This window comes from Pituophis catenifer, unplaced genomic scaffold (assembly GCF_029215685.1).
Source record: "Pituophis catenifer annectens isolate HBS135680 unplaced genomic scaffold, rPitCat1.0.hap2 SCAF_1, whole genome shotgun sequence".
NCBI classification, from domain to species: domain Eukaryota; kingdom Metazoa; phylum Chordata; class Lepidosauria; order Squamata; family Colubridae; genus Pituophis; species Pituophis catenifer.
Genome location: NW_027256881.1, coordinates 350,930,247 through 351,002,335, shown reverse-complemented (window position 1 = coordinate 351,002,335; position 72,089 = coordinate 350,930,247). Strand labels below are relative to the sequence as shown.

Below are 72,089 nucleotides of genomic sequence, written 5' to 3'. Positions count from 1 at the left end.
CATGGCCTGATGGCTTTGAGGTTGTTTTATTCTGCCTCTGTCTGCAGGGAGGCCACATCTATTTGACCAGTCCACTCTTAGTGACTAATGGGGTGCCAAAGGGAATTGAGGATTAAACCCCAGGCTCTGCTCCATGGTCCTTCTGAGGCCTTGGCCACTACCTGGAATAGGAAAGCTACTGAGGCCTTGGAAAGGATCAATCACATGCAACCTCTCTTTGTCCATTGTTCCCAACATGCCCCATCATTCAATTGAGAGAGCTGAAAAGGATCAAGAGACATCCAGAGCTCTGCTGAAGGAACGTGAGGGATGAAACTGACTGAACATGAGCTAGATCAGGGGTGTCAAACTCCATTTCATTGAGGGTCAGATCAGGATTGGTTTTTTTTTTTATTGAAAAGTTTTACAAAAAGTTTACATATTTCCCCCCCCCCCTTCCTTACCTCAACCTCCCCCCTCTCCCCTCCTCTTCCCAGAACAAATTACAGGGTATAAACTTCAACAATCATAATCAATCCTAGTCTAAACAATTATAACATTCCACTTCTCTTGTTCCTTCAATTCCCTAATTACCCACCTAGCTTTATTACTTAAAGACACACCAAATATCTATATAATCATTCATAACCTATCTGCAATTTCTTATTCCGATATTTATTTTGAATATAATCTATCCATCTTCTCCAGTCTCTTAAATATCTTACATTTGAATAATCCTTCAAGTACGCTGAGATTTTTGCCATTTCCGCTAGATTTGTAACTTTCATTGTCCACTCTTGGATTGTAGGTAAGTCTTGCTTCTTCCAATATTGTGCCACCAACAGTCTTGCTGCAGTTATTAAATTCAAAATCAATTTAGTCTCTATGACTGTACAATCCGTAACTATACCCAGCAGAAACAGCTGTGGTGTAAATTTCAACCTCTTTTTAAAAATATTTTGTAAAATCCACCAAATTTTTATCCAAAACGCTTTAACCTTTTTACATGTCCACCAGATCAGGATTGGGGGTCAGATCAGGATTGTTGTTGCCCTTGGGAGGCCAGGGTGGTGATGACTGGGTGGTTTCAGCTGCCTGGGTGGGCATGTCCAGTGTGGGTGTGGCCGGTTCAATGTCCCTTGTGTTGGGGGTGGGACCAGGGTGGGCGCCATGCCCTGATCCACTGGAGGACTCTCACCAACCCTCTTAGGTCACATGGGCAGGCCCTGGAGGGCAGCATGGGCTACCTGAGGCCCTGGGCAGCAGGTACCCAACACTTGAGTTCTCAGGGCACCGGGACTCTACTGCCCAGCCCCACTTCCCTGAGGGGATGCCCGGGCCTGCTTGCCTCCTGATCCTGGCTGCTGCTGGTGGTGGTGCCACTGCTGCAAGGCAAGGCAGGAAGGAAACCGGGGTGGCCTGGCTGTGGGACCCCAAGATACAAGCAGTGTGTGTGGGTCAGCTCTGGAGCTTTGCTCGTGTGCGGATGAGTGGGGAGGAGAGTCCCAGCTGCTTCTTGGGGATGGGGCCTTCCTGCCCTCCTGGACTCACAACTCTTTCTAGTTGCATAACTTCTTACAGTGTGCCAGTTGGACCTTTTCCTGGATCGTGATTCCCTGGGCTCAGTCACTCATGCCCTGGTCCTCTTGCATTGGAATTCACACAATGGGCTCTACATAGGGCTACCTTTGAAGAGCATTTGGAAGCTAGAATGGCTCATGTCATAGCCCTGTTTTACAAGCTGCATTGGTTTCTGCTTTGCATCCATGTCCAAATCAAGGTTATCACATTGAAAGTCCTCCATGGCATCCTCTTTGAAACAATAAACATATCTTTTTTCAGTTTAACGTTTTTTATTAGGTTATTAGATAAAATACAAAATACAAAAGTAAATAGGAAGACACACTGTGTGTGAGGGGGAAACAGGGAGAGAAAAACGAGGAATAGAATAGAATAACAGAGTTGGAAGGGACCTTGGAGGTCTTCTAGTCTAACCCCCTGCCCATGCAAGAAACCCTACACCAGGAGAAATTGGGGAAAAGAAAAGAAGAAACATTGACTTCTAACTCTCTAAAAGCATTAACTTCAAACCACAACTTTTTGTTTTTCCATAGTAATATAAACCATCAATTTCTATAAAAACGTATCAATCTAATCGGTAAAACCCAAAATCAAAGTTTCATTTTTTTCCACCTCAAGCACAAAGTTCAGAAACAGTTTCCATGTGGAAATAAAGGTACTTATATTCTTTCCTTTAACCAAAATGATCAATTTTGCCACTTCTTCCAACTCCATCAGCTTCTGTAGCCATTCATCCATAGTGGGAATCTAAATGTCATTCCATTTTTGTGCATATAATAGTCCTGCTGCTGTCAATATCTATAAGATCAAAAATTTTCTCCAAGTCTTTTTCCATTAAACCGAAAGGAAAAGTTTCTGGTTCCATTTTTACTTTCATTTGAAGAATATTTTGTATTATAATATGAACCTTACTCCAAAATTTCTTTGCTTTATCACATGTCCACCATAAATGAAAAAACTTCCTTTTTTCTTTTACACTTCCAACATTCATTTGAAATACAGTTATACATTCTGGATAACTTATCTGGAGTTAAATGCCAGTGATACATTATCTTGTAAAAATTTTCTTTTAAATTATAGTTTAGTGTAAATTTTAAACCTTTCATTCACATATTTTCTAATAGTTCAAGCATCACATTATATCTAAAATTCTTTAACCAGTGAATCATACAGTGCTTTACATGTTCACTTTCGAAATTCAATTTCAATAACATTTTATAAATCTTAGCAATAATATGTTCATCACTACCACACAGTAATATTTCCAATTCATTCTTTAGCAAAATCAAACCCACAACTCTTTTTATTTGATTTAAGCCATTCTTTCAGTTCTTGATATGTAAACCAATGGCAAACATACCCTTCTAATTGAAATTCTTCCCTCAACTTTAAGGTAGGTTCACCAGAGTTGAAAAATAATATTTTACCATATGTCCAGCAGTCTGGCTTCGCCACCATTTATTTTCTTAAAAAAGCTTCTTGAGGGGACACCCAAAGAGGCAACTTCGTATAGAACCTTGTTTTATATTTATTCCAAACTTTAAGTATGGCACATCTAGCAAAGTAATTATTAAAATCAAAATTAACTTTAACTTTATCATACCATAAATAACCAAACCTTAATTCCTGGCCCCCTAATCCAAGTAGCCTCTTATTCTGGAGGTTCACCCACTCTTTTAACCAGGCCAGACAACATGCCTCAAAATACAATTTCAAGTCTGGAAAACCCAACCCCCCTTTTTCCTGAGCATCTTGCAGTAGTTTGTCTCAGATTCTTGGTTTTTTCCTTTGCCATATAAACTTAGAAATATCCAAAATGATAAACACATCTTTAACAAGAAATTTTCTTTCCATACAGGGCACTGGACCTCACTAAGGACACTTTGAAAACATGAAAAACAAAAGACTGACCAGAGGAATATTGTAAGCAAGGATAAGGAATTCTTTTCTGGATAAATTCCTCCTTCATGTCATCATTTATTAGAAATCTTATCACATTCTAAACATGCCAGAAAGACAAATATAAATGAGGCAACTCCTTGCCTTGGTTAGATATTCTTGTTTCTTACTATATTTTCCCTACAATTGAGATCGGGCCTCAGCAGAATAATGTAGCATTTGGGGAAAAAGATACAAGCCAAGAGACCAGCCCCAGAGGCCAAAATGGAGAAGATCTCCACAGCCACCATGGACTTCCCTTGGTGCTCAGGTAGGTGGGGAGGAAGGTGATCCAAACACTGCAAAAGACCAGCATGCTAAAAGTAATGAACTTGGCTTCATTAAAACTATCAGGCAATTTCCTAGCTAGAAAGGCCACAGTGAAACTGATGAGGGCCAAAAAAAGCTAGATAGATGAGGACAATGTAAAACATGAAAGCTGAACCTTCCTTACATTCCAAGATGATCTCTCCAAACAAGGAGTGGAAATCCAAGTTAGGAAATGGGGGAGAAGTTGTCAGCCAGGTGGCACAAAGTACTGCTTGGACCAGAGGACAGGCTAAGACAATGGAGTTGGTCAGTGGTTTTCCTAAGAGTTTCCTTGACCTGTTTCCAGGCTTGGTGGCCATGAAGGCCAGAACCACCATGACAGTTTTTGCCAACACAGAGGAAACTGCCAGGGAAAAGAGGATGGCAAAGGCAGATTGTTGGAAGAGACAGGTGAGCTTCCCTGGTTGACCAATGAAGAGGAAGGAGCAGAGGAAGCAGAGCAGGAGGGAGATGAGGAGGATGTAGGTGAGTTCTCTGTTGTTGGCTTTAACAATTGGTGTGTCATGATATTTATAGAAAATCACCAGGACTGCAGATGTGCTCACAGAGAGAAAAAGAGCGAGAGAAGCTAAAGTGTATCCCAGGGTGTCTTGATAGGCAAGGAAGTGGATCTTCTTGGCAATGCATTGGTCCTTGTCCTTGTTGGGATATTGGTCTTCTGGGCAGAGTTCACAGTGAGCAGCATCTGAAATCAAGAATCTTTGTTTAAGAATTCATTCATTCAAGGAAATCATGCTGCACTTATAATGATTCTAGGATAGATTAGCCAGTGACAAGGATTAGTTCAATTCCAGCTATTCATTCACTATGTAATTCCATGAATAATGTGGGTTTCAGTTTGAGATTGCTGCCTGTTTTCTTCCCTACTTTATAATGAAACACACAGAAGATCGATAGACCTGTTATCCAGGAATGTTGCTATTTGTTTATCTGTACATGATCCCTGCCTTAACCTCTCTGCTTTGTGCTTCAAATCTGTTCATTCAGACTTATTTGATCACTCCTACTCTATCAAAGAGGCACAGATAGATGAATCTCCTCTTTCTCTGGCAGGTCTATTTCCTCGGAGGTTGATATTCTAGATGGATGAAGCATGCCCTAAGTAATAAGAATTAAAGCTTGGACTGAAAACCCCACTTCCTCAGGAAAAGATTAGAATTTGGGTTTCACAATCAGATATTACAGGAGGAATTGAAATGCAAGTTGGAGATTCATAAATTCTGCCCTAAAACTATCCTGCATGGAACTGCTGAGAATTTGGAAAGGTGACTTCTGTGGCCAGGGCAATTTAGATCCATCAACTGAAAAGTTATGCTGAAAACAGAATTCAATCTTATCAAAAATGATCACAATAGGTCGCCGTCGGACGGTCCTTTGAGACCGCCAGCCCCGTCGCCCGTAAAGAGCTGCCTTTACATCTGAAAGGCGGCTCGAAAAACTCCATTTCCTTAAGGAAATGCGAGATAGAGCAGGCGAGGGCAGGTAGAGCCCTCTGCGAAGTCCCCAGAGTTTTCTTTTTACTCTTGGGGACAAAGCAGGATGAGGCTCCCTATTTTCCTCGCCACTGCTCCGGGCTTCGGGAGAACTCTGCTCTTTGCAGAGCTAGGCAACGGGACCAAGCCATTTACTGAAAACTAACAGATTGTTTAAACAAAGAGAATGAGATCTGGACTTTGGACCCTAAATCGCAAGCATTTCTAACAATTTTATAAGCAATTTTAAAAGCAAAGGAAAAAAAGTTTAAAATGGCGACTGACTGAGGCTTGAGAAGAAAAAAGCTGAAAGTTCTTCCGCCTGAATAGTTTAACAAGTTACAAAGTAGCAAAAATAAGAGCGCTGGCTAGAATTGAAAAGAAAAATTTCTACTTTATGTTTCTTCCTTCTTGGAGACTTGATATTGATACTGTTTGGAGAGAAGTCTTTTTTTTAAAAAAAGAGCTTGTCTGTGTGTGGCAGGATGGTGTTAAAAATGACAAAGCCAGACAAACAAGCAGTGGGGGGGGGCCTCCCCCATTTACAAACCATATGAACAAGTTTTGAACTTGCAGAATCAGAAGAATGGTTTTAAAGAATTTGTTTTGGAGAAGATGGCAAGACATGATGATATTGTGAACCAGAATCTTGAAAAATTTAGGCAGGAAATTAAAGAGTTGGTACAACAAAAATATGCCAATTTGAAACAACAGTTTGTAACAGCTTTGAAAACTTTTTCAGAAATAGTTAAAAAGATGGACAAAGATATTAATTTAGAATTAGAGTCTAAAATGAAGGAAGCTGATCATAAGATTTATAATTTGGACAATAAAATACAAAGAATTGAAAATGATTTGATAAATATTCAAGACATGAGCTCAGAAGTAAAGTCTAAAAAGGAAGCTAACCACGAGACTTATAATGCAGATAATATAAAACAAAGGATTGAAAAAGAAATTACAATGATGCAATACAGGTCCATGGAATTTGCGGTCAGAATTAGGGGATTACAGGAAGATAAAAGAGAAAATTTGAGAAAGATGTCTGCTGAAGTTCTGGCTTTGATTTTAAAGATTAGTTCTGAAGAGGTATCCTGTAAGATTGATAAGGCCTATAGAGTAAATTCTTGGGTGGCAAAGCAAAGGCAGTTGCCTAGAGATGTGGTGATTTACTTTACTGATAAAGGAATAAGAAATGATATTGTGCAAAAGTCTTTTAACTCCACTCTTGAAATGCATGGAAGGAAGATTTGGATATATAAAGAGCTGCCGTCTAAGGTGTTAAGAGATAGAAAGGAATTTGGATTTTTGGTGACTGAGCTAAAGAAACAAAACATCCCATTTAGGTGGGATGCTCCAGCTGGTATAATATTGAGATACCAAGGAGAAAGATATCAATTAAATACTGTTGGAAAAGCGGAAGAATTTTACTACAAGGTTCTTAAAAAGGATTCAACATCTCCATGTATGTCATCAGTGTTAGGACAGGAGGGGAATAAAGAAATGCAAAATGAACAAGAGATTGAAACCCAGGATAAGCAGATGGAGATGAAGGTAATGGAAAAACAACAAGTTACAGAGGCCCTTTCGGATGAGCCGCTTTTGGATTCTCCTTCAGAGGTTATAACTGGATTACCTATAAATATAAGAGAGACAGCTTTGGATTTTAATGTGATGTGTTATCAAGTTACAGACCAGCATAGAAATCAACCAGCTGATATACAAGTCCTAGAAAGGCAACCAGGATGGAGATCTAAACCACAAAAAGTTAAGAAAAGAAGAAGCAGGTTCTACAAAGCTAAAAAATTTTAGACGAAACAACAGTCTATTGCCAGTTACTTAAGAGACGATTAATATGAAAATATAGCTGTGGCAAATTATTGACTAATACTATTTTGAGAAGAGATCTCTGCAGTGCTGTGTTTTTGGGATGTGGAAGATGGCCTCTAACTGAGTGGATTGGAACTTTCTATTTTGGACTCTTTGACAAATGGATTACATTTATGCTGAGCGATAAGGCACGAGAACTATGGGATTGGGGCATGCAGAAGATCTGGTTGTTACCCTAACACGGTGGTTGGAATGAATAATCTAGATGAAAGACACTTCAAAAAGACACTATATGGAATATAAATATAAAGTCACTCAGGTGGTTTTTTGATATATGAAAACATTTATTATTGATGGGGGCAGATGGTAATTGAAGATACCGAACATACTGTTGGAATTAGAATTTGATGTTACCCTTACATGGGTGATGGAATTAACAATCTAGTTGAAAGACATCACAGAAGATATCATATGGATTATAAATTTAAAGTCATTTGAGGATTTTGTCTATATATGGAAATATCTTTTAGTGGTGTGGGCAGAAGAACAAAGATATTAAAATATTGTGAAGGGTAGACCTGTAGGAAAAGGGGTGGAGATAGGTTAGGTTACTGATTGTTTAGCTTAGTAAAAGGGAGGTTATGTTTAGATATGAATATATGTAAAAGATCTGAATTAAGAGATATATGTTTGGGGGTGGAGGATAAGGGTAGATTACGAGTTGAATAAATGTCAAATTAGGAATTATTATAAAGTTTTATAGCTGAAGGTTGCTGTGAAATGTTTAGTTTAAGGGGATATAATAACAATGTTAGAAAGAAATGGTTAGCATGTGGGGGTGCTGTAAAAGGTTGGTAAAGTATTATTTAACTTGATATTAATGATTTTATTTTGAAGAAGCCATGGGGGGAGGGGAGGGGGGTTAGGGAGGAGGGGGGGAGGGGGGAAAGGGGGGAAATTTGTATTTGAAAAACTTTTTCAATAAAAAAAATGATCACAATAAACAAAATAGATTTAATGAATGTCCTCTTTGATCTTGGAAGATCTACTTTTGAAGTTTGTTCTACCTGTATGATTAGAAATGGTCCCTTCTGGACAAACGTCACACTGGTAGCAGCAAACCTGCTCGCCCTCTGGAACTCTTCTCCTCTCTCCTGCATGGCACCTCTTTGTGCCACATCTGGCAAAGGGGATGGTCTGAAAGAGAAATATTTGAAATTACTTAAGCAATGAACTTGCTGCATTCATTCTTTCCCTCATTCCTATTTCCCTTTTTTATTCCTACTTCTATTTTCAGATTCTCTTCTTAAGAAATAGATTGCCACCATCTATCAAAAACCAGGAACAGCTGCTGGGGGACTCAGGCCATTAGCACTCCCAACCTACCATCAGATGTTGGAGATTGGAACTGGGATCTCAGCCTGTAGAGGAAGGCTTGTGACTGAACTACAGCATTTCTAAAAAAAGAACCATGAGGATACTACTGAGCATCAATGGTCCATGGAAATCACTTTTGCTTGCTGTAATTGCATCCTGCATTTCAAGCAGACATTGTTCCCAAGGCTAACCCTTTGTGGAATGACACAAATCAGGCATGAAACGTGTTACATGCAAAGCTGATTTTACACCAAATGACTGCCAAGGTTTCTGACTCAATTGATTATTTTTCCAGCTAGAGAGATGTTATACATCTCAAGAAGAGAATGAATCTTTCCTTGAATTTACATTTCCTTCCAGCTCACCTTTGTGCCCCAGACGATTCCATCAGATTTAATGGTGAAATCTTGGCCTGGGGGAGCCTCAGGATTTACTTGCCCAACCTTCTTGGGGAGAAAAGATTGATTGGGGAGGAAAACCCAGTTGAGAAGATCATAACGAGCAGATCCCAGTCCATCTTCTGAGAAGGAGACTTCCTCTCCAGCACTGTTGTTGAACTGCACATTCCTCAAATAAGGAAGAATCTGAAAGAAAGGAGACCTTCAGAAATAGGAGTATTTGGGCTAGAGCTATGGTTATGGCTTCTATCAGAACATGGTGACCATCTTGAGAAGATGAGTTCATGTCTGAAAAGCTAGAGGAGTTCTCTTGGTGGAGAACTGAGGAATCTGCAGTAACACCAAATATTTAACTCTGAAACTACAAATGGTTTTCCTTTGGTCCTTTGTATCATGGTTTCTTCAAATCCAGCTTTATCAGAATAAGTACACTAAAAGATTTTAGTGCCACATTCCAAAATTAATCATATTTTTAAAATTAATTAATTAATTAAATTTATTTATTTGTCAATCATATATAAGATAACAGGTAAAAGTATAAACAAAATTTGGATACATGAAAAGATTAAATAAAAAGGAATATTAGGACAGGGACATTAGGCTTGTTGGTATGCTTATGCACGCCACTTACAGACGTCTTGGGAATGGGGTGAGGTCAACAGTAGAAAATCTAAGGTTAAAGTTTTGGGGTTTGGGGAAGTAACCACAGATTCAGGTATTGCATTCCAGGCATTGAGCACTCTGTTTCTGAAGTCGTATTTTCTGCAATTGAGTTTGGAGTGGTTTAACTTGAGTTTGTATCTATTGTGTGCTCATGTATTATTGTGGTTGAAGCTGAAGTAGTCATTGACAGGTAAGACATTGTAGCAGATAATTTTGTATACTACACTTAGGTCAGACTGAAGGCAGTGTAGTTCTTAATTGTCTAATCCCAAGATTTGGAGCCTGGTAGCATAAGGTATTCTGTTGTGAGCAGAGGAGTGGAGGACTCTTCTCATGAAATATCTCTGGACTTGCTCAATTGGATTAATGTCTGAAATACAGTGTGTAGTCCAGGCAGATGAGCTGTATTCAAGAATTGGTCTAGCAAAGGTTTTGTATGTCCTAGTTTGCAGTAGAATATTACCAGAAATGAAGCTTTGCAAGATTAGATTAACAACTCTTAATGCTTTTTTGGCAATGTTGTTACAGTGAGCTCTGGCACTTAGATCATTTGAGATGAGTACTCCAAGGTCCTTGACAGAGTGAGGGTCGTCTACAAGGTCGTATATGGTTTTCCTCCTGTAATACTTGATTACATGTAGTTTTAAATATTTACTTTGTCCTGGGATCTTGTAACTGATAAATTCACTTTAGCAACAATGAAATAATTTGTATGAGAACAGAGTACAATTCCTCTGATTTTCTCTGCCTGAGAATAGAACAGAGCAAGAACAATGTCTGATGAAATGGACATCAGGGAAAAGGAAAGGCTTGCCCTGGTTTTTCTCTTCACTGTTCAGAGAAGTTCAACGTCTATCCATTAATGCAGAAAAGTCTGATGTGTTTGAGACAAAAAACCCATTAAGACTATTTTGAGTCCTGCTTTATGTGCTCAGGTGAACCAAGATTTGCTGCATTCACACTACAACCTGAGCAGTATGATAAATGTAAAACTGGACAAATTGGGTGGGGTCAAATAGGATGTTAACTGATAGAAACATAAACCAAGGGTAAAAGGAATTGAGTGTCTTTCTACAAGTTGGATTTGGGTTCCATGGTGAGGGTAACAGAGGTTGTTATGCAACTGTCTCAAGTAGGACTTCTACTGACTTCTGGAAGCTTCTTTCTCAAGCACAGCCAGATTGTTCTTTTGCTCTCAGCTGACATCTACTCCCTGTCATGATTACCTCCTGAAACTCTGGCAACCATTGAAGCCTTTCAGGACTTTATGAAGGTGTTTCTTCCATGGATCTTATGGACAGCTCATTTGGTTTACTTCTCTTCTCCCCCTCTCCAAACTCTTCCAACAAAACATTATTCTTATTTCATCTCTTTCTAATAATTGCTTTTAATATGTTTTCCTTTCTAAGGAAGCCACAGAAATTACCTGCCATGACTGGACTTTGGAGATCCTCTTTCCAAGCCTCATCATGGTTGGCTGGGCTCTGGGTCCATACATTGCATGTAAAGCGTGTGCCACAGCAAAAATGGCATTGTAGATATTGTAACTTTCACCTGTCATGCTTGTTTCAAAAATGTAATTGGGCAGATTCTGAAGATTCTCCTTTCCTGTACATTGTTTTTTCCCCATTGGAGGGATCTTGTCTGGTTGGTGAATCTTGCAGCGAAAGACCTTTTCCCACCATAGAGGGAGAAATACATCCCCTTGTGGGTTCAAGGGGTCTAAAGACAGAAGAAAATGTTTGAATTCTGAGACATCCCCGGTGTGGTCTCTGAAATGCAAGACTCCATGGAAAGACTTTAGAAATAGCAAGGTGTTTTTAGATTCCCTCGCACTAAGTTTCCAATGGGAGGTTAAGATCCAAACATTCTGAAATGTTTTCTTCTTGAATTTTTTATGGAGAGACAAAATTGTCTGTACACTGACACTACATTTGGGGTCTCCAAAGAGAATAATCACTTCAGTTTTTGACCAAGTCTGGAAATTGAGAAGTATTTTTTTCCATATAATCTCAAAATCATGTGATTTCAGCCTTTCAGTGAAGGCCAGGCAGATCTCCTTCTCCTGGAGCATAGGTGTCAGAGTTGAGATGAAATGTTCTCCTCTGTCATCTTCAGGGGCCAGAAGTCCAACCCAGTTCCACTGGAAATACAGGAGTAGTTTGACTAGACCTACATACTGAGGAGATTCCTTGGCATTAATCTGGAAGAAGGAAGGATAAACTCTTCTCTCTCTCTGAGAGAACTCAAAGCCAACACTGAGCTGAAAAACAGTGAGATTCATCTTTCAAAGACAAAGTAAAGTCTTAGGGCAACTTTAGGAGTCACCATTGTGTGGAGTTTGCTCCACCAGTCAACCTTGCAAGCTTCATCTCCTTCCCTTCTTAGGGAGAGCCACCACTTACACATCTTGACTGATTGTGATATGTCAGAAGACAAGAGAAGAACCCAACAACCTGATATAGGAAATAAATGTCACTAAAATGATGGCTACTCTTTAATGAAGAATAAATGAAGAGTCACAGGCTCATGATGTGCCTCCCCCAAACTACTTTTAATTTCCTCTTGGCTTATGTGTGTGTTTTCATCTTTGTCTTATCCATATTGTATCCAAGGGAGCTTTCTTACCTGTGGGACCTTGAAGATGCTGAAGATGGAGGCCATCAGCCTTGAGAGTTTGGAGTTGAGATCACCAATGACAGACAGCAGAGTGTCCTGCAGGTCACATTTGTACCCTGGAACCATTTGGCCTCGTGAGGAGAGCATGGAGAGGCTGTTTAAAGAAATAACTATCACAGTCTGGAAATGGCCATGGATGTGGAAGCCAAGGGAGATGTTGGGGAGCAGAAGAAAATCCTTATTGACCTCGGAGACAGCAAACATCAATGCAAGGAACTGCTGGTAGTAACTGGAGATGCGTCTGTAGTAAGCAAAACATTTGCAAACATTACAAGAAAGCTTGTGCATGGCTGTAGAATTTGCTTTACTGTTTGGGCGACTTTTGAGGGCAGAAACTCCCAAATTTCATTGGGTTGGGTTTTCTTCAGAGGATTTTCCTTGGCTAAACTTGGATGACTTTGTGAGAAAGGAAACAAGTCTTTCCGTAGATATCCGGACTGTTTTATACTCTCTATCATCCCTGCCATATTCACTTTGCTGCGGTGGCTGTAATCCTTTCCAACTGCTTCACTTTCAATGTAATTATTTAAGTCTCTCTTGGAGCAGCTTCTTCAGATGTGGTAAGGATTGCTGAGCACAGGACTACAGTGGGGGTCACCTCATAGATTTACTGAAGGCCATTATTCATCAGCAATGCTGATTCCAACACTGAGAGGGATTTTTGTAACTCCTGAACACTTGAAGCGTGCTAAGCTTTTATTTGTATTTTCTATCAGAAGTTACTGGTGAGATTAATATTATAATTTGACTTTTTCACTAATCCAGCAAAGCTTCCCTCTTCATTTTTCTTGTTTATCATCTATCTGATGAGGAGATTGAGAATTCCAGCCTATTTGAAGAGCTTCCTAATTTATCGAGAAAAGCACAAAATATGCACTACACCAGAACAGTTCAAAACACTAGAAGTATTTTTTGAAAAAAGTCCCTGAATGTAAAGCAAAGAAACAATTTATCTCCATGTTTCCCCTTCAGCTGAAACTTACCCCTTTTCAAAAACAAGCTTCACTGTATTAAACTCTAGGACAGGAGACTTGTTAATGCTTCCCAAGGGCAAATTCCCACCGATAATGAGATCACCAGGCCTGTAGGAGCTTCCATCTAATTCGATATAATCCCTGAACACACACATGGTTTGCAGCCTCTTTGCTGTAGTTGGAGCCAGGAGCCAGAAGAGCATCAGCATCAGAAGTAGCATAACTCCTGCCCAGTCTTTCTTCACACACATATGGTTTGCAGCCTTTTCAGAGAAGTTGGAGTTAGGAGCAAGAAGGGCATCAGCAGTAGCATGACTCCTGCCCCTCTTTCTCGTCTTCTTCCCTCCTAGAACAGAAAAGAAACTTTGTGCAGAAACTCATTTGAAGGTTGCTCCTGAAATCTCACTGGAACATTAGTACAGCAGACACCACCTGTGGCACCTGGATGGCACCAGGATAAATTTATAGCAACAATGCTTCCTCTTACCTGTGTTTGGGCCATGAGCATAGAGGAAACAAAGGCATTCAAGTCTCCTGAATCCCAGGAATTAGCTCTTTGCAAGGCAGCCTAAGGTGACATCTTCTGCCTTCATCTGAAGAACTCAGAGAGATTTTTTTAAAAGCAGGGTTTATTTTGTAAGATTTTGTATTGAGAAATCCACAGGGGACACACTATGAATTACTGTACTTCTGATAATTGCAAGGAAAAGCAATTGTTCTACCTATGGAGCAATAGCTTCTCATTCCCCAGAATGGAAAAACATGTTTATGTGTCTTGTAATGCACAGGATAGAGGGAGTCATGCTGAAGTTGTGAATCTGACCTCCATGAAACTGACCCCCTGGAAACAAGATGGAGTTTGGCCTGGGCCATAGTTGGTCAGCTAGTGTGAGAGTCACGGGGTTTGGTGGCATACAACTATCCGTTGTCCCCTTGTAACTGTGAGCAGTCATGCCAATGCTTGGATGGAGTAACCATTTTTTTAATAACCACATGGCAGTGGATGAAATCAGAAACTGGGATAACAAAGGATGGGTATATAGTGTTAGGTGAGTCTCTCCTTCACCTGAAGGTGGTTCCATTCATTGTCGGTTGCAGGAGTGAGACTGAGCCAAATCCATTGACTTTCAGGATCCATCTGGAAAGCCTTTTCAGTTTGAGGTCAGGTATCATTTGTATGCTGATAATATTCAGTTGTACAACCACCGATTGACCAAGTGGTGCTATGAAGGTTTTGCCCTCGTGCATGAAGGTTGGATGGGGAGGGAGAGTCTCAGTTTGAATCCTAGCAAAAACAGGCAGCTGTGCATGATTGGTTCTCCCAGAAATGGAATTTTTCATCTTTGGTTCATCGTGACATTGAACTGTAATGCTTAGGACTCTTCTTCACTCTAGGATCTTCCTGGACTAATAGTTTCTGCTCAAGGAGCAGAATGGTACCTATCTCAAGAAAGAAGTGTGCCTGCTTGGAGAATAAGTCTCCACTTAGTGGGGGCCAAAAGCAGGTATACTAAGCAGGTATATACAGAAGTATGAAGGCTATTGCTTAACGCATTGTAAGCTGCCCTGAGTCTCCGGAGAAGGGCAGCATATAAATCGAACCAATAAATAAATAACAAATAAATCACAGTGCAGATCATGGCTAAATTCTGGAGAGAGTTCCTGCAGTCCATTGGGTCATCCCAAGGCCTTAGCTTGGTCTTTCATCTGAGCACCTGTGAACTAGATCCATGCCCCCCTGTTAATGACATGGTTGTTAAATGAATCTAGTTTCCCCATTGACCTGGCTTGTTTGAAAGTCAGAAAAGAGGACCCTGGGACACTGCAACCGTCATAAATATGAGCCAGTTGCCAAGGGCCCAAATTTTGACCACATGCCCGTGGGAATGCTGCAATGGTCGTAAGTGTGAAAAACGGTCATAAGTCACGTTTTTCAGTGCCTTTGTAACTTTGAACGAGGATGGCCTGTATAATGTCACATATGGGTTTTCAACTCTTTCTGCGTTTAATTTTTATATTGATTGTATAGTTTTTTATTTATTTTTTATTTAGATCAATAGGCCAATTTTAAATAGCACATTTTCTCCTTTTAATGTAAGATATTCTGCACTCAGAAAATAAAATAAATAAATGAAATCACCGTTGTTGACCCCCACCTGAAACTTTACCTTCGCTGGAGCTCCAGAGTTTTCTGCAATGCTGCACAAACACCAAAAGGGAAGCAGAACGAATCACTTTGTCACAAGGCCACGTGGTGCAATGACAGAAGCGGCCACCATATTCCAAGGGACCACAACTGAATGAGGCCACTGGTGGCTGCTACCAAAATCATGCTGGAAGTGCTTGCTAAGCGAATCTGTCCCAACATTGATGAAGAGCATGACTTTTTTATGCTTTACAGACCTGTGAACATGGTCAATGTGTAGTCTGGGACAATTGGCTACATCCACTTCATCCCAGCCCCCTCACCCCAGCTGACCCATGGCATTCACCCCTCCCTAGCTGCAATGGTTGATGCTCCCCTCTTTGCCAACTGGATACCCCAGGCTGTGGCAGGAGTGATCATGATGGCCTTTTGACTCCCTTTGAGCTGCCCCACTTTGGTTCAATGCAAAGGGTGAGCACATGGGCCAGACAGCTTCTGTTCCCACCATTCAGCAGCCAATTCAGCGCTTCAGTTTGCTGATCAATTCCATGGCCTGAGGTGTGCAGTTTGCAAAGAGGGGCCCACAAGCTGTATCCTGCTGTCAATGCAGGGCAGGACTATGCTCTCTGTACAACTATCTGGGAGGGAAAAAAATTCAATCTCTCCTGGAGTGACAGAGCCCTTAATTTAGGAAGCATCATCTATGGGTCTCCAGTTGGGACCACCGGTTGCATAATGCCTTTGCTGGCCTTGCTGGTGGACAGAATGTCAGGCCTGTCCCAGCTTAGACATTTAGGAAAGAAAAATCCTTGACTCTATTTGTAGAGTTGGGTATACTTTTACTAAAAGTCAAGTGGTTACAGCGTAAGCAAAGCCAGATCTGAAGATTTCTGTATAAACCATGTAATTTCCCCTACTCCCAGGCCTTCCCCCATATGTCATCTTGTTAGTGTCCAATGAGGTTAAAATAAGTTGTTTTGGTAATAGTTCTAAAGTTTGATGCTTATTTGGTGGCCCTTTGCATTCTATTCCCATGCCTCTGTCCTTGGATCATTCAGTCATTGTCTCTGGTGGCAAAGTTACTATTTCATCATTGTTGCTAAACAAGCACTATCTGTCATGTTTATGTAGCTATTACAACTGCTTAAGCCTTCGGGCTCCAAATGCAGGACCAAAAATCAATAATCAATTCTCACAGCAGTATTACTTGTTAAGAGTGTGCCCAGGGTAAATTTTCTCCAGAGAGAAAAGTGGGAAGAACTCTTGAAGACCAAAGATTGCACTCATATTTATACATTTGAGAAAGAAGGAGAAAATGATTTATGCATAAGGTGGTATAATCATACCTATTGATAATTAACAAACTATCAATTATGTTGCCACTCTTCTACTGTTACTATCTTCAACAGAGAAATATTCTCTTCATAAAAAAGTATATCAGTTACGTTGCCATAGAAATGTTGATAAAGCTTATTGAAAGCCAGAGAATTGCTATTTTATGGGCCAGTTAGCACACATTCCTCCATTGTTTTCTATTTCCCACATGAGAGGCCATTTTATGGAAAGGGAGATGTTATTAAAAAGAACTGAATACTGGTAGAGAACTCTATAAAGTCTCAGATGTCTAAGGAAACAACCATATAGGCCTAAAAACACTAATTCCAACTCTTTAAAACACTATTTTAAAAAATAATTAAATTGAAAAGAATGGAATGAGAAAATGTCCTCCTTGAAATAATGAATACATCTTTAATAACTAGTTTTCCATCAACATCAGGCACTGGACAACAGGGGGATATTTTGAAGGCATGATAAACAAAAGGCTGGGTGATTGCTGTTGACCGCAGGTAAATTTTAACCAATTGTGGCATTTGATAAGGAATTTTTTAATGGAAAAATTCCTCTTTGAAGACATTATTTTTTTTTAGAAATCATCATATTCTAAACATGCCACGAAGAGAAATATAAATATAAAAAGCAGATCCCGGCATTAGTTAGACATTCTTGTTTCTTACAATATTTTCTCTACAATTCAGATCAGGCCTCAGCAGAATAATGTAGCATTTGGGGAAAAAAATACAGGCCAAGAGAGCAGCCCCAGAGGCCAAAATGGAGAAGATCTCCACAGTCACCATGGACTTCCCTTTGGTGCTCAGGTAGGTGGGGAGGAAGGAGACCCAGACACTGCAAAAGACCAGCATGCTAAAAGTAATGAACTTGGCTTCATTAAAACTATCAGGCAATTTCCTAGCTAGAAATGCCACTATGAAACTGACAAAGGCCAAAAATCCTAGGTAAGAGAGGACACAGTAAAACATTACAGCTGAGCCTTGCTTACATTCCAAGATGGTCTCTCCAAACAAGGAGTGGAAGTCCAAGTTTAGATATGGGGGAGAGGTTCCCAGCCAGGTGACGCAAAGGACTGCTTGGATCAGGGGACAGGCTATGACAATGGAGTTGGTCAGTGGTTTTCCTAAGAGTTTCCTTGTCTTGTTCCCTGGCTTGGTGGCCATGAAGGCCAAAACCACCATGACAGTCTTTGCCAACACAGAGGAAACTGCCAGGGAAAAGACGATGGCAAAGGCAGATTGTTGGAAGAGACAGGTGATCTTCCCTGGTTGACCAATGAAGAGGAAGGAGCAGAGGAAGCAAAACAGGAGGGAGATGAGGAGGATGTAGGTGAGATCTCGGTTGTTGGCCTTGACAATTGGTGTGTCATGATATTTATAGAAAATCAATAGGACTGCAGATGTGACCACTGAGAGGAAAAGAGCAAGAAAAACTAAGGTGTATCCCAGGGTGTCATGATAGGAAAGGAAGTGGATCTTCTTGGCAATGCATTGGTCCTTGTCCTTGTTAGGATATTGGTCTTCTGGGCAGGGTTCACAGTGAGCGGTATCTGAAATCAAGAGTCTTAGTTTAAGAATTTCTGGGGCATCTACCAAGCACATTATCTCTCCCGCATAACAGATACGTGTGTTGCCTTTCTGCTATTGCTTACCCACAAAGGGACTGATGAAAGAACCCAATGTGCCATTTATGGGGCATCAAAAAGAGCCAATCAGCCTTCATTTAAGAAGTCCTGGGGATAGAACTGGACCAGGATGCCCTACACACAATTACTCATGCGCTAGTCACTTCCTGTATTGCTGTCTACTTGGGGCTGCCCTTGAAGACCACTCAGAGGCTTCAGCTGGTGCAGAATGTGGCCGTGCGGGTTGTGATGGGAGGATCCCGATACGCCCATGTTACACCTCTCCTGCGTGACTTGCATTGGCTGCCGGTTGCCCTCCGGGTGAGATTCAAGGTGATGACCTATAAAGCCCTACATGGCTTGGGCCCAGGATATCTGTCAGACCATCTGCAACCAGCAACGGCTTCCCATCGCCCGGTGTGTTCTCACGGGGAGGGCCTACTCAGGGTGCCGTCGGCTAGACAATGTCGGCTGGGGACCCTCAGAAGTAGAGCTTTCTCTGTGGGCGCACCCACCCTTTGGAATCAACTCCCCCGGGGGCTCCGGTTGGCCCCCGACCTTCGCTCTTTCCGCCGTGAACTAAAAACATGGATGTTTAAATTGCCCAGCCTGGACTGATGGGGTTTTGATTTTTAATGTATTTTAATATGCATTTAATATGTATTTCAACATGTTTCTTACTTGGATTGAGATTGTATATCTTAATTGTTGTGAGCCGCCCTGAGTCCTATGGAGATAGGGTGGCATATAAATCTAATTAAAATAAAATAAATAAATAAAATAAATAGATTAGCCAGAGACAAGGATTTATGCAGTTCCAGCTATCCATTCACTGTGCACTTCATGAATATTGTGGCTTTCAGTCTGAGATTCCTGCCTGTTTTTTCTCCTATTTTATAATAGGACCCACAGAAGACTTTTAGATCTGTTTTCCAGGAATGTTGCTGTTTTTTTCTCTGTGTGTATATATTATCCGTGCCTCAACCTCTCTGCTTTGTATCTCAATCTGTTCATTCAGATGTTTTTTCCCTCCCTCCGGCTCTATCAAAGAGACATAGATAGATGAATGTCCTCTTTCCCTGGCAGGTGGATTTCCTCAGAGGTGGATAGTGCTGATGGAAGGAGCATATTCTGAATAATAAAAATGAAAGCATGGATCGCATGCCCCACTTCCTCAGGAAAGATTGAAAGGCGGTTTTTGCAATTAGATGTTAGAATAGGAGTGGAAATGCAAACTGGACATTTATCAATTCTGCCCTAAAGCTATCCTACATGGAACTGCTGAGGATCGGGAAAGGTGGCCTCTGTGGCCAAGGCAATTTATATCTGTAAACTGAAAAGTTTTGCTGAAAAATATGATTTCATGTCACTCTTATCAAAAAAGACAACAATAACAAAAATGACTTAAATAATGTCTTCTTTGATCCTGGAAGATGAACATTTGAAGTCTGCTCTACCTGTCTTGTTAGAAAAGGTCGCTTCTGGACAAGAGTCACACTGGTAGCAGCAAACCTGCTTGCCCTCTGGAACTCTTCTCCTCTCTCCTGCATGGCACCTCTTCCTTCCACACCTGGCAATGGGGATCGTCTGAAAGAGAAAAGAGAAACACTTGAGAAAGAGCCAGGTGGCACAGTGGACTAAGTGCTGTTAAAGTAGCACTTAAGTTGCCAGCTGCCTGCAATTACTGCAAGTTCAAATCTCACCAGGCTCAAGGTTGCCTCAGCATTCCATCCTTTCTGAGGTAGGTAAAATGAGGACCCAGATTGTGGGGGCAATAAACTGACTTTGTATAAATATACAAAAGCATGAAGGCTATTGCTTAAGGCATTGTAAGCCGTCCTGAGTCTCCGGAGAAGGGCAGCATATAAATCAATTTTTTTAAAAAAAAGATGACCTAAGCAAGGAACCTGCTGCATTCATTCTTTCCCCTATTCCTATTTCCCTTCCTTGTTCCTACTTCTATGTTCAGATTCTCTTCTAAAGAAATAGTTTGCCACCGTCTATCAGAACTCAAGAACAGTCCTGAGGTAATCAGGCCAGGGGCATTCCTGACACACCCATGGATGTGGGAGATTGCATCTGGAATCTCAGCCTGCAGAGGAAGGGTTGTGATGGGACTACAGCATTTCTAAAAGAAAGAACCATGAGAATACAACTGAGTGGAAATGGTCGATGGAAATCATTGTTGCCTGTTGTAATTGCATCCTGCATTTCAAGCAGGAATCATTCCCAAGCCTAAACCTTTGTGGAATGACATAAATCAGAGCTTAAATGTGTTACATTCAGAGCAGATTTTTCATGAAACAACTGCCCTAATTTTTGACTCAATTGATTATTTTATAAGTTAGGAAGGTGTTCTGCATCTCAGGAAGAGAATGAATCTCTCTCTGAATGTACAACATTTCCCTGCAGCTCACCTTTGTGGCCCAGATGATTCCATCAGAGTTAATGGTGAAATCTTGGCCTGGGGGAGCCTCAGGATTTACTTGCCCAATCTTCATGGGGAGAAAAGATTGATTGGGGAAGAAAACCCAGTTGAGAAGGTCATAACGAGCAGATCCCAGTCCATCTTCTGAGAAGGAGACCTCATCTCCAGCACTATTGTTGAACTGCACATTGCTCAAATAAGCAAGGATCTGAAAGAAAGGAGACCTTTTGAAATAGGAGTATTTGGGCTATACCTGAGGAATCTGGTATGTTGAACTCTGAAACTAAGTTATGAAACTAACTCCTTATGAAATTTCTCCTTAGTTCTAGGTTGCTTACCTCCTTTGTTAGTTTCCATCCATTATTAATCAGAAGCTCTTTTCACACAGCGAGCTGTGTGAAAAAAAATGCCTTTGAAAGCTTCTGGCGATCCCAGCTGACTTGCCTGATTACCAGAAGCTTCTAAAAAGATTTTTTTCTGCAACCTCTTCGGCCGAAGAGGCTGTAGAAAAAAAAAAAGGCTTTAAAAGCCTCTGGCGATCCCAGCTGACTTGCCTGATCACCAGAAGCTTTTGAAAGCATTTTTTTCTGCAACCTCTTCGGCCAAAGAGGTTGTAGAAAAAATGCTCTTAAAAGTAAAAAAAAAAAAAAGTTGGCCACGCCCACCCAGTCACATTAACCCCCACCACCACCAAGCCACGCCCACAGAACCACTAGTAACAAATTTTAGATTCCACCCCTGGTTAATATCATGGCCCAGAGGATCCTTGCTTGCCCTCTCCCCTCTTTGGAGGAGCTCTACAGGGTTCTTAAACTTTCTTAAAGATCCATCTCATCCTGGGCACCCTTTTTTTTTTGAACTATTACAATCTGGCAGATGGTACAGGACAATAAAAACAAGGACAAAGAGGCTGAAAAACAGCTTTTGTACCAGAACAGTAACTATATTAAATTCTACTGTATTTAGTTAGTTAAACTAAACTAAACTAAACTAAACTAAACTAAACTAAACTAAACTAAACTAAACTAAACTAAACTAAACTAAACTAAACTAAACTAAACTAAACTGAAGAAATTCATATGGGAGCTTCCAGTTAAAGTGTCTGTGGACTGAGTTAAAAGCCATAGAAATTACCTGCCATGACTGAACATCTGAGATCCTCTTTCCAAGCCTCATCATGGTCGGTCGAACTCTGGATCCATCCATTGCATGTAAAGTGTGTGCCAGAGCATAAATGGCATTGTAGACATTGTAACTTTCTCCTGTCATTCTTTTTTCAATAGTGTAATTGGGCACATTCTGCAGATTCTCCTTTCCTGTACATTGTTTTTCTCCCTTTGGAGGGATCTTTCCTGATTTATGGATCTTGCAGTCAAAGACTATTTCCCACCATAGAGGGAGAAAGACATCTCCTTGGGGGTTCAAGGGGTCTAAAGACAGGAGGAAGTGGCTGAATTCAGAGACATCCCTGGAGTGGTCCCTAAAATGCAGAGCCCCATGATAAAGCTTTACCAATTGCAATGTGTATTCAGATTCTTCTATGCCAAGTTTCCAATGGGAAGTGAAGATGAAAACTTTCCTAAATGATACTTTCCTGTATTCTTCAAAAAAACGTACTGCGCTTATTACAGTGGCTGTAACAACAGTGTCACCAAACATAATAAACACATCTACTTTAGACCACGTGCGGAAATTGGCAACAATCTTGCTCAGAGTGGTTTTAAAATCACTCAATTCCAGCATTTCAGTGAAGGCCAGGCAGATCTCCTTCTCCTGGAGCATTGGAGTCAGAGTTGAGATGAAAACTTCTCCCCTGTCATCTTCAGGGGCCAGAAGACCAACCCAGTTCCACTGGAAATACAGGAGCAGCTGAACTAAACCCACATACTGAGGAGATTCCTTGGGATTAATCCGGAAGAAGGAAGGATAAACTCTTCTCTCTCCCTGAGGTAACTCAAAGCCAACACCCAGCTGGAGAAAAAGAGATTCTCTTTTCAAAGACAAAGTAAAAGTTTTACAGGTGAAACTCGAAAAATTAGAATATCGTGCAAAAGTTCATTTATTTCAGTAATGCAACTTAAAAGGTGGAACTAATATATGAGATAGACTCATTACATGCAAAGCAAAATAGTTCAAGCCTTGATTTGTCATAATTTTGATGATTATGGCTTACAGCTCATGAAAACCCCAAATTCACAATCTCAGAAAATTAGAATATTATATGAAATCAATAAAACAAGGATTGTACATAGAACAATATCGGACCTCTGAAAAGTATAAGCATGAATATGTACTCAGTACTTGGTTTGGGCCCCTTTTGCATCAATTACTGCCTCAATGCGGCGTGGCATGGATGCTATCAGCCTCTGGCACTGCTGAGGTGTTATGGAAGACCAGGATGCTTCAATAGCGGACTTCAACTCTTCTGCATTGTTCGGTCTCATGTCTCTCACCTTTTTTCTTGGCAATGCCCCATAGATTCTCTATGGGGCTCAGGTCAGGCAAGTTTGCTGGCCAATCAAGCAAAGTAATCCCATGGTCACTGAACCAGGTTTTGGTACTTTTGGCAGTGTGGGCAGGTGCCAGGTCCTGCTAGAAAATGAAGTCAGCATCCCCATAAAGCTCATCTGCGGAAGGAAGCATGAAGTGCTCCAAAATCTCCTGTAGACGGCTGCGTTGACCCTGGACTTAATGAAGCACAGTGGACCAACACCAGCAGATGACATGGCTCCCCAAATCAACACAGACTGTGGAAACTTCACACTGGACTTCAAGCATCTTGCAGTGTGTGCCTCTCCATTCTTCCTCCAGACTCTGGGTCCTTGGTTTCCAAATGAGATGCAAAAGTTGCTCTCATCAGAAAAGAGGACTTTGGACCACTGAGCAACAGACCAGTTCTTTTTTTCTTTAGCCCAGGTAAGACGCTTCTGATGTTGTTTGTTGTTCAGGAGCAGCTTGATGAAGAATACGACATTTGAAGCCCATGTCCAGGATCCATCTGTGTGTGGTGGCTCTTGATGCACTGACTCCAGCCTCAGTCCACTCCTTGTGAAAGTCGCCAACACTTTTGAATGGCCTTTTCCTGACAATCCTCTCCAGACTGCGGTTATCCCTGCTGCTTGTGCACCTTTTTCTTCCACACTTTTCCCTTCCACATAACTTTCTATTAATGTGCTTTGATACAGCACTTTGGGAACATCCAACTTCTTTTGCAATTACCTTTTGAGGCTTTCCCTCCTTATGGAGGATGTCAATGATGGTTTTCTGCACAACTGTCAGGTCAGCAGTCTTTCCCATGATTGTGATTCTTACTGAACCAGACTGAGAGACCATTTAAAGGCTCAGGAACCCTTTGCAGGTGTTATGGCTTAATTAGCTGATTAGAGTGGGACACTTTGAGCCTAGAATATTGAACCTTTTCACAATATTCTAATTTTCTGAGATTGTGAATTTGGGGTTTTCATGAGCTGTAAGCCATAATCATCAAAAGTATGACAAATCAAGGCTTGAACTATCTCGCTTTGCATGTAATGAATCTATCTCATATATTAGTTTCACCTTTTAAGTTGCATTACTGAAATAAATGAACTTTTGCACGATATTCTAATTTTTCGAGTTTCACCTGTATGTTGACTTTAATAGTGACCATTGTGTGGTTAATGGCCCTCCAGTCAGACTGACTCACTTTGACTGGAAAACTTCATCTTCTTCCCTTCTTAACCATTTTTATTGGTCGTCAGAAGACAAGAGAGGAAACCAACAACCCAATACAGAGAATCAATGGCACTAAAATGATGGCTACCCTTTAATAAAGGATAATCTAAGAGTCACAAACTCATTATATGCCCCCACATCACAAAAAACTACTTTTAGCTTCATCTTTGGCTTCTGTGTGTGCTTTTGATCTTTGTCTATTCCATACTGTGTCCAGTGGAGGTCTCTTACCTGTGGGAGCTTAAAGATGCTGAAGATGGAGGCCATCTGCCTTGAGAATTTGGCACTGAGATCACCAATGACCGACAGCAAAGTATCCTGCAGGTTACATTTGTACCCTGGAACCACTTGGCCTTGTGAGGAGAGCATGGAGAGGCTGTTTAAGGAAATAAATATCTCCCTCTGGAAATGGCCATAGATGTGGAAGCCAAGGGTGATGTTGGGGAGCAGAAGAAAATCCTTATTGACCTCGGAGACAGCAAACATCAATGCAAGGAATTGCTGGTAGTTACTGGTGGTGAATCTGTAGTGAGAAAAACATTGGAGAACATGACAGGAAAGCTTGTGCATGGCTGTAGAATTTGCTTCACTGTTTGGGGGGACCTTTGAGGGCAGAAACTCCCAAATTTCATTGGGTTGGGGTTTTTCCCCCCAAAGGATTTCCCTTGGATAAACTTCGATGTCTTTGTGAGAAAGGAGAGAAACCTTTTCATAGATATCATGGACGTGACTGTTTGATACTCTCTATCATCCCTGCCATATTCACTTTCCTGCAGTAGCTGAAATCCTTTCCAACTGCTCCCGTTTCAATGTAATTCTTTAACGTCTCTCTTGGAGCAACTTCTTCAGGTGGGGTAAAGATTGCTGAGCACAGGACTACAGTTAGATCACCTCATAGATTTACTGAAGGCCATTATTCATCAGCAATGCTGATTCTAACACTGAGAGGAATTTTTGTTAACTCCTGAACACTTGAAGAGTGTTGGACTTTTATTTGAATTTTCTACCAGAAGTTTCTGTTCAGATTAATATTATAATTTGACTTCTTCACTAGGCCAGCATAGCTTCCCCCTTCATTTTTCGTGTTTATCATCTTCCTGATGAAGAGATTAAGAATTCCAGCCCATTTTAAGAACTTGCTAATTTATGGAGAAAAGCACAAGATGTGCACTACACCAGGACAGTCCAAATATTAGAAGTATTTCTGAAGAAAGTCTCTGAATTTAAAGCAAAGAAACAATCTATCTGCATGTCTCTCCTTCAGCTGAAACTTACAAATTCTCTGGATGGCAATTCAGTGTTTTAAAGTCAAAGAGATGAGACGTTCCAATGGTTCCCAAGGGCAAATTCCCACCAATAATGAGATCACCAGGCCTGTAGATACTTTCCTCTAACTGGATATAATCCCTGAACACACATATGGTTTGCAGCCCTTTTGCTGTAATTGCAGCCAGGAGCCAGAAGAGCAGCAGAAGCATCAGAAGTAGCATGATTTCTGCCCGGTCATTCTTATAACCTTCCCTCCTAGAACAGAAACCAAGGTTTATGCAGAAACTGATTTGAAGTTCTTGAAATCTCACTGGTTCTTTAGCAGATCAGACACTACCTGTGCCACCTGGATGGCCTCAGGACAAATTTATATCAACCATGCTTCCTCTTACCTGTGTTTGGGCTGTGACTATGGAGGAAACAAAGGCATGTGAGACTCTTCAAACCCAGGAATGAGCTCTTTGCAAGGCAGGCTAAGGTGACATGATCTGCCCCCCATCTGGAGAACTTCGAGATATTTTTTAAAGCAGGTTTTATCCTGGAAGATCTTTGTGTCTGGAAATCCACAGGGGATAAATGAAGAATGACTGTTCTTCTGATAATTGCAGGGAAAAGCCATTGACCTGTCCCCTTAGCAACAGCTTCTCTTCATGCAGCAGAATGGAAAACATCTTTGTGTCTCTTGTAATTCTCAGAGCAGATGGAGTCATGGGGAAATTGTGTTGTTGACCTACATGGAAGTGACCACTGCGCTCAAGATGGATTTTGGCTTATGCCCTAGTTTGGTCAGATCATATGAGGGATACTTGGGAATAGTGGCACAAGGCAGAAATGTAACTTGAGGAACAATCTCAGGATATTAACTGCATTTTTGGGGGCAAGACAAAATTTATGTTGCTGTAGCCTGATTGTCATCCAGGTGTCTCTTTTGGTCTTTTGGGGTGCTGCTCCCCAAATTGCCAGGTCTAAAATTCTTTTCCTGAAGATTCATTCACAGGACCAGTTGGGATCGTTACTATTGTACCAGCCTCCCTGCTGCCTAGCAACCTTTATGTCTGGGCCTCTGGAGAGCATTTCACAGTTGACTGTGGATGGCTTGCCCCTCTCCTCCCAGCCACTCCTGTCCTTGCCCGGCTCTCCTTAGGCCATTTTGGCAGCTTGGTGCTCTTCTTACTGCCCCCCTCCCCCCTTCCAGCAAGCGAGATCGGTGCAGGCAAGACCCCAAGGGAGCTCTGACAAGGCACTCAGAGGGAGGGGATGGAGTTATAAACAGGCGGCCAAGCTAAGTGCCTGAAGGACCCCATCTGTCAGTGGGAGTCCAGGCGCCTCAATGGCTGGTGAGTGAGGCCTCAGCTGGACTGCTCAGCAGACAATGGGCTTTGCAGGCCAATCTAGCGCCTGGAGCCAGTTCTGCCCTGAGGAGGCTGGGGGTGTCACTGGGGCTCCTGCAAAGAGGGGCTCAGGCTTTGTCCCTGTGCAGCATCATGATACACGAGCTGCTGCAGGCACTGAGTGGCTACCCGGGCAGCCTCTTCATGGGCAGTGGCTTGCAGGTAGGCCCTCCCTCTCTCCATGGGCCCAGCTCAGCACCCTTCCTCCTCCTCCCCCTCCCCCAGAGATGTCTCCAGAGCTTCCACCATTGCTGCACCCAAGTGAGGCTGCCCTCCTGACTTGCGTCTGCTGCCTGGGCATGCTCTACATCCGCCTGCATGAGTTCATAGATCGTTTATCCAAGCACGCCTGGCCACTGCTGCTGCTGCCCATTGCCATGCCATAGGTTCACCCTTCTAGGCCTGCATGATGGACTGTGGCACTGGTTGAGCCCAGAGACACAAAAGAGCAAGAGGGAGAAATGGGCAGCTGGGCATGTGGTTGACAGTTGGCTTCCAACACCGGAGAGGGTGAGGAAGGGAAGTGGCTGGGCTGCCGCTTCCTTTCAGTGAGTCACATGCAGTGAGACAAGGCTCCTTTTGCCATTTCTTCCCCCCTTGCTGGGCATGGAAGGGCTTTCTGACCCCCATGTAGCCACCATCCACCTTTATTGAGGCAATTTGGGGGTGGATCCTTTATTGATGCAATTTGGGGGTGGCAGATGAGGAGGACTGGGGCAGGGGAGAAAGAGTATTCCCAACTCGCAGGCTGACTGCCTTCTTCCTGGCAACTCTTTCTCTACTTTTCGGGGTCGGCAGCCAAAGATGAGGTTTTTGTGGGCCGAAGAACTTGCCTCACCACCGCCCAGATGCCCTCACTTCCCCGAAACATTGCTTTGCCTACTTAATTTCCAGCTCCGTCACGTTTCTCACCATTGTGTGCAGGGAAACAATAGTGTGTGGGACTAAAGAAAACAAAAGTTCAATAAATCAATTCCATCTTCTCACGAAAAAAGATCTCATGAAGTTGGAATTGAGTAATTTCTTTTAGTCCCACGAACTTCTTTCTCTGAACAAGAGAGAAACGCAAGAGAGAAATGCGACGGAGCTGGAAATCAGGTAGGCAAAGAAACGCTTGGGAGAAGCAAGGGCATCTGGGTGGTGGTGGGTGGGGCAAGCTCTGTGGCCCTGGGCTGCAATGGAGAAACAGGAAAGGGAGTGTCCAGAGTGAGGGAAGGAGGCCTCTTTCACTGCTTTCCTCCTCCCCTTGTGCTGGCCGCTCCATTTCCCATTTCTCCATTGCAGTGCAGTGCCCAGAACCCTTTGATAGTGGGGTGCAGGGATTTAACAACCGTTGGAATTGGAAAATTGTCAGGAGGTGTTGGGATTCCTAATATAACAAAGATGATTCGAAGTGGAACTTTACAATTTTTTTACAGCAGAGCAGCAGCCATCGCGGCTGCCAAGGCTGGGGCAGTTTCAGGAAGAGAGAAAGGAACGACAGTGAACTGGATCAGTGAGAGAACTTTATTTTTTAAAAAAAATGATACAAAGAACAACCTTTAGAAAGATTTGGAAATTGGAGGCTGAGAGCAAGAGAGGAAAAGTGGTGAATGAATTGAGAGCAGGTTTTTTTCTTCTTTTTACCCAATTATTCAATTTGAAAGACTTAAGCCTTTTACTTTCACTATTGACGGGGACTGGATTGAAAGTGAGCCAATTAGCATTGTTAACGTTGCAAACTTTGCCCTTTTAAAAGAAAACAACTGAAGAGATTGGCTTGTTTGTTCAACTGGAAGCTTTTTTCTTTTTAATTTTGTATTAATTTTAAATGGAAATTTGGATTCTTAAACAGGAGAGATAGGATAGTGTTTATTACTGCCACCTACTGGTAAAGATATTTTGTTTCTAAGTTTCTTTAAGTAACAGCCAGAGATACATGGTAGCCATAATAAAGTGACTCCATACTGGTATGCTAATGAGAGTGAGAACATCTGAGAAAATGGATTATCTGTATTGTTTACACAGGTGTTTCTCTTGAACTTGCTGAACAGGAGTCCAGAAATATTATTGATGGCTTTGGTCTTTTTTTGAGCTGCTATTTGCTTTTCTTTTGTCACTTTTTAATCAGTGGCCTTTAAGAAATCACTCTCTGAATGCTTTTCAGATATAAATCCATCTGAAGGACTTTTTTTTTCTTATTCAATTTTTTTTATCTGAGTTTTTTTTTTGGGGGGGTTGTTGCTTCTGCTTTTTTCCTATATTTCTTGTTTTTATTTTATTTTTATTATTTTTGGGATTCACATATAACTGTATTGGATTAAGGCACTCAAGAGCCTGAAGATTTTAGTATCCAGCCTTTTGTTATACTCCTTTATATTTTTTCTCTTGGGTTTTTTTTTTTAAATTTTTGTTCTTGCCTCCTTTTTTCTTCTTTGGGCTTATATCTGAAGGATTAGGGTTTGAAAGAACCTGAAGAATTTGATTCTATTTTTCTTTTTGATTTTCCTGCTCTTTTTTTATTTTTATTTTTTCTTTTTTTTGGGACGTCATCTTGGTTGAACACTTAAAAAAATGAGCAGAAAAGCAGCAACAGTTGGAGCTGCTGCGATCACATCATCCTCATCACCATCTGGAGGACAAAGATCTATCCATGCAATGTTGCAACAAGAGAAGGAGAAGGAGAAAGAGAAAGAGAAGGAGAAGGAGAAGGAGAAAGAGAAAGAGAAAGAGAAAGAGAAAGAGAAAGAGAAAGAGCCATCATTACAAATGATTTTCCAAACAGTTTTAAGAATGGAACAACAACTACTTAAGACAGATGAGAAAGTTCAAAGAATGGAACAAAAATTACTTAAGACAGATGAAAAAGTGGTCAGCATCCAGCAAATGATGTCAAAATATGAAGAAAGAATGTTAAATTTAGAAAAGAAAGATGAACAAAAGAAGGAAAAAATAAAAGAAATAGAGAATAGATTGGGAGAGGTTGAACAAGAAACAAGTGGTTTTATCGGATGGGAAATGGACAAAGCAGAATTTTATTTAAGATTTCAAAATGTGGAGGAAGAGAAAGGAGAAAATTTGGCAGATATTATGATTGGGATGCTGGTTGAGCCATTAGAAATCACTAAAGAGAAGATGATGGATGGGATTGATGAAATTTATCAAGTTTATACTAGATATGCTACGCGTAATAAACTGCCAAGAGAAGTACACATAAGATTTACTAAGAAATCGATTAAAGCACAAATACTTCAGGCAGATAGAGAAAAAACCTTGAAATACAAGGAGAAAGAAATGGCTGTCTTGAGACAAATACCAAGAAAGATTAGAGAGTTGAGAAGAGAATACAAATTTTTGACAAAAATCCTGATTCAAAAAGGAATTAATTACAGATGGCTGGTTCCAGAAGGGTTAACTCTTATTTGGCAGCTCCAAAGATATAGTGTTGTGACCCCGACTCCCAAGCCTGTCCGAACAGAGGGAGAGGACTCAGAAGGTGATAGGGAGATCTGATAAAGCCTCCCTCTCCAGGACCCTCCTCTCTGGCAATGCCTCAGGTTCCATCCGAAGGCCAAGAGGAACAGCCTGGGATATGCCAGGAGGAAAGCATATCGGAACAACAACAGATGGGGAGCAAGGATGAGGAATCCTGGCTTGATCCCAGGAAGCGTCGGAGGGAGAAGCGTGCGCAGCAACGAAAGAGGCGTGGGGGGGGCAGAGATTGAGCTGCGTCACTGAACCACACCCCACAAGGAATAAAAGTGGGTGTGATTGCTCTTCAGGCTTTGTGATGGTCAAAGTTAAAAACCTGAGAGTCACATCACGTTACCTGAAATCTGGATTGGACCTTGGCCAATTCTTGCTTCATGGATTACTTTTTGCTACTGAACTGGACTAAGGAGAAATTCTCTCTCTTGCTGACTGTGAGTGAAAACTGACTTGGCAGGCATTTCGCAGTTTACTGCCAAAACTCTTATCTGCAAGGGTTTCTAGTCTGATTGCTTAATAAAATCTTGGCAAGCGTGCCCAGTTGTGTGTTTGCCTGTGTGGGGAAGGGGACAGAACATATAGGTTGAATACAATTGACAAAGCAAGAGCTTTTTATGAGGAGTTTCTTAAGGAAAAAGAAGTAGTAATGGAAGTTGAAACACAAGATACAGTAGTTCCAATTAAATTCACAGAAGAAGAACTGGCAATGCTTGAATCAACAGAGGGTGCCGTCGGCGGGGTGTGTGTGTGGAAAATAAGGAACAACATGAAGTAAGATCAACTAGAGCAACAAAACCCACATACAAAGTATGAACATGGAAGAAAGGAAATTAATTTCAATAAATGTAAATGGACTAAATTTGGTCATTAAAAGAAGGAAAGTATTTCATAAATTAGAGAAATTAAAATGTGATATAATTTGTCTACAAGAAGTGTACATTAAAAAATGGCATGAATAATTACTGATACAACCAAAACTTGGAAGAACTTTTCTATCATTATCACAAAGCAAAAAGAGAGGAGTTGTTTTATATATATATATATATATATATATATATTTAATTTGATTTATATGCCGCCCTTCTCCGGAGACTCAGGGCGGCTTACAATGCGTTAAGCAATAGCCTTCATTCTTTTGTATATTTTATACAAAGTCAGCTTATTGCCCCCACAAACTGGGTCCTCATTTCACCTACCTTAGAAAGGATGGAAGGCTGAGTCAACCTTGAGCCTTGGAGAGATTCGAACCAGCAGAAATTGCAGGCAGCTGTGTTAATAACAGGGTGCACTAAACCCTTGTACTATCAAGGCTCTATTAAAAATGCAATACTGGCGGAGCAAAAATATGCAGATGACGAAGGCAGAACTTTGATGGTGGAAATAATTGATAATAATATGAAAATTCTTTTAGTAGCAATTTATGCTCCAAATGTTAATCAAAGAGACTTCTATAGAAAACTATAGAATAAAATAATCGAAATGGAATATGATAATATAAGTATGATGGGAGATTTCAATGGAATTGTTGATGAAAACTTTTGTTGATGAAAAACAGCTTTTATTCTAATAGACACTCATCTTGGTCCAGATTAGATATGATATGGACAACAATGGACTTGATGTTGAATATAGAATATGTGGAAATAAAACCTAATTTATGGGCAGATCATAATCCGATGACAGCTACATGGAAAGGGTGGAAAAGAGGATCCAGGTGGACTTTAAATAATACAATACTAAAAGAGAAAGATTTTGTACAGAAAATGGAAAGAGAGTTGGATTTTTTCTTCAAGGAAAATAAGAAAGAAGAAACATTGGCACAAAATCATTGGGATACAATGAAAGCCTATGCCAGAGGTCTAATTACAGATTATACAAGGAAAAGAAATGTAAAGAAAAGACAAAACTTCAAAATATTGACAGATGACTATAAAAGATTTGAAAAGGAACTCCAGAAAGGCCCATATAAGAAAGATATTAAAATTAAAATGGACATAATAAAGCATAACATGGACCTACTGGAGAAAGAAGACTTAGCCCAAAAAAATAAGAAATGCAAAACAGAATTATTTTGAAAATGTGAACAAGCCAGGAAGATGGCTAGCATATAAATTGAAAAAAGAAAGAGAATCAAGAAAAATAACTCAACTAGTTGACGATCAAGGGCAAAATAAATTTGGAAATAAAGAGATGGGGAAAATAATACAAGAATATTATAGACAACTCTATAAAAGAGAAACAATAGAAGAGGAAAAAGTGGCAAGATATTTACAAGAAGCAAAACTACCGTAGATTTCCAAAGATATTGAGGAAATGTTGGAAGGAAATATAACAATGATGGAATTAACAAAAGCAATTAAGAAGCAAAAGAATGGGAAGGCACTAGGACCAGATGGCTTACCGGTTGAAGACTATACGGCATTACAAGAACCTTTGGCTCTCCCACTATTAGAGGTCATGAATGAAGTGATGACAAAGAAGGAAATACCCAGTTCATGGACTGAGGGGTATATTATGCTGATTCACAAAGAAGACACAGACCCGCAACAAATTAAAAACTACAGACCTATATCCTTGCTAAATTCAGACTATAAAATTTTTGCTTCAATATTGGCAGAAAGACTAAAGAGATACTTGAACAATTTTATACATATAGATCAGAATGGATTCCTCCCAAAAAGACAAATTAGAGATAATATAAGAATAATTTTAGATACACTAGAATACTATGAAGCCCACCCCGAAAAACAGATGGCCTTGATATTCTTAGATGCTCAAAAAGCTTTTGATAATGTAAATTGGCGATTTATGATGCTTCAAATGGAGGAGATGGGTTTTGGCAGGAAATTTATTCAGGCTATTGAAGCTATATACAATCAGACTGCAAAAGTAATGATTAATGGAGAAATGACTGATGCTATTGAGATTGAAAAAGGTACTAGACAAGGATGCCCATTATCACCACTTTTGTTTATATTGATGTTGGAAGTCTTAAATAGAAATATCAGAGAGGAAAAAGAGATAAAAGGCATGAAAATTCGAAAAGAAGAATACAAATTGCAAGCCTTTGCTGATGACCTGGTCTTTATAATAGAAGAACCATTAAAAACAATAAATAAACTGATAAAAACTATAGGTGAATTTGGGAAAGTAGCAGGTTTGAAAATTAATAATGATAAAATGAAGATAATGACTAAAAATATGTTGAAAAAGCAAAAAGAAGAACTGATGGAGATATCAAAGATGCAGGTCACAAACAAGGTAAAATATTTGGGGATACATTTGACAGCAAGATGCAGTGCACTTAAAGAAAATAATTATAATAAGCTTAAACAACAGATAGGGCAAGATTTGGTGAAATGGGAAAACCTGCAACTATCACTGATTGGCAGGATCTCAACCATTAAGATGAATATTCTACCTAGAATTTTGTACTTATTTCAGATAATTCCAATTAAGTTGGGGAAGGAATTTTTTGAGGATTTGAATAAAATGATATTTAAATATATTTGGCAGGGGAAAATTAAAGCAAGAACTAGAAGATCAGGGATATAAGATGGATTGGTTTTCATATATGCAAATACGTTCAAGATATGAAGAAGATCTCAAACAAGAAGGTTTTTATAATGTCTTGACTAATTTAGATAAGATCTTGATGGGCGCTGACGACTATATAATTAAAAAATTATATGGATTTTTGTTAGAGATGAAATTGGAAGAAGAACAAGTGAAAGATTCAATGATAGCATGGGGGGAAAATTTTGGTCATGGTATTGATTTAGAGAATTGGCAAAAATTGTGGTCATATAATGATAAGATGACAATGTCTACAGCATATAAGGAGAATTTGTATAAGATGTTTTACAGGTGGCATTTACCCCTGGTGAGGATAGCTAGAATGTTCAAGAATAAATTGGAGAAATGTTGGAAGTGTCACCAGATGCCAGGATCATATTACCATATGTGGTGGACATGCGGAGAAGCAAAGAGATATTGGACTAAGATACACACGTGGCTGGAAAAAATGATAAAGAAACATATTGATTTTAAACCAGAGATATTTTTATTAGGGATCTTACCAGAGACATATAATAGAGAACTGCAATATTTAATTGTGAATGTTTTAACAGCAGCTAGAATTATGTTTGCAAAAAATTGGAAAGGAGAGAAAATACCCACTGATGAAGAAATTATTAAGAAACTGATGGAGTATGCTGAAATGAGTAAATTGAGATTTGAAATAAGAGAACAGGAAGATAATCACTATTATTTGATATGGGACTTGTTTTTGTTTTTTTTTTTATTTGATTTATATGCCGCCCTTCTCCGGAGACTCAGGGCGGCTTACAATGCGTTAAGCAATAGCCTTCATACTTTTGTATATTTATACAAGTCAGCTTATTGCCCCCACAAACTGGGTCCTCATTTCACCTACCTTAGAAAGGATGGAAGGCTGAGTCAACCTTGAGCCTTGGAGAGATTCGAACCAGCAGTAAATTGCAGGCAGCTGTGTTAATAACAGGGTGCGTAGACCACTGTACTATCAAGGCTCTTCTATCGTTGGATAGATAATAAAACATGGAAATGAAATATGATATATGAAGCGAAATTAAGATAAGATGTATAAAATTTGTGGGGTTTTTTGGGGGAAAAGAAGCATGTCTCATATATTGATATTTTATTTATTTATTTATTTATTTTTCATATTTGTATACCGCCCTACTCCTGAAGGACTCAGAGTGGTGAACATCCAAAAATAAAATACAAAGACATACAAAAGTTAAAAAACTATTAAAAAAAAACAGATTAAATAATTTAGGCTCAAAGATTAAAACATCCAATTTATCTAAAGAGATTTAAAACCCAATTTAAAAGCCAATTTAAAAGCCAATTTAAAAGGGAGAGTTAGACCAGAGCAGCCTGTTGGAATAAAAACATTTTTAGGGCGCGGCGGAAGATGCATAAGTCTTGGATCCTCCGTATCTCCGGGGGGGAGCTCATTCCAGATGGCAGGTGCCCCCACAGAGAAGGCTCTCCCCCTGGGGGCCGCCAGTCGACATTGTTTGGCCGACGGCACCCTGAGGAGCCCCTCTCTATGGGAGCAAACTGGTCGGTGAGAGGCTAATGGTGGCAGGAGGCGGTCTCGTAAGTACCCTGGTCCTGAGCCATGGAGCGCTCTAAAGGTAGTAACCAAAACCTTGAAGCGCACCCAGAAGACCACTGGGAGCCAGTGCAGCTCGCGTAGGAGGGGGGGTCACATGAGAGCGTCACATCGCTCCCGTCACCACCCGCGCGGCCGCATTCTGGACCAGTTGGAGCCTCCGGGTGCTCCTCAAGGGGAGCCCCATGTAGAGAGCATTACAATAATCCAGGCGTGAGGTGACAAGGGCATGAGTGACCGTGCGTAACGAGTCCCGATCCAGAAAGGGAAGCAACTGGCGAATCAGCGAACCTGATAAAAAGTCCTCTTGGCCACGGCCGCCATATGCTCTTCTAAAGACAGCCGCGAGTCCAGGAGGATGCCCAAGTTGCGAACCCCATCTGTGGGGGCCAACGACTCGCCCCCAATAGTCAGAGATGGCGCCAACTGACTATATCGGGATGTCGGAAACCACATTTTGAAGATCTTGTGAGCACAAAAGGATGCTAACTGACCAATACACTGTCTGTGATTGTTTGAAAGGATGATGCTTTTATGTTGTTTTTGTTTTTGTTTGAAAATAAAAAAAATATTTACAAAAAAATATAATAATAATTAAATTAAAAAGAATAGAATGTGAAATGCCCTCCTTGAAATAATGAACACATCTTTAATAAACAGTTTTCCATCCACATCAGGCACTGGACAACACAAGGATACTTTGAAGGCATGATAAATAAAAGACTGGGTGAGCGTGGCTAACCACAGTTAAATTCTAACCAGTTGCAGCATCTGATAAGTAATTTTGAATGGAGAAATACCTCCTTTATGCCATCATCTTTTAGAAATTATCACACTCTAAACACATCTCAAAGACAAATCTAAATGAAACCGATCCTTGCATTAGTTAGAAATTCTTGTTTCTTACTATATTTTCTCTACAATTCAGATCAGGCCTCAGCAGAATAATGTAGCATTTGGGGAAAAAGATACAAGCCAAGAGAGCAGCTCCAGAGGCCAAAATGGAGAAGATCTCCACAGCCACCATGGACTTCCCTTTGGTGCTCAAGTAGGTGGGGAGGAAGGAGATCCAAACACTGCAAAAGACCAGCATGCTAAAAGTAATGAACTTGGCTTCGTTGAAACTATCAGGCAATTTCCTAGCTAGAAATGCCACTGTGAAACTGACAAGGGCCAAAAGTCCTAGGTAAGAAAGGACACCATAAAACATTACAGTTGAGCCTTGCTTACATTCCAAGATGGTCTCTCCAAACAAGGAGTGGAAGTCCAAATTTAGAAATGGAGGAGAGGTTCCCAGCCAGGTGGCACAAAGGACTGCTTGGATCAGGGGACAGGCTATGACAATGGACTTGGTCAGTGGTTTTCCTAAGAGTTTCCTTTTCTTGTTCCCTGGCTTGGTGGCCATGAAGGCCAAAACCACCATGACAGTTTTTGCCAACACAGCAGAAACTGCCAGGGAAAAGAGAATGGCAAAGGCAGATTGTTGGAAGAGACAGGTGATCTTCCCTGGTTGACCAATGAAGAGGAAGGAGCAGAGGAAGCAGAGCAGGAGGGAGACCAGGAGGATGTAGGTGAGATCTTGGTTGTTGGCCTTGGCAATTGGTGTGTCGTGATATTTGTAGAAAACCATTAGGACTGCAGAAGTGATTAGAGAGAGGAAAAAAGCAAGAAAAACTAAAATGTATCCCAGGGTGTCTTGATAGGCAAGGAAGTGGATCTTCTTGGCAATGCAGTGGTCCTTTTCCTTGTTGGGAAATTGGTCTTCTGGGCAGGGGTCACAGTGAGCTGCATCTGCAATCAAAAGTCTTTGTCTAAGGATTTCTTGAGCAACTACCATACACATTTTCCCTCCCGCATAAATGAAATGTATCTTGCCTTTCTGCTGCTGACCTACTTACAAAGGGAGTAATGAAATAATCCCCTGTGCTATTTATGGGACATCAAAAAGATAATCCTGGGGATAGATTAGCCAGAAACAAGGTTTTGTTCACTTCCAGCTATCCTTTCACTATGCACTACTCCAAGATGCCACTTACAAACCTCTAAACACAGACCCCACCACCTACCTGGAAAAAACCACCAAATCCAAAATAAAAGCCTCTCCCATCAGTGAAGAGATCCAGTCAAGAATCATCCCCAGAGAGAAATCATCCAGATGCCCCAAGCTCTATGGCCTCCCCAAGGTACACAAAGAAGGAACACCACTCAGACCCATAGTCAGCTCCATAGGCTCACCTCTGCAGAATCTTGCCAAATTTCTTGCCAAACAACTTCAGCCCTGCGCAGAATCCATCACCTCACACGTACAAAACTCATTCCACTTCATAGAAACAATAAAGAAACAAAACCTACAATCCAGCGACCTACTCGTGAGCTTCGATGTCATATCCCTCTTTACCCAAGTACCTATTAAAGAAGCCTTGACAGCTATCTAAAACAAATACAACCCCCCCTAGCACATCCTAGATCTGACCAACTGCTGCCTAACCAACACATACCTCATCCACAATGGACAAAGATACAAACAGATAGAAGGAGCACCTATGGGATCACCTCTCTCACCCGTCATAGCAAACCTATACATGGAACACTTTGAAACCAACGCTTTAGATAAATCTAAACTGATCCGTTTGGGGGTACACTGGTATAATTTTAAATCGTTTTTTAATTGGGTTACTGATTTTAATCTGATATTGTATTGTGATTTGTATTGAAGTTGTCATTTTGTAAGCCGCCTTGAGTCCCTAGGGAGAAAGGCGGCATATAAATCGCAATAAATAAATAAATAAATAAATAAATAAATCTAAACCCAAACCCAAACTCTGTCTTAGATATGTAGATGACACTTTCGTAATTTGGTCACATGGAAAGGAAAAACTGGACAACTTCCTCACACACCTCACACATCTCAACAGCCTACACCCCAAAATACAATTTACTATGGAAATAGAAGCTAACAACCAACTCCCCTTTCTGGACGTCCTAATCTAGAAAAAACCAAACAGCTCAGGACACACCATCTACCGGAAAAAGAAACACACACCAATCGCTACTTAAACCCACAATCACATCACCACCCTGCACAGATCAACTCCGTAGCCAAGACTCTCATCTCCAGAACCAAACGCCTAGCCGACAAAGACCACCAGAAAACTGAATTACACACTCTCACAAACGTATTAATCTCTAACGGATTCCAAAGAAACACAATTACCAACCTAATCCAAAGGGAGACACCTCCCAAGAACCGAGACACAAAACAGGACAATGGCATTGCTCTCCTCCCTTACATCAAAGGCACCACAGATAAAATCAGCAAAATTCTCCACAAACACAATATCAAGACAGCCTTCTGCACTGACCAAAAAATAGCCAACATCATAAGAAACACCAAAGACAAGATCCAGCTAGAAAACCAAGGAGTCTATGAAATACCATGCAAAATCTGCCCAGCCACATACATTGGACAAACTAATAGGAGAATAAATGCACGCATTGCAGAACACAAGAACATAATCAGAGAAGAAGAAAAAACTTCCTCCCTTTTCCAGCACCTTAAAACAACAGGGCACGAAATTGACTTTGAAGGAACCAAATTAATCTCCAAGACTGAACACTTCAACAAGAGAATAATCATGGAAGCCATTGAAATAGAGAAACACCCCCATAACATGAATAAACACAATGATACCTCCCGCCTACCAGACATCTCGAAACTAGCCCTAGTCAACAGAAGAGTCCCAGCCATGAAGATTAACACAGGACCCAAGATAACACATGACACCACCATCAATCATCCTCACCAGATTCAAACCCAAAACCATCCCATAGACGAAATACAACCACCATCCAGAAGCCAGACCACAGCGGCATCACCAGCTGCTGTACCCCCCCCCCTCTGATCCCCACACAAAGCAAACTGACATATGCCATGAACACATGGCAAGACCTCAAACTCAGAGCCAAACCAAAGCCCGGGATGTGGCATGACAGCCCTCTGCTCAGGACATTACATCAAAAAACTCAGGATATCACAACACTAGAACTCAGGATGTTAACACACAGCCCATTACCCAGGTCGTTACAACACAAAAGACTAATGGGCACACTTCAAGGACCTCACCCACACAGGATGTTACGAAACAGCCGACTAATCTGCAAACATCAACTCCATCAACTAATCAAGATGTAACAATACAGGCAACCAACCCGCTCACAGCAACAAATGAAGTGTTGGAAGAGATGCCTAGAGGGCCATTGGAGGTCTTCCCATTCCAAGTCTGACCAAACACAGTTAAGAACCCATATTAGGTCTTATCTTGTGGCGATGGAAGCGGCGAAATGCAACTATTTCACTGCTCTCATTGCATCTGCAGAAAATCGCCCAGCAGCCTTGTTCCGAGTGACCCGCTCCCTTCTCCATCAGGGAGTGAGGGAGGACCCCTTGCAAGGCAGTGCTGAGGATTTTGCACAATTTCTGCAAGACAAAATCGCTCAGATTCGGACGGGGTTGGACTCTGACTGAGCGGGATCTGACAAAGGGATGGGAGCTGATCTTGGAAGTGACATTTGGGTTGACTTTGATCCTGTTTCTATGGAGGAAGTGGACAGGATTGTGGGTAGACTGGGGGCCTCCACATTTTACTGGACCCTTGTCCCTCCTGGCTTGTTGCGGCAACCAGGGAGGTGACTGGAGACTGGATCCGGGCAATTATCAATGCTTCATTGAGAGATGGGGTCTTCCCTGCCTTACTTAAGGAGGCGGTGGTTTGTCCCCTCCTCAAGAAGCCAGCCCTGGATCCGGCCTCCTTGAACAACTTTCTTCCTGTCTCCAACCTTCGCTTTATAGCGAAGGTTGTTGAGTCTGTGGTGGCGAACCAGCTTCCGCAATTCCTGGAGGAGACTGATTATCTAGACCCATACCAATCAGGCTTCAGGCATGGACACAGCACGGAAATGGCATTGGTCGCCCGGGTGAACAATCTCTGACGGGCCAGGGATGGGGGTTATTCCTCCATCCTGGTGCTACTTGACCTCTCAGCGGCTTTTGATACCATCAACCATGGTATTTTACTGTGACGGCTTGGAGGGCTGGGGGTGGGGTGCACTGTTCTACAGTGGTTCTCCTCCTACCTCTCGGGCCATACGCAGTTTGTTTGGGTGGGGGCCAGAGATCCTCCCCGAGGCCCCTCACTTGTGGGGTGCCAGAGGGGTCGGTTCTCCCCCCCTGCTCTTTAACATCTATATGAAGCCGCTGGGTGAGATTATTCGGGGTTTTGGGGTGCGGTATCATTAGTACGCTGATGATACCCAACTTTACATCTCCACCCCAGACCAACCTAGGGATGCCCTTTCCATGATGTCTAAGTGCCTGGAGGTGGTATGGGTCTGGATGGGTAGGAACAGGCTCAGACTCAACCCCTCCAAGAGAGAGTGGCTGTGGATACCGGAGTCCCATGATCTAGCTTCCCCATCACTGTCGATGGGAGGGGAGTGTCTTGCTCCCTTGGATAGGGTTCGTAATCTTGGCATCCTCCTTGATTCACGGCTGTCTTTAATGGACCATCTAACGGCCGTGACAAGGGGGGCATTTGCACAGGTTCGGCTGGTGCGCCAGTTACGCCCTTTTCTAGACAGGGACGCCCTCCGTACGATCACTCATGCTATCATTATCTCTCGGTTGGATAACTGCAATGCCCTCTACATGGGGCTGCCCTTGGGGTATACACGGAGGCTCCAACTGGTTCAGAATGCGGCCGCGGGAGTAGTTACGGGTGCGTCCCACTACTCCCATATAACACCGCTATTGTGTGAGCTGCACTGGTTACCAGTGGTCCTCCGTATCCGTTTCAAGGTGCTGGTACTCACCTATAAAGCCCTTCATGGCACGGGCCCGGAGTATTTGCAGGATCACCTTCTACCGGCCTCCCACCGCCCAGTGCGCTCACATAGGGCTGCCCTCCTCTGGGTCCCCTCAGCTAGACAGTGTCAGCTGGTGGTCCCCAGGATGAGGGCATTCTCTGTGGCCGCACTGACCCTCTGGAATGGGTTACCCACCGAGCTCCGGACGGCCCCCACCTCCGCACCTTCCGCGCCGACCTAAAGACATGCCTCTTCCACCAAATTCCCTGATCTGCCGCGGATTTTAACTTGGGGATTTGGGGATTTTAAATTGGTTTTAATATTATTTAATTTTCACTTATTGTCGGATTGCTCTATTGTTGTGAGCCTACCGAGTCCTATGGGAGAAGGGCGGCATATAAATCTGACTAAAAAAAAAAATCAAAAATGACACAATAACAAAAATATATTGATTTAAAGAATGTCTTCCTTGATACCTGAAGGTTCAGATTTGAAGTATGGTCTACCGTCTCATTAGAAATGCTCCCTTCTTGACAAGCATCATACTGGTAGCAGCAAACCGGTTTGCCCTCTGGAACTCTTTTCCTCTCTCCTGCATGGCATAGATTAGCCAGAGACAAGGATTTATTCAGTTCCAGCTATCCATTCACTGTGCACCTCCATGAGTAATGTGGCTTTTAATCTGAGATTCCTGCCTATTTTTTCCACCATTTTTAAATGGAACACAAAGAACACTGATAGATTTGTTCTCCAGAAATGCTGCTGTTTTGTTTCTGTGTACATTATCCCTGCCTCAACCTCTCTGCTTTGTACTTCAAATCTGTTCATTCAGATTTTTTCTGCTCCCTCCTGCTCTATCAAAGAGTCATAGATAGGTGAATGTCCTCTTTCCCTGGCAGGTCTATTTCCTCAGAGGTTGATAGTCCTGATGGAAGGAGCATATTCTAAATAATAAAAATTAAAGCTTTAACCGCATGCCCCACTTCCTCAGGGAAGATTGGAAGGCAGTTTTTCCAATTGGAGGCTAGAGGAACAATGGAAATCCTAGTTGGACATTCATAAATTCTGCCCTAAAGCTATCCTGCATGGAACTGCTGAGGATTGGGGAAAGTGCCTCTGTGGCCGGGGCAGTTTAGATCTGTAAACTTAAAGGTTTTCCTGAGAGATATGATTTCATGTCAATCTCATAAAAAAATGACAACGATAACAAAAAAAAATAATAATGATTTAATGAATGTCTTCTTTGATCCTGGAAAATTAACATTTGAAGTATGGTCTACCTGTCTGATTAGAAAACGTCCCTTCTGGACAAGCATCACACTGGTAGCAGCAAACCTGCTTTCCCTCTGGAACTCTCCTCCTCTCTCCTGCATGGCACCTCTTCATGCCACATCTGGCAATGGGCACCTTCTGAAAGAGAAAAGAGAAATACTTGCAATTACTTAAGGAATGAACCTGCTGCATTCATGCTTTTCCCCATTCCTACTTCTATGTTCAGATTTTTTTCTAAATAAATAGTTTTCCACTGTCTATCAGAAATATGGAACAGCTCCTGAGGGATTCAGGCCAGTGGCAATCCTGAGACAACAATAGGTGCTGGAGATTGGAACTGGGGTTTCATCCTGCAGAGGAAGGCTTGTGACTGAACCAGGGGTGAAATCTAAAATTTGTTACTACCGGTTCTGTGGGTGTGGCTTGGTGCGGGGAGGGTAATGTGACTGGGTGGGCGTGGCCAATTTTTTTTTAACTTTTAAAACCATTTTTTCTACCACCTCTTCGGCTAAGGGATTGTAAAACAATGCTTTCAAAAGGCTCTGACGATCCCAGCTAAGTTCCCTGATCGGCAGAGGCTTTTTTAAAAAAAAATCAGGGAACTCAGCTGGGATCGTCAGAGCATTTAACAGAAAAAAAGGTTTTTTTCTTTTAAATGCCTTTGACGAGCTGCGCAATCATCAGTGGCTTTTTATTTTTACTTTTAAAAGCATTTTTTCGGCCGAAGTTGTAAGAAAAATGCTTTTAAAAGTAAAAAAAAGCCTCTGATGATTGTGCGGCTCAGCTGGGCATGGGGGAGGGGCAGGGGTTTTTGCTACTGGTTCTCCGAACCACCCGCCTCCATTGCTACCGGATCGGGAGATCTGGTCCGAACCGGGAGCATTTCCCCCCTGGACTGAATTACAGCATTTCTAAAAGAAAGAACCATGAAGATATAACTATCAATGGTCCATGGAAATCACTGTTGCTTGCTGTAATTGTATCCTGCATTTCAAATAGATGTTGATCCCAAGCCTAACCTTTTGTGGATTGACATAAATCAAATATGTTACATGCAAAGCAGATTTTTCAGTAAATGACTGCCATGAATTCTGACTCAATTGATTTTTTTTCAAATTAGGAAAATGTTCAGCATCTCAGGAAGAGAATGAATCTTTCCCTGAAGTTACAGCATTTCCTTGCAGCTCACCTTTGTGGCCCAGACGATTCCATCAGAGTTAATGGTGAAATCCTGGCCTGGGGGAGCCTCAGGATTTACTTGCCCAACCTTCATGGGGAGAAAAGATTGATTGGGGAAGAAAACCCAGTTGAGAAGATCATAACGGGCAGATCCCAGTCCATCTTCTGAGAAGAAGATTTCATCTCCAGCACTGTTGTTGAACTGCACATTGCTCAAATAGGGAAGAATCTGAAAGAAAAGAGACCTTCAGAAATTGGAGTTTTGGAGCTAGAGCTACAAATGGAACATCATGGCTTCTATCATCACATAATGGCCATCTTGAGACGATGGGTTTATTTATTTATTTATTTATTTATTTATTTATTTATTTATTTATTTATTTATTTATTTATTTATTTATTTGAGAAGCTAGTTCCATCTCTTGGTGGCGATCTGAAGAATCAGGTGTATTTATCTCTGAAACTAAATGTTTTCTCTTTATCACTGGGCATGATTTCCAACTCCAATTTCACCAAAACACAAGAATTTAGTTCCACAATCTAAATTTAATTTTAGGATTTTCCTCTTGTGATACTTGGCTACATGCACTTTGAAATAGTTCCAAGGTCTTGTTGACTGATAAATGAATGTTTGAAATGAATAAATCATTTCTATCGGAACCATGGAAAATTACACTTGTTTTCTCTGGCTCATTGTCAAAGGCAGCACAATGCAGGAACAAAATGAAGGTTTGATCTACTGGGCCACGTGGAAGGAAGCATCTGACCTGGTTGGTCACTTCACTATTCAGAGAGGTCCAACATTTCAGTCTTTGATGCAGAAAATTTTGATGAATTTCAGACCAGGAACCCTTAGGACCACTTTGAATCTTGCTCTGTGCTGTATATTATCATAGAAAGAGAATCACAGTATTGGAAGGGACATTGGAGGTCTTCTAGTCCAACCCCCTGCTCAAGCAACAGACCCTCTACACTTTTAGACAAGTGGCCATCCTGTCTCTTTTTCAATGACTCCAGCAATGGGCACCCACAACTTCTAAAAGGAAACTATTCCTTAAGAAATGTCCCCTTAGTTCTAGGTTGCTTCTCTCCTTGGTTAGTTTCCATCCATTATTTATCAGAAGCTGTTTTACACAGCCAGCTAAGGAGCACAACAAATGCTAAACTAAAAAAAGGGCAGGGTGTCAGAGGAATTGATATGGGAGTACGCAGACATTTTATCAGTAACTGAAGAAATTCATATGGGAAGCTTCTGATCTAGGTGTCTGTGGACTGAGTCAAAAGCCATTGGAATTACCTGCCATGACTGGACATTTGAGATCCTCTTTCCAAGACTCATCATGGTCAGTCGAACTCTTGATCCATACATTGCATGCAAAGCGTGTGCCAGAGCATAAACAGCATTGTAGATATTGTAACTTTCACCTGTCATGCTCCTTTCGAAAGTGTAATTGGGCAGATTCTGCAGATTCTCCTTTCCTGTACATTGTTTTTCCCCCTTTGGAGGGACCTTTCCTGATTTACGGATCTTGCAGCGAAAGACATTTTCCCACCATTGAGGGAGAAAGACATCTCCTTGAGGGTTCAAGGGGTCTAAAGACAGGAGGAAGTGGCTGAATTCAGAGACATCCCCAGAATGGTCCCTAAAATGCAAGACCCCATGTAAAAGCTTTATCAATTGCAACGTTTCTTCAGTTTCTTTCATGCCAATTTTCCAATGGGAAGTGAAGATGAAAACTTTCCTAAATAATACTTTCATGTATATTTCTAAAATATATACCTCCCCTAGTACAGCACTAGTAACAGTTAAATCTCCAAACATAATAAACACTTCTGCTTTAGACCATGTGAGGAAATTGAGACTTATCTTGTTCCCAGTGACATCAATATTATCCAATTCCAGCATTAGAGTGAACACCAGGCAGATCTCCTTCTCCTGGAGCATTGGCGTCAGAGTTGAGATGAAACGTTCTCCCCTGTCATCTTCAGGGGCAAAAAGCCCAACCCAGTTCCATTGGAAATACAGGAGCAGCTGGACTAAACCCATATACTGAGGAGATTCCTTGGGATCGGAAGAAGGAAGGATAAACTCTTCTCTCTCCCTGGGAGAACTCAAAGCCAACACCGAGCTGGAGAAAAAGAGATTCTTTTTTCAAAGACAAAGTAAAAGTTTTATGCTGAGTTTAGTAGTGACCATTGTGTGATTGATGGCCATCCAGTCAGGCTGACTCACTTTGACTGGCAAACTTCATCTTCTTCCCTTCTTAGGCATTTTTATTGGTTGTCAGAAGACAAGAGAAGAAACCAACAACCTGATACAGAGAATAAATGGCACTCAAATGATGGCTACCCTTTAATAAAGAATAATCTAAAAGTCACAAGCTCATTATATGCCCCCCCCAACAAAAAACTAATTTTAGTTTCATGTTGGCTTCATCTTGATCTCTCTCTCTGCTCCATACTGTATCCAAGAAAGCTCTCTTACCTGTGGGATCTTAAAGATGCTGAAGATGGAGGCCATCAGAATTGAGGATTTGGCACTGAGACCACCAATGATGGAGAGCAGCGTGTCCTGCAGGTGACATTTGTAACCTGGAACCACTTGGCCTTGTGAGGAGAGCATGGAGAGGCTGTTTAAAGAAATATATTTCTCCCTCTGGAAATGGCCATAGATGCTGAAGCCAAGGGTGTTGTTGGGGAGCAGAAGAAAATCCTTATTGACCTCGGAGACAGCAAACATCAATGCAAGGAATTGCTGGTAGTTACTGGTGGTGTATCTGTAGTGAGAAAAACATTGGAGAATATTACAGGAAAGCTTGTGCATGGCTGTATAATTTGCTTTACTGTTTGGGGGGACATTTGAAGGCAGAAACCCCCAAATTTCATTGGGTTTAGGGGTTTTTCTCCAAAGGATTTCCCTTGGCTAAACTTCCCTTGGGTGACTTTGTGAGAAAGGAGAGAAGTCTTTCCATAGATATCATAGACTGTTTTATACTCTCTATCATCTCCGCCATATTCACTTTGTTGCAGTGGCTGTAATCCTTTCCAATTGTTCCCATTTCACCGTAATTATTTAAAGTCTCTCTTGGAGCTGCTTCTTCAGGTGTTGTAAAGATTGCTGAGTATGGAACTACAGTGGGGGTCACCTCAGAGATTTACTGAAGGCCATTATTCATAAGCAATGCTGATTCCAAATCTGAGAGGGATTTTTGTAACTCCTGAACCCTTAAAGAGTGCTAAGCTTTTATTTGAACTTCCAGCAGAAGTTACTGGTCAGATTAATATTATAATTTGACTTCTTCACTAGGCCAGCACAGTTTCCCTCTTCATTTTTCTTGTTTATCATCTTCCTGATGAAGAGATTGAGAATTCCAGCCTATTTTAAAAGCTTGCTAATTTACTGAGAAAGGCACAAAATGTGCAATACACCAGGACAGTGCAGAACACTAGAAGAAGTATTTCTGAAAGGGGTCCCTGAATTTAAAGCAAAGAGAATAATTATCTGCATGTTTCCCTTACAGCTGAAACTTACGCATTGTGGAAAAGAAGATTTAATGTATTAAAGTCAAAGATAGGAGTCTTTATAATGGTTCCAAAGGGCAAATTCCCACCAATAATGAGATCACCAGGCCTGTAGTAGCCTTCCTCTAATGGGATAAAATCCTTGAACATACATATGGTTTGCAGCCTCTTTGCTGTAGTTGGAGCCTGGAGCCAGAAGAGCATCAGTATCAGCAGTAGCATGACTCCTGCCTGGTCAGTCTTATCACCTTCCCTCCTAGAATAGAAATCAAGGTTTATGCAGAAACTGATTTAAAGGTTTCTCCTGAAATCTCACTGGACCTTAGCAGATCAGACACCACCTGTGCCACCTGGATGGCACCAGGACAAATTTATAGCAACCGTGCTTCCTCTTACCTGAGTTTGGGCTGTGACCATGGAGGAAACAAAGGCATGTGAATCTCTTCCAACCCAGGAGTGAGCTCTTTGCAAGGCAGGCTAAGGTGACACGATCTGCCCACCCCATCTGGTGAACTCAGATATTTTTTTAAAGCAGGTTTTATCTTGGAAGATTTTTGTGCCTAGAAATCCACAGGGGATACATGAAGCATGTATCTGTTCTTCTGATAATTGCAGGGAAGAGCCATTGTCCTATCCCCTTAGCAACAGCTTCTCTTCATTCAGCAGAATGGAAAACATTTTTTTTTCACTTGTAATTCACAGAGCACATTGTGTCATGGGGAAACTGTTTAGTTGGCCTATGTGAAAGTGACCCCTGCACACAAGATGGATTTTGGCTTATGCCCTAGTTTGGTCAGATAATAGGAGGACTACTTGGGAATAGTGGCACAAGGCATAAATGGAATTTGAGGAAGAATCTCAGGATATTAACTGCCATTTTTTTGGCAAGACCTGCAAATTTCTGTTGCTGTAGCCTAAGGGTAGCAATTGTCACCTGGGTGTCTCTTTTGGTCTTGGAGTGCTGCTCCCCAAATTGCTAGGTCTGAAATTCTTTTCTTGAAGATTCATTCACAGGGCCAGTTGGGATCAATAATATTGTACAACAACCTCTGTGTCTGAGCCTCTGGAGGGCATTTCACGGTTGATTGTGGGGTTCCTCAGACTTATGATCTTGAACAGAGGTGGGTTTCAGCAGGTTCTGACCAGTTCTGGAGAACTGGTAGCAGAAATTTTGAGAACTGGTAGTAAAAATTCTGACCGATGCCCTAATTAAATCATGAGCCTCAAGCCAAGCTTCAAAAGAAATCCAATTATTTATTAGGAGCTTCATGTCAGCATGATCCAAGTAAAGCCAACTCTGATGTCACTTAATTTGCCTTGGCTCTGACCCTGTTTCCCCCTACCCCCAAAGGTGTGTCATCAGTCACATTCCCAATGAAGCAATTTTGTGGGTTGTAAATGTCACTTCCTCCGGCCACTGTGGGTCCCCCTGGAGATGACCTTGACATTGCCGCTGGAATGTGCTTTATTTTGACTGAAATGTAAGTTCCTCGATGCAGCTGCAAGGCTCCATTTTCCCATCCCCCTGCCTATGGCAACTCAAGAGCAGGTCAGGAATGCTTTGCAAGTTGACACTGTGCTCACTTTTCTTGCCCAGGTTGGGCTTCCTGGGGGTGGCTTCTGCTGCAAGGTGAGGCAGGGGGTGAGGTGGGGGTGGCCTGGCTGCAGGGCCCCGAGATACGTGGGTGCAGGGTGTGTGAATGACTTCTGGGGCTGGGCTTGGGTGGGACAGAGTGGAAGGGGAGTCCTAGCTGCTTCTTGGGGATGGGGCCTTCCTGCCCTCCTGGACTCAGAACTCTTTCTAGTTGTGACTAGGTGGTCATTTGCATAACGTCTTATAGAGTGCCAGTTGGACCTTTTCCTGGATCATGATTCCCTGTGCTCAGTCATTCGTGCCCTGGTCATCTTCCCTTTGAATTTTACAATGTGATCTACATAGGGCTACCTTTGAAGAGCATTTGGAAGCTACAGCTGGTGCTGAATGAAGCAGGGTGGACAATGTTATCTACCCCTAGTATGACCCATGTAATAGCCCTGTTTTACAAGCTGCATTGGTTTCTGCTTTGCATCCATGCCCAACTCAAGGTTATCACATTGAAAGTCCTCCATGGCATTGGACCAGGAAAGCTAAGTTATCAGGTTATGTTCAGCTATTGGGCATGGTGTTCATCCCTGTTTCTTGGCCAAGGGAACCAGTGTTATTTAAAAACAATTTCCACAGTGATGTGGCCATTATGGTTATACCCCAAAAGTGCATAAATAGCCGTCTTCCAATAGTTGAGGGATTGTCACAGAGAAGAGGGGATCAATCTATTCTCCAGAGTGCTTATAGGGATGAGAAGAAGTAAAGGCTGGAAACTTATCAGAGAGCCCTAACCTAGAATGGGGGATTCATTTTCTGACAGAGAGAATAATTACTAATTTGCAATAGCACTCTGGAGCTCCAGAGTTTTCTGCAATGCTGCACAAACAGCCAGAGGGAAGCAGAATGAATCACTTTGTCACACGGCCACATGGTGCAGTTACAGAAGCGGCCATCAGATTCCTAGTGACCACAACTGAATGGGGCCACTGGTAGCTGCTATCAAAATCATGCTAGAAGTGTTTGCTAAGCGAAACTGTCCCAACACTTATGGAATGACACCAGTTTCTGTATGCTTTACAGCTCTGTGAATATTGTCAATATAGGGTCTACCATATTTCCTGCAGCCCTAACTCTAACCTCACCATGCCACCCACCCCAATGAATCTTTTCCCTGGCTGCCCAACCCCAGGCTCCCATCCCTGGTGCCCCTTCCCATCCGCCCCTCCTCCACTGCCTCTCCCTGGGAAATTCACTGTGGGACAATTGCCTTGAGAGATTAACCATGTGGGATCATTACCCATGTGCATCTCAACTGTTCCCAGACTAAAACTGGTCCCAGAAGGTCCTTCCCACCACACCAAACTCCTCCTCCTGCCTACTGGAATTAGAGTCCTTTTTCCATTCTTTTTGTCTTCTCCCACATAAAATAGCTTTAGATGAAGAGGGATTGGGGCCAGGTGGGCTGGAGTAAGTAAAGTTGTTATGGCCAGCCAGCTGCCAGTGGAGCTGGCGGCAGATTCAGATGATGAGGAGGTTGGGGAGGAACTTGGGCCAGTCCTGGAGTCTGGGGAAGGCTCTGATGGAGGTTCTGTGTCAGAATCAGAGATAGAGCCAGGGCCATCCGACATTCCCCGGCTGCCTTCAGAGTTGGAGCTAAGAAGGGAAGAGGAACAGCTGGGGCCTGTTCCAGATGCGTGTATGCGCAGAGCTGTCAGGAGTGGGGAACAACTGAGGATCAAGAGCTGACTCGGGAAGAAAGGCACATGGGGACAGTGAATGGCCCCTCCCTGGCTGGGGAATAAAAAGGAGGAAACGGGAGGGGTGGTTGCAGGAGACAACCATTTGGATTTCTTTTGGAAGATTGTTCATCGTGATTCTCAGAGACTATTTGAAAGAGTTTAATTTACAGCTTTGTGGCTGGCAGCTCCCAGCCTGGCATTTATCCAAGGAGCTGATAAGGTCTTGGAAGGATTATTGCCCGGACTTTTCTGTGTGTGGATGCCATGAATTTGCAGTAGCTAAATAACTACTGTGGGTTTTTTTCAGGACAGGGAGTCTGTTTCTTGGTTCTGCTAAGGCTGGGTCAGAACAAAAGGGCTCTGTCCACCAGCAAAGCCAGCAAATGTGGGAGGTGACTGGTTATCCCAGTGGACACACCTACAGGGTGCTTGCTATATTAGAGGCTCCTTCCAGAGACAGGGGCACCCTTTGACTTGCTGTGAGCTGCCTTGCTTCAGCCTCATCTCCTTCCCTCCAGGAGTGATTGGGAATTTGCTCCCCCCATATAGTTGTAGGGAGAATACAGTCCTGCCCAACACCTGCAGTGGGCTACAACTCATGTACCCTTCATTGGAAACTGGACACACTGGGCCACAGCAGGAGTGATCGTGCTTGCCCCTAAACTTTCCATGAGCTTCCCCCGCTTGGTTGAGGTGAATGGAGCAAGCACAAGGGCAGGGAAGGTTCTGTCCCTACCTCACAGCACTCAACCCGGAGCTTCAGTTTGCTAATGATTGACACAGCCCAGAGGGTCCAGTTTGCAAAGCGAGGTACATGAGCTGTCATCCACTATGGGTGCAGGCAGGGCTGCGTTGTCCCTACAGTTCTCCTGCTGGGAGTAAATTCTTGATCACTCCTGGATGGAAGGAACCAAGACAGAAGTGGGGCAAATCACGAGGCATTCAAGAGGGCCCTTCTCTGAAAGGAGCCTCTGATCTAGGAAGCCCTCTGTATCAGTCTCCATCTGAGACCACCAGTCATGTCCTGCCTTTGCTGGCTGCAGTCTGCCTCACCCCAATTCTTTTTGCCAAGAGCGATTGTCATGTGGTGAGAGATGAAAGAATGGGGAGGGCCGGGGTGTTGCGTAATTTTAAGGATCAGACTCAATAAATGATTTAAATATAAAGTATTCAAACATAACATTGTTTATTTACAGTAGGCATTCTATATTCACTGAGTAATCACAGATAGAAGCAAGGAGGAGGTGCATACAGCTCCTTTTATATTCACAAGGCGGAGTAAAGTATGGGAGTGGTTACATATGAATATATTAAGAGAGGAAAAATAAATTAACCCCTAATACCCTGAGTATATACAGTTCCTCTATTGGAGAATAAGGCATTTACTTGTGACAAATCCCCCTCTAAATGCCGATTCGATATATAACAATAATTACATTCAGATTCAGAACAATACAAAACTTGCAGTTTGGAAGTTAAATATTTGTGTTGTTTAGATGGCAAAGGCTTAGTCAATATGTCAGCTATTTGTTCTGATGTTTCGCAATGAACTGCTTTAATAAATCCATCTTGAGATAATTGTCTCACGTGCTTGAATTTTATATCTATATGTCTGGATCTTTGACCAATAGCATCAGATCTAGATATCTCAATAGCAGCTTTGTTATCTTCGTGTATAACAAATGGTAATGAAGGTTTCTTCCAAGTATTTGACAATAAATCATTAAACCATACAAGATTGTTGGAGGCTTTAGACAAACAAACATATTCTGCCTCAGTTGTTGATGTGGCTACTAAATCCTGTTTTCCAGTATACCAGTAAACTGGACAATCGTTAAGAAAAAATACATAACCAGATGTGCTTTTTCTACATATGGTATCACCTGCCCAATCCGCATCAGCGTAACAGGTGAGGATGGGCTCTTTGACATTATTAGGTTCCAGTAATAAACAGAAGTCTAAGCTGTGTTTTAAGTACCTTAATATTCTTTTAACAGCTTCCCAATGATACATAAAGGGTTTGCTAACGTACCTGGATAACAAATTGAGAGGCAAAGCAATATCAGGTCTAGTCCAATTAGAAATATATAAAAGGGAACCAATAACTGATCTGTAGAGTGTATTATCCTTAAATTCAGGGGATGATTCATCTATATTCCTTAAGAAGTCAGTTTGCATAGGAGTGTCACAAGGCTTAGCATCATTTAAATTGCACTTGTTTAGGAGTTCTATAATCTTATCTTTCTGAGAAAGTTTGAATCCTTTTTTGGTCTTACTGATTTGAACTCCAAGATATTTATTTACCTTCCCTAATGATTTTAAAGAAAAATGTTCATTTAGTTTTGTTACAAATGTATCTCTTTTTTCTTTATGTTTTCCTATATACAAAATATCATCCACATAAATTAACACAAATTCTAATGAGTCACCCTCTTTTTTGACAAAGAAACAGTTGTCAGCAGTAGTGGCATGGAAATTCATAGTTTTGAGTACTTTGACTAAACATTCATACTAGCGTTTGCCAGATTGTTTTAATCCGTACAAACTTTTATTTAATAACCACGTTTCATTTTTGTTTGTGTATTGACTATGAGGTGCTCTTACATATATCTCTTTATCAAGTTTTGCGTGTAGATACGCGGTCTGTATGTCATATTGGAATACATCAAGGTTAAGAGCAGATGCTATAACTAAAGCTGTTTTGACACTCTCAGTTCTTACTGTGGGAGAGTATGTGTCTGTGTAATCCTCAGGGTATTTTTGAGCATAACCTTGTGCAACTAATCTAGCTTTGTATAATGGGTTGCCTTCTTCCAGATTTTTAATTTTGTATATCCACCTGGTGCCTATAATAGTTTTATACTTAGGTGCAGGTGTAGGTGTGAATACATTTAATTCTTGTAAACTGTCCATCTCCTTGGTCATGGCTAATTCCCATTTTTTTCTTTCTTCAGTGGGGAGCTTTAATACTTCCTCGTATGTGTTTGCCATTGATGTTTCACTATCCATGTACATTACGTAATCTTTGTATTTGTTTGGCACTTGATTTCTCTTACATCTGATTGTTTTTTTCTGGTTTACTATCGTTATCATGTAAGTATCTTGCCTCCTTTTTTGTTAGTGAATCTGTCTTTATTCTGTGTTGACTGTTTGTCCATGTTTTATTTTTGTATCTATGTGTGTTGTGATTGCATTCTTCTCTATCTATTTTATCTTGATGCTCAGTGTCTGAATTTGTGATTGGGAATATTTCATTAAGATGTATTTTAGACCAATTGGCCTGTTCATGAAATACAGCTGTTCTAGAAATTATAAATTTGTTATCATTATCAATAAATCTGTACCCTTTTGTGCCTGTTTCGTATCCCATGAATCTAAGTCTTCTGGACACGTTCTCTCCTTTACGCCTCAATTGTTTTGGTATGTGTACATCCGCTGTGACTCCAAATATGTGCATGTGTGCTATTTTGGGTTTTCTACTGTACATTAATTCATATGGTGTCTTGTTTATAATGCTGGACCAAGTTCTATTTTGTGTATAATTGGAATATTGTAATGCTTCTGACCAGAATTGTTTTCCTAAGCCAGCATCTTCTAATGTGCATCTAATCATGGTTTGCAATGTTGAGTTCTTTCTCTCTACTACTCCATTTGGAAATGCAGAGAAAGGGCTAGACGTGAAATGTAGCATCCCTTTTGTCAGGTTTCGGTTCTGTCTTAAAATAAGTTTCATTTTCAAGCGCAGTCTCTAATGAATCATTCTTTATTAAGAACAGAAATAGCTGACATTTCTGAGGCTAATTGCAGCTCAACTGGCCCCTCCTTCCAACCCCCTCCTCTTCCGCTCTCCAACCCGATTTCTCATTGGCCATTAGCCAATCCATCTCTCCGTCCTGGCACGTACTTCTCACAGGAATGTGACCCCCACCCTCATCCCCCAGAAAACCCTATCTCTTGCATGCAGAAAACTAGGTAAAAGTTCATCTCAGCAATAATTCAGTGCTTCTGGTCTTCATGACAGCACTGGAAGAGAGCATAAGTTGGAGTGCTGACATCCGGCCCCTCTCCCTTCACTTCTGCGACATCACCTATCCCATAGGGAAAACACAAGAAGATTAGTCCCATCAGCCCCTCCCTGGCTGTGCACCCCCCCCTCCCAGCTTTCCCGGGTGGTCTGCATGGAATTTTGCTATAAGGCGATCAGCTTGGATGTTTGCGCTCTTCACCCAGGAAGCCTCTGACAATGGGTAACCCTTCCATTTAATTAAGTACTGAAGGAGCCCCCTGTGCCATCTTGAATCGAGAATCCGCTGCACTTCATAATGCGTTTGGCCCCCAACAACCAGGGGCCCAGGGGGTTCACGTGGTGTTGGCCTTAAAGTAGACCCCACTACAGGTTTTAGAAGGCTACTGTGAAAAACGGGGTGAATTTTCCCCAAAAGCCGTGGCAACTGCAATTGCACCGTAACGGGGTTGATTATTTTTATTATAGGAAATGGTCCTATAAATTTTGGGCCCAATTTCCTGCTCGGGAGTCTAAGTCTCAAGTACTTGGTGGAGAGGTAAACTTTCTCTCCCAGCTGAAATGGTCTTTGGGGAGTTCGGTGCTTGTCTGCTTGGTCCTTATAAGATTGAGCCGCCTTTGCCAGCACCCTCTTAACATTTTCCCAAGTTTGTCTCAACATTGCCATCCAGTCGGTCAAACTGACTGAGGAAGGGGGCTCCCTCGGGTATTCTGGCATGGGAACAAAATCCATGCCACTCACTATTTTGAACGGGGTTAGCCCCGTGCTGCTGTGGACAGCATTATTATATGCAACCTCCGCAAAAGATAGGAGGTCTGCCCAATTGGACTGCTGGTAGTCGACGTAGCATCTTAAATACTGTTCTATCATAGCGTTCAGTCTTTCTGCCCCCCCATTGGTACTCGGGTGAAATGCTGAGCTGAGCCCTTGGGATGAACCTATGGATCATAGAAACTCCCTCCAGAACTTTGCTGTGAACTGGACCCCTCTGTCGGAAATGATTCTCCTGGGGACTCCATGTAGGCGGTAAATGTGTTTCAGGAACAGTTTGGACAACTGACGGGCTGAAGGCAGTCCACTACAAGGAATGAAGTGTGCCTGTTTGGAGAATAAGTCTATTACAGTCCAGATCACTGTATTTCCACTACTCCTCGGTAGGTCTACTATAAAGTCCATTGCAATCTCCTCCCATGGTCTTGTTGGCTCAGCTACTGGTTGCAACAATCCAGGCGGGCACCCTGGCCTTGTCTTCATCGTGGCACAAATGGTGCAGCTTTTTACATAACTGTCTACGTCCTTTCTCATATGTGGCCACCAGAACTGCCTCCGTACTAGGTGCAGAGTCTTTAGGAACCCGAAGTGTCCTGCTGGTTTAACATCGTGGCTCCTCTTGAGAATCAGGATGCGTAAACTCTGTGGGACATAGAGCTTTGTCCCCCTCCATGCTAGTTCATCTCTTTTTGTCAAGAGATGTTGATTGTCTCGATACCAGGGGTCTGTCAGCGTTTCATTTTTTAATTTTGCAGTTAAGTCACTTGCAAGTTGGCCTTGCTGGTCACGTCGTTGCCGTCTGGTGATCACTTGGGCCGCAGCTTGGGTGGAGGGGATGATGGCATTCACTACCTGCTCCCGCTCACTGTTGTATTGGGGCATCCGGGAGAGGGCATCAGCCAGGAAATTTCTCCCACCTGGGATGTGCTTAAGCTCGAAATTGAAACGATTGAAGTATTGTGCCCACCGTACTTGCCTGGGCGACAGTTTTCGTGGGGTTTTTAGAGCCTCTAGGTTTTTATGATCAGTCCAGACTTCAAATGGTTTCTGGCCTCCCTCTAGAAGGTGCCGCCAGGTCAACAAGGCCCACCTTACTGCAAACGCTTCCTTCTCCCACGCCGCCCATCGCCTTTCCGTATCGGTGAGTTTGAGGGAGGTGTAGGCGCAGGGTTGTAGATCCCCTTGGTTGTTCTTTTGGAGTAACACAGCTCCTACTGCCACATCACTTGCGTCTGCTTGGATGACAAAAGGCTGTTCTGGATCCGGGTGTTTTAAGACAGGTTCTTTCGCGAACAGTCCTTTTAGCGTCTCAAATGCCTGTTGGCAGGTCAGGTCCCACTGTAGGGGTTGTCCCGGGCGAGGTTTCATCGCTGGGCTTCCTGTCTTTAGGAGGTCTGTCAAAGGTTTGGCAATCTTCGCGAACGAGGGGATGAATTGTCTGTAGAAATTCGCAAAACCTAGAAAACTTTGCAATTGTCTGCGGGTGCGAGGGGGCTGCCATTGTAGAACTGATTGGACCTTGGCTGGGTCCATCTCTATCCCCTCATTTGATACTCGGTAGCCCAGGTAGTCTAGCCGTGATTGGTGGAAATTGCATTTTGGCAGTTTGACATATAGGTTTGCCCGTAGCAGTTTTTCCAGTACTTGGCGGACGAGGGGTATATGTTCGTCTATGGTCTCCGTGTAGATAAGAATATCGTCCAGGTAGACGAGGACCCCTTTGTAAAGGTGTTCATGTAAGACTTCGTTTATTAACTGCATGAACACTGCCGGGGCTCCTTGCAATCCAAAAGGCATTACTTTAAACTGGAAACTGCCCAGGGGGCAGTTGAATGCTGTTTTCCATTCATCTCCTGCCCTTATGCGTACTCGGTAATAAGCTTCTCGAAGGTCTAGTTTGGTGAAAACCTTTCCTTTAGCTAGGTGGGCTAACATGTCTTTCATGAGGGGGAGGGGGTACAAGTTGTGTACGCAAACAGCATTGATACTTCGAAAGTCGACCACCAGTCTCATGGAGCCGTCCTTTTTCTCTTTAAACATGACCGGCGCCGCTACCCTTGGTTTCACTGGCTCAATAAATCCCCTTTGTAAGTTTTTGTCTATGTAGTCCCGCATTTCCTGCATTTCTCGGGGCGTCATGGCATACATTTTAGGTTTGGGTAGTTTCGCTCCTGGGATAATCTCGATGGCACAATCGGTCTCGCGGTGGGGGGGCAGGATGTCACACTCGGCCTCGCTGAATACCCCTGCAAGGTCTTGGTACTCCCTTGGGATCTGGTTTGCGTTACAAGCGGTGGTGGGTGCGGCTGCCAATTGTTTTGCTGCACCTTCTGGGAGGGACCCTTGTGTTGGTGGTGTTTTCTTCTGTAGTGGAGGGCTGCTTTGGGGTTTCAGCGTGGGAGGGAATTCTTCTGGTCGGGGCGGCAGGGGTTGGGGCCCCTTTGCTATTCTCAGCCTGCGGGTTCCCTCTTGCCACCAAATGATTGGGCCCCATTTGTCGAGCCATGAGAGTCCCAATATGACTGGTTCTGTCATCTTGGGGGCTATTATGAAGCGGATCGTCTCCCAGTGATCTGCGAGTTCTAGTCTCACGGGTTCAGTCAAATGTGTGGCATATGTTCCTCCCACTAGGGACCCATCAACTTGCTCGAAGCGAATTGGTTGTTTGAGCTGTTTAGCTCGGATTCCCAATTTTAGAACTGTGGGTAGGTTGATTAGGCACCGTGTGCTACCCGAGTCTATTAGGGCTTGGAAAGTCTCTTGGGCCCCTGTTTTGGGGGCTGTTAGGCGTATGGGGAAAAGAAAAGGATGGACGGGTCCACTCACCATCGGGTCATCCTCGCCTTCGTCTTCCGTGTCATAGGGTTCGGGGAACTGATCTCCCTCATCTGGGATTCCTCTGGTTTCGGTCAGATGAGCGAAAAACTCAGGGATTTGGGGAGTTTCCTGCGGTACGTGGGTGACGCGGTTGGGCCCTCGTTCCGGTCGTGCTTTGGGCGGTGGAGCTGGTCCCGGTCTAGGCGTTCCACATCTTGCTGCTATGTGGCCACTTCCCCCACATCTGTAGCATTTCAGTGGGCTCCGTGGGGCAGTTGGTCTGTAGGAGGGCTGTGATGTTGGGGTTTCTCGTCTGTTGAGTGGCCCCTGGTCTGGTCGGCCTCTCTCCTTTCCCTCTGGTGGTTTTGACGTGTCAGTCGCCCGCAGCCCTCTGTCGACTTTTATCGCTACCCGAAACCATTCAGCGAGTCGGTTTGGGATGTCACGATAGGCAGTCACTTGGGAAATTCTTTTATCTAGGCTTGTTCTAAAAAAATACACCAGCAATCGCTCTGGTAGGGGAGGCAGTGTCCCAATGACTCTCCTGAATTCACGGATATGCTCTCTGATAGGCTTCCCCCTCTGCATTAGGTTTCTGAGTTCGTCTTCCACATAGGGGCCCTCCTCCTCCTCCTCATAATGGGCTCTCAATAGTTGCAAGAACCCATCCACATTTTGTAGCTGGGGGGCCCTGTATTTGTAGAGTGATGCTGACCACCTCTTTGCTTCTCCCTCCAGCCCTTCCCTGATAGCATTCACTAGGGCTCTGGGGAAAGGGTAGAGGTGTCCAAACCGCTCTATGTATATCTCAGCTGAATCGAGGAATTGGGCGAGGTTGTCTGGGTCACCATCGAACTTCCCTCTGAACTGGGGTGGCTCCTCCCTCTCTGCCCTCTCCTCTCTGTGCTGAGCTCTGGAGGGCCAGCCCTGGTGTTGATAGTCCTCTGCCTCGTCTCTCATCCTGGGGTGGGGAGGTGCTGCCTTGTCTGGGCTTCACTGCCATTTCCATCCCCAGCTCGCCCTTCCCAATTCACTTAGGGGTTTTTCTTTATCTTTTAACTTTGCAAAAGGGGATTCCGCCTTTAAGGCTTTTGGCACAGTCCCCGGGTACTTATCTGCTTCACGTTTCTTTGCTTGAAGTTCTGCGGGGGGGGAAGGTGGAGAAAGTTGAACCTTTGTATTTTCCAAGTTGGCTGGAATCACGACCGCTTCTGCTCCTCCCGTTTCTTGAAGCAGGCTTTCCTCCGATAGCTTGGCTTCAGCCATAGTCCGTCCGACCAGTTGTGTGGGAGGGAACGGGATGATTTAAACTCAGCCAGCCTGGATTTGGAGGAGAGTTGAGCTGTCTGTCAGGTTTCGGTTCTGTCTTAAAATAAGTTTCATTTTCAAGCGCAGTCTCTAATGAATCATTCTTTATTAAGAACAGAAATAGCCGACATTTCTGAGGCTAATTGCAGCTCAACTGGCCCCTCCTTCCAACCCCCTCCTCTTCCGCTCTCCAACCCGATTTCTCATTGGCCATTAGCCAATCCATCTCTCCGTCCTGGCACGTACTTCTCACAGGAATGTGACCCCCACCCTCATCCCCCAGAAAACCCTATCTCTTGCATGCAGAAAACTAGGTAAAAGTTCATCTCAGCAATAATTCAGTGCTTCTGGTCTTCATGACAGCACTGGAAGAGAGCATAAGTTGGAGTGCTGACACCTTTGTTTTTTAGCCATTGGGAGAATTCTTTTGACATGAATTCAGATCCCCTATCTGTCATGATTTGTTTTATCTTAATATTATGTTGTGTTTCTACACGTTTGTAAAACTCTTTAATTTTTTGAAATGTTTCATCTTTGTGTTTTAAAGTGTAGACAAATCCATAACGGCTATAGTCATCTACAATAGTCAGAAAGTATCATTTTCTATATGTGATTGATGGTGTTAATGGACCAACCAAATCCATATGTACCAAATCAAAAATTTGATTAGTTGATCTTGTTGCCTTTCTTGGTTTGGGGCTAGTTCTGAGTTTTGTGGACTTACATACTGAGCATTCCAAATAGTTTTTACAATAGTTTTATTTTAACACCTTCAGCATGTTCAATCATCTTTTGTACTACAGGAAAACTAGCATGCCCTAATTTCCTATGTAAAATATGCGCACATTCATCGTGGATTGGTTTTCCAATTGTGGGTTTTTTGTTATTGGATGTGTCATTAATAGATGTGTCTTTGTGGCTATGAATTGTTTCATGTTCCTCATTATCACTATTGCTATTATCTGCATTATCTATGTTATCGTTATCATCCATGTTGGAATTAATGTTGTGTAACCATCTTTCTTTTATGATTAAATATGGTAGACCTCCTTTGATAATCACACTACCTAAACTTGTTTTGTTTTTCTCTAGTGTTGCTTTTCCTTTTGAGAATACTATATTTATGTCAGAATCTCTACTTAGTTTTATTGCACTAAGTATGTTATGAGGTATTTCTGGTATTAGTAATACCCCCTCTATTTTTCCTAGACCGGGTAAGTTAACATTTCCTCTACCAACAACTTGGACTTTTTCTTGATTAGCTACTTTGATTACAAATTTATCTTCTATAAATGAAGATAATATACTTTTGTTATGTGTTGTGTGATTAGTTGCCCCAGAATCAATGAGCCAATCATTGTCCCCTGGCTGTTGTATGTTAGTTGTATTATGTTTGTTTAATCCATTTAGTGAACCAGATCTTCTATCTCTTGAATTATCCCTGCCCCCTCTATGTTCTCTATAGTTGGGTGAGCTTCTATACCTATGGATGATTGTCTGTTATGGTATCTACCTCTATAGTCAGGTTTTTGCCTTTCTCTAAGGAATTTAGGACAATCTCTTCTACAATGTTCTTTAGATCCACAGTTGTGACATTCAATTGATTCACGATATTTTTCTTGGAATGCTACTCTCTTATGTTGTCTATGTTCTATGTGGTTATTACAGCGACTCCTTCTTGAATTATCTTCAGCTATTAGCTTATTTGATAAATTCTCTATGGACAAGTATCCTAAATTAATTGTGTCTAAATGTGATATATAGTTATCCCATGATGGGTCTAGTGAATTAATGATAACACTCTTCATTGTTTGATCTGAAATTATCTCTCCCCTTAAATGTAGCTCTGCTCTGATTTTGTTTAAAGATATTAAATGTTCACTTATGGTAACTCCTGGCTTTATCCTAGCTGAGAAGAAATCTTTAGACATTCTTGTAGTAGTTGCTACACTTTCACTATGAAACAATTTAAACATGCATTGAATAATTTCTGAGACAGTCAAATTATGCTTAATACTATGGTATATAGCAGGAGATATACTGGATATTAATAAGTAAAATGCTCTGTGGTGTAGGCAGTCCAATTTTAGAGTCCAAGGTCTTTTGGGGGGGTTAGTAATAAAGAATAATAAGTTTTCTTTTAGAAAAACAACCTGAAGTTGTTGACACCATTCCTGCAAATTAATACCATCTATTCTCAGTTTTGGGAAATCATTGGGCAAATTCCCAATACTGTTAGATCCATTACTTACAACTGGAGGTAGTCCGTGATCTTGCAAGTGTTGATAGTTGCAGAATGGTGTGGGTATGCTTGCAACGAATCTGAATGGCTCTCTCTGTTCATTATGTCCTCCGTAGTTGTCTGCGTAGGTTTGCACATGCGCGTTACTCATTTCGCTTCTGGAGCTGTCGGGAGAGGTTCTCGCTGCTGCAGCTCCCTCGTAGCGTTCTTCTTCCGATGAATCGGTCTCCGGTTCGATCTTGGTGTCCAGGTGACGGCAGGCGCTCGTTTCTTTTCGTTGAGATGATTCTTGTTGAGATCGCTGGTTCCTGGGATCGTCTGTGGCGTGGGGTAGTATTTGCATGACTCTCTGGGTTCAGGCGTCGGTGCTCTTGTCGTTTGTATAGAAGCGGATAGATTCTGAGATGTTTGCTTGCTTGTTTGTCTTTTCTTTATTTCTCGATTCCTAGCTTTTGTTGATTCTTTTATAATTTTTAATTTTGGACCGAATGTTGCAAAAAGCATGTTCATTGCTGATTCTATTTGCATTTCGATTGAAGTTTCTTCAATGTCTGTGTCTGATTCTTCTGAAGAGTAAATTTTCTCTTTTTTGCTTTTTGCATCATGTAAGGCTTTTCGCGCCAGATATTTTGAATTCTGTTTTCTGATTGGCTCTGCTTCACTCATCTTAGTGGTCTGTTGGAACCAAGATGGCTGCCATTCAAAATTTTGTGTGGGACCGTTAGTCTTCTTTTTTGCTATATTCTTATCTACAGGCAATTCGCTCACCATTTTTGATTCTTTAGATTCATCTGTTGTGATGTGTTTTTCTCTCGCTGCTCCATTGTTTTTTATTATGTCTTGGAGGTTCGCGATGAGATTTTCGTCATCCTTTTGACTTTTCAAAAGTCTCAGTATCTCTGACCTGAGTTCGTTGTTTTCTATCTCGTTCTCTTCTTGGTCATCAGTTTCATCCATTATCTCCTCGTTATCTGTAGTGCAGTCTTCAGATTCTCTTGATATTACAGTTGTGGATTCATCGATCATTTCTTGATCCACTTCCATTTCTTTACTGTGTGCCCTGGTGTTGGGTCTTTCTCTTTTGTTTCTGGAGTTTTCTCTCTTAGGCATATCTAGAGTTTTATTGAGTCAATTCAACCATCCTCTGCTACCAGATTGTTGCGTAATTTTAAGGATCAGACTCAATAAATGATTTAAATATAAAGTATTCAAACATAACATTGTTTATTTACAGTAGGCATTCTATATTCACTGAGTAATCACAGATAGAAGCAAGGAGGAGGTGCATACAGCTCCTTTTATATTCACAAGGCGGAGTAAAGTATGGGAGTGGTTACATATGAATATATTAAGAGAGGAAAAATAAATTAACTCCTAATACCCTGAGTATATACAGTTCCTCTATTGGAGAATAAGGCATTTACTTGTGACACGGGGACCCCAATTCCAGGAGGCGGTGGAGGAGGAGGTCAATGTGCAACAAATAATTGCACATTATTTGTTACACATATGCACCAGTTGTGGTCCAGTTTTGGGACCAGTTTTGGTCTGGGAACAGATGAGACACATGCAGCTAATTGTTCCATGTGACAAATCTGACAGGTCAAATTGTACTGTGGCAATGCGCCTGGGGAAGGCAACGGGGGAGGGGCTGATGTGGAGGGGCTGCCAGAGAAGGGTGGTTGTGGTGGGTTGTGATTGGGATGGGGGGGAAGCTGGGATGATCAGGGGGAGGCAACTGCAGCTGACTGTCCCAATCCCATCCACGTGATGTATTGCAAAGATACTATTTCATCCTTGTTGCTAAAAAAGGACTGTCTGTAATGTTTATTTGGCTATTACAACTGCTTAATCCTTAATCCTCCCAAAACCACAGTGGATTCAAATGCAGGACCAAAAATCAATAATCAAGTCTCACAGCAGAATTATTTGTTGCACCCTGGATAAGTTCTCTCCAGAGAATAGTGGGAGGATCTCTTGAAGACCAAAGGATGCACTTATATTTGTACATTTGAGAAAGGAGGAGAAAATGAGTTATGCATAAGAAATAGATGATGTAGTCATACGTATTCATAATTAACAGCCTATCAATTATTTTCCCACTAATGTTATTGTCATCAACAAAGAAGTATTCTCCTTAATCAAAGAACATATCAGTTACGTTACCTTATATTGCCATAGACATTTTGTTAAAGTTTATTGAAAATCACAGAATTGAAGTTTGCTATTTTATGGGTCAGTTAGCACACACTCCTTCTATGTTTCTTTTTCTCACATGACAGACCATTCGAAGGAAAGGGGGATATTATCAAAATAACTTAATACTGTTTGCATCTAGTAATCTTTGTGACCTGTCACCATTTTTATTTACAAAATTTATTGGGTTTTTTTTTCAAATTCTTTGACCTTACTGGAAAAAAAAAGGGGGGGACTTTTTATTTCCATAGCAAAAAAGATAAAGCAGAAACGGTTAAATTGATAATTTTATTCAAAGAAGAAAATATGTTTTCATTTGGCTATCATTTCTGGAATTTGTGCTTATTAAGAAAAAAAATGAAACTTTGACTTTGGTTTTGATGATTAGAAAGATTTGATGTTATAGGAATGGCTAGTTATAGATTAATGTGTAAAAGCAAAAAGTTGAGGTTGGAGTGTGATTATCTTAAAACATAAAAATTATATATTGCAAATTAACAGAGAGAGAGAGAGAGAGAGAGAGAGAGAGAGAGAGAGAGAGAGAGAGGGATCCATATCTGCTTAAAAAAACTGATACTGAACCAAATCCTTTAAAATGCTATATTAAAAAAACAACTAAATTAAAAAGATTAAAATGAGAAAATTTCCTCCTTGAAATAATAAACACATTTTTAAAAACTAGCTTTCCATCCACACAGGGCACTGAACAATACAAGGATACTTTATTTATTTATTTATTTATTTATTGGTTCGATTTATATGCCGCCCTTCTCCGGAGACTCAGGACGGCTTACAATGCGTTAAGCAATAGCCTTTATACTTCTGTATATACCTGCTTAGTAGGGCTTTTGGTCCCCCCTAAGCGGTGTTCTTTTTATACAAAGTCAGCTTATTGCCCCCACAATCCGGGTCCTCATTTTACCTACCTTGGAAGGATGGAAGGCTGAGTCAATCTTGAGCCTGGTGAGATTTGAACTTGCAGTAATTGCAGGCAGCTGGCAGCTAAGTACTACTTACCAGGACTTTAGTCCACTGCGCCACCAAGGCTCTTCCTTTGTTTATCATTTCTTCATTTGAAGAAATGATAAACAAAAGGCTGGGTAATTGTTGCTGAAAGCAGATAAATTGTAACCACTTGATAAGCAATTCTGTTATGAACAAATTTCTCCCTCATGTCATCATTTTTTAAAAAAAAATCTTATCACATTCTTTTTTTTTATTTTTATTATATTTTTATTGTTAAAGAATAACAAAAAGGAAAAAAAATCAATACAAAAAATCAATAGTAAAGAAAGAAATTTTTTTTTTCCCCAACGTGCTATACAAACGGAAAGGAAGTTTTAGGAACTTGAAGTCTTCAATTCTTCCAGAAATCTCTTTGATAAGGTACTGGTGCCGATTCATCCAATCTCCCAAGTGCAAAGTCCACAAATGGTTGCCAAGTGTTCCAAAAAACATTTTCTTTATATATACCACTTCTAATTTTAATATCACAAGTCAATTTCTCATTTAATGCAAATTTCCATGTTTCATTTTTTTTAAAAAAAATAGTCTTTATTTACATTTCCTTTAAAAAGAAAAGACAAACAACATAAAATAACACACATAACAATACAACAATAAATATATAGACTTCCATATAGCACCTTAATACACACGTATTTGGTACTATAACTTTAAATTATATTCCGGAGAAGGCAGAACATCTTATATCTCTTAATGCATCACTTAGGTCTATCCGACCACACTTATCCTATATAATATATATTTCTCTTCCAATCCCAGTCCTCACCTAATGTAGATTATAAATTCCTCTTTTCTAACCAATTATAGAATTTGTCCCAAACTAAACCTACTTGTGATTGCTCTCTATCCTGTAACTTTTTAGTTAGTGTATCCGCTTCCGCACATTCCAAATTTTTTTTTATAATAGCCTCCTCTGTTGGGATATCTTGGTTCTTCCAAAATTGGGCATATATCATTCTCGCCGCTGTAACTATATGTAATGCCAAATACCATAAGTCCTTTTTTATGTTTTCCGGTTTGGAACCGAGCAGGCATGTCTCTGGTCGCCAGTCAATCTTTAACACTAATATCTCGTTAAGCCATTTTTGGATTTTCCCCCAAAATATCACTGCCTTTGGGCATAACCACCATTGGTGATAGTAAGTACCATGATCCCCTCCACATTTCCAACATTCCGCCGATTGCCCTGGGAACATTTTTGCTAGTCTATTAGGCGGTAAATGCCACCTATAGATCATTTTATAGATATTTTCTTTATAGGCCGTAGATACAACAAGTTTCATATTATCCCACCAGATCTCTTGCCATTTGTCTAGGTGTATTGGATAACCAAAATTCTTCCCCCAGGCAATCATAGAGTCTTTAACTATTTCTTCACCTATCTCTAATTTCATAAGCAGTTTATAAGATTTTGAGATCATACCCTTTTCTTGGCCCATCAAAATTTTATCTAATTCTTGTAATCCTCCCTCAATCCCTCTTCCATCCCTATCCTTTTGATATTTAGACTGAATTTGGAGATAACTCCACCAATCCATCTGTACTCCTTGGGCAGATAATTCCTGTTTGGATTTTAATTTCCCTTGTGAATTCAGTAGGTCCTTGTATGTTAATTTTTTAGCCATATTATATAGATTGGGATATGTCACTGCTTCTAAGGGGGCTAACCAACAGGGCGTTTTAACGTAGTATTTTTTACTAATCTTTTCCCAATTTTGGATTAAGATCTTTCTTAAATAATGTCGGGTAAACCATTTACTCAATGGGATATTCTCACGCCAAAGTGCCTTATGCCAGCCCTGTTGTATATCAAAGCCTTCTAGTTTAAGAAGCCGGTTATTGGATAAGGTAATCCACTCTTTTACCCAGGTTAATAAGGCCGCTAAGTAATACATCTCCCAACATGGGAGTCCTAAGCCTCCTCTGTCCTTTACTTCTTGCATCATCTTTCTTTTAATCCATGGTTTCTTCCCCTGCCAAACGAATTTCGATATTATTTGATTCAGGTCTATAAAAAATTTCTTAGTTAAGCTCACTGGTGCAGTCTGAAATAAAAAGTTAAACTTTGGTAAAACATAGGATTTCACAGTTGTAACTCGCCCTAATAGTGAGAGTTGTATCTTACCCCATCTCTCTAGATCTTTTTTAATTTGAATTAATAATTTATTGTAATTATCCTCCTGTATACTCGAACATCTATTGGTTAGCCAAATTCCCAAATATTTAACTTTATTGACTACTTTTAATCCAGTTGCCACCTGTAGCTTTCTCTTAGGTTCTTCTCGAATATTCTTAGTTAGTATATTTGTTTTGTTCTTATTAATTAGTAGTCCAGCTACCGCCCCGTATTCTTCGATTGTCTCTAACAGGTGTAAACAGGATTCTATGGGCTCTTCGAGAATAAAAACCATATCATCAGCAAAGGCCTGGGTTTTATATATCTGTTGTCCAATTTTAAGGCCTTTAATTTTTTCTTCTTTCCTTATTTTACGTAATAGGGTCTCTAATGATAGAATAAAAAGTAAAGGAGATAGGGGACATCCCTGTCTTGTGCCTTTGCCAATTACGAATTCTTCCGTCAAGTCCCCATTTATCAATAGTCTAGCCACTTGTTTGGAGTAAATAGCTTTGATCGCATTTATAAACCTCTGCCCGAATCCCATATATTCTAACTGGGCTATTATAAAATCCCAATTAACCAAATGCCTTGGATTAATCCCAATTAATCAAATGCCTTCATGGCATCTATAAAAACTAGTGTGACCTGTTTGTCTGGGTGTTCTTCATAGTATTCTAATAGTATTCTAATCAAGAGCCTTGATAGTACAGGGGTTTAGTGCACCCTGTTATTAAGGACAGCTGCCTGCACTTTCTGCTGGTTCGAATCTCTCCAAGGCTCAAGGTTGACTCAGCCTTCCATCCTTTCTAAGGTAGGTGAAATGAGGACCCAGTTTGTGGGGGCAATAAGCTGACTTTGTATAAAATATACAAAAGAATGAAGGCTATTGCTTAACGCATTGTAAGCCGCCCTGAGTCTCCGGAGAAGGGCGGCATATAAATCAAATTAAATATATATATATATATATATTTAACATAAATATCATATTATCCCGCAATTGTCATGATGGTAAAAATCCATTTTGATCCATGTGAATGAACTCATTCAGAAAACCTTTTAATCTATTTGCCAAAATTGTAGTAAAAATTTTATAATCTGAATTCAACAGGGAAATCGGTCTATAATTTTTTATATCCAATGGGGGGGGATCTTCCTTAGGAATCAAACTAATATTTGCTTCTCTCCACGAATGGGGGATTTCCGCCTTTCCCAGTACTTCATTAAATAGATCCTTCATATGCTCACCCATAACCTCAAACATTGTCTTGTATAATTCTGCTGGAAGTCCATCTGTGCCAGGGGTTTTAAGATTCCCCTGTTTCTTTACTGCTTTTTCAATCTCTGTTAAAGTAATTTCCTCTTCTAGTATCTCTTTCGTTAAATTAGATATCCTAGGTAGATCCGAATTCTCTATGTAATTTTTAATTGTATCAGATGAAATTTCCTCCCTTTTATACAAGTCTTTATAGAATTCCACCGCAATTTTTCCTTTCCTTTTTTGTCTTTTAATAAATTCCCTTCCTTATCTTCCAATTGGTCTATTTGTCTGCTCTGTTTTTCTTTTTTTAATCTAAATGTCAGCCATCTTCCTAATTTATTAGCTGATTCAAAGTGTTTTTGTTTTGCTCTCCTTATCTTATCTTTCATTTTATCCAATTCTAGGAGATTAAGCTGATGTCTTAGTAAAATTATTTGTTCTTTTGCTTCTGTAGAGAGTGGGTTATCTTGTAATTTTTCCTCCGCCTTTGTTAATTTACTTATAAGCTCACCTCTTTCTTGTTCTTCCTTTTTGTGATTATTGGCCATATATTTAATACTAATCCCTCTTATAAAGGCCTTAGCGGTATCCCATATTATTTGCAGTGACATTCCTGGTGTTTTATTCTCTTTGAAAAATCGGGGTATTTCTATTTTAAGCTTCTGTATGAACTCAGTCTCTTTTAAAATCTCTGGCCTCATCATCCATCTTCTTCTATTTTTCTCTTCCTTCTTTAATGTAACTAGTACTGGATGATGATCCGCCCAGTCATTCGGCATAATTCTAATCTCTGTTACTAGGGAGTTAAGTTCTTGTGTCAACCAAATCATATCCAGCCTGGACCACGATTTATGTCTGGATGAGTAATAAGTAAATTGTTTTTTGGTCGGATTGTGCTCACGCCATGTATCTTTCAGTCCTAATTCCTCTCTCATTTCATTGCAAATGACTGGTAAGATTATCCTATCTTGTTCTCCTTTTCCTTTTTGATTCTCCCCTGCTTTATAGTCCTGTACCCTATTGACAACTGCATTGAAATCTCCCAGGAGACATACCTGCTCATAGTCCAAATCACGGATTTCTCTTTCTATTTTTTGGAAGAACAATTTATGTTTAGAATTTGGAGCATAAATTCCTATCAGTAATACTTTGCTCTGAAATATTTCCACCTCTAACATTAATATTCGTCCGTCTTCATCTGCAAAAAGTTGTTTTGGGGAAAGGTACTCTTTTACATACATTGCAACGCCTCTCTTTCTCTCCTCTGAGGCCGCTACAAACAATTTCCCTGCTTTAGGACATTTCAATAGGTTAGCCTGTGACAATTTAATATGCGTTTCTTGCATACAAACAATATCCACGTTAGTTTTCACAATTTTGGTTAATATACGTCTCCTCTTAGCCGGAGCATTGAGGCCATTGACATTAACTGTCAATAGTCTCACTCCTTGATCCATCCCTATTTGTTGGTCCCTTTAATTTTAGCTACTGAGCGAGTTTCAATCCCGTATTCTTCTATTTCTCCTTCCTCCCCCCTCCCCACATTTTGCTTCCCCTTTCCTTGATATGCCTGTATTCCTCTCTCATTTCTCCACTCCTCTTTCTGCTCTTTCTGATTCTTTTTATCTATTTCTTTCTCTCTTTCCCTTTCATTGGGTCCAAAAAAGTTTTCACAAAAGTCCTGTGCATCCTGTATGTTTTCAATTTTTATCTTTCGATCTTGCCAGGTCACCAAAAGTCCTTCCGGCAATAACCATGTATGTTTTCAATTTTTATCTTTCGATCTTGCCAGGTCACCAAAAGTCCTTCCGGCAATAACCATCAGTAAGGCACATTGCATTTTCTTAATTGCGAGGTTATAAACTGGTAACTTTGTCTCTGTTCTCACACCCTTCTAGGGATCTGCTTTAAGAATGTAATTTGCCGTCCCTTATATGTAATATTCTGATCCCTGGCCTTATGGAGGGTTTGGTCTCTAAGCGCCTTTTTAGTAAGTCTTATGTGTATTTCTCTAGGCAAATTATGCCACCTCGCATAGTTGGTATAAACACGATAGGCCTCATTTATCTCGCCACAAACTTCTTCCTTGTTCTTCCCCACTGCTTCAGCTATCACTTCTCCGACAATGTCCTCTAACCGTTCCTCTCTATCCTCCGCCACATTTTGCAAACGTAAGAAGAAAGCAGACTTCTCCATCTCTAAAAATACTACTTCCTCTTCGAGTTTCCCGATTGCTTGAGCACATCTCCTTTCACAAATGTCTATTTGAGTTTCAACTCTTTCGGTAGATTTTTCAACCTCAGTCAATCTCTCCTCATGTTTCGTCAGAGTTGATCTCATCTCTCCCAATGACTCTTTAATTTGTTTCATCTCTCCTCGTAATTCACTCATTTCTGTTTTCAGGTCCTCGAAGTTTTTAGATGTAACTTCTTGGTTCTTTTCAATTAACTCTTGAATATTTTGGAACATTGTCTGCATTCCTTGCATTGTGATTGGTTTCTCTGCTGTTGGTAAATTTTCCGCTGATTTCCTTAAGCCTGGAGGCGTTGTGATTGGTGAGGATGCCGCTGTAGAGGGTGTATACTTTTTGACTACTTTAGTGGCAGTTACTGTGGTTGACATGTTTGCTAAACAAAGAAAACTTTTCCAAATTATCATACACTACTATTATTACGTATTATTATTATTAAATATTAAATATTATTATGAAATCTATTTAAATATGCACAATCAATCCACTATCTCCCTTATTTCATTCCTATTAAAGTACACAAGTAAACTCTATCTGACAATATATACAAATTATTATATCAATTTATGTTGAATAATAAATAAATCTTAGTAAATAATTAATTACTCAAGCTATTAGATCTTAATTAATATATACACTTATACTAAAAGTTTTTCTCAAAGAGAAAAAGGGAATTTCTTTAATCCCCACTCTTATTTCTGTTTGTCCACCTAATTAATATAAACAAGGAAAGGGCTCAATGTCACGCTAAATTCCTATTAGGGGAGGGGGGGGTCTGGAGAATAGATATTCACCCCCAAATCATCCTTAGCTTTATGATGATATAGATTGTTCCTTGATCCACTGAGTTTCAGTTCTTATCTCAGCTAGAAGTCTTCACTCGCTCCAAAAGTCACCGATATTTAATCCAGTTCGCTCGTCCTTCTGGTTCTCTCTATATTCTCAGCAGCGAGATCGCCAAACACTTTGTCAGTAAAAACTTCCTTCTCTTTCCTATCTGGGCTTCCGCTATTCTCTCCAGTTGCTGTGCAACCCTGCAATTCTCAAATCCGTCTCTCTCCCGTCTTCTTCTCCTTTCCCGTTCTGTCCTGCCTCCCCGAGCTGGTCAAAATCGCAGCGTCATTGGCTTTGGGGCCGCTTATACG

At 41.4% G+C, this 72,089-nt stretch overlaps 1 protein-coding gene across 1 annotated transcript; it reads right to left on the bottom strand.

The window, feature by feature from the left end:
- Positions 1-17,403: 17,403 nt before the first annotated feature.
- On the bottom strand, positions 17,404-71,315 carry LOC139312952 (vomeronasal type-2 receptor 26-like; the record flags this gene model as incomplete). Its single annotated transcript, XM_070938190.1, has 7 exons — positions 70,723-71,315; positions 46,571-46,862; positions 45,383-45,440; positions 24,715-24,836; positions 21,904-22,542; positions 19,854-19,928; positions 17,404-18,201 (listed from the first exon to the last, which is right to left on the bottom strand). Coding segments are annotated over exons 1-7 (2,577 nt in total), but the record flags the coding sequence as incomplete, so codon positions are not given.
- Positions 71,316-72,089: the final 774 nt, after the last annotated feature.